The sequence below is a fragment of the Taudactylus pleione genome, unplaced genomic scaffold (genome assembly GCF_031769625.1).
Source record: "Taudactylus pleione unplaced genomic scaffold, aTauple2 ptg000333l, whole genome shotgun sequence".
Taxonomy (NCBI): Eukaryota; Metazoa; Chordata; class Amphibia; order Anura; family Myobatrachidae; genus Taudactylus; species Taudactylus pleione.
Window position 1 is genome coordinate 3,249,262 of NW_028284734.1, and position 72,089 is coordinate 3,321,350.

Consider the following 72,089-nt stretch of genomic DNA (forward strand, 5'->3'; position numbering starts at 1 on the left):
TATTAAAATAAATCAATACACATTGATTTTTATAGGAATATTCCATCTCAGTGTTTTATTTATTTCTATTAATTTCAGTATATCCATTTAATTGATCTACTTAGTACATCTCATCTATCGCATTACAAATACCAATGCAGATTAATTGAAGGTAGTATTGGTGTGATTACATTTTTAATTGATTGAGCATCCGTTGAATCATTATCCATTTACCAGTTCACCTATAGTAGCTCGTGTACTGTGGTAATACAACATTTATATGATTATCCCATCAATATCTGGATCAATGTAGGTATTGTATGCGCTGAGTGTTCCCCTCCTTTATGTACCACCTCTATTGATACTTAATGAGGATCTGTAGTGCCCTCATTTACACCCAGCCGCAATAACCTCTATAAGAATACTACAGATTAGCGCATCCCTTTCCCCCCACGTTTATCATACATCCACGGCTTAGCATCTGGGTCTGAATCAGGCCCTCTGTGTACACAGTTGTTCTTTATTTCCCACCTTTACACATCTTACATGTGAGAGGCTGTAGGCTTCTTACGCCACCGAGTCACATAGCTGTATGAGTTGATGTGTGTGCAGCCATGTTTTCCTGATACCATTAGGAAGCTTTAGGCGGCTGCTTAAGGGCGCCAATCACTGGAGGGCACCACTGAGTCCACAAAAAAAGAAGAAGGATCTCTCTTTCAGTCATCGGTCGGGACTACTGATGACCAAGGCTGACGTAGAAACTCCCCCAGCCCCCGGCACTGTACTCTCATCTGTGCAGTAGAGTCAGCAACAATTTTGGCCACCCCTTTCCTCTCTTCTAGTCCTTTCCTCTGGGTGTCAGCCTGTCATTTACATAAGAAGCTCCCCCCTCCCTCCCCCCCTTAGACAACACTAGGAGAGGAGCTGCTACTGCTGAATGTAGCCTGGTCAAGTATGTTATGACTTTTGCTGCTCTCATTATCTAGCGGCTGCTGTGTGCAGTTGCTGTGGTGTTGGGATTTTCTCTGCTGGTGGTTCCCGGTGCAGGCACGGATCGGCTCTTTCTTCCTCATCCCGAGATCTCCCTGTGCATTGTTCCTCCAGCTTCCTCTCTGAGGGACCATCACTGCTGAACTGGACCTCCTCAGCCTGACTTCCTTAGGCTGCCTCAGGTACTGACGCTTATTTCTCTGCTGTCCTTAACAGCATTTGGCCAGCTGCTACTGTAGCTAAGTTTATTTCCTGCACCTACTCCCTGACTGATCCTGTGCTGGAGGACTGTGCCTCCCTCTATGACCCTTTGCTGTGGGACTGATTAAGGTGCCCTCCTGCTTGCTGATTTTTCATCTTTGACTGCCTACAGGTTCTGTACCTAGCGACACAGTCTCTATTACTACTGGGTCATTCCATGGTAACTCACGTTACAAAGTTACATAGCAAACAATCAGGAACTCCTGTATACAGTCTTCCAAAGCATGACCCGTCTCATCACTTTCTCAGCAAACAAAACCAACCTCACACAAACTGTTGCTGTTGACAACCATGCACACACTCGCCATGTCACCCTGCAACATAAGTTACCATAGAATGACCCTACAGGCCCCGTTTCTCAAAACACACGTCCCCTGTTTGAGTGGCCATGCCCCCTTTTTTGAAGCGCACACCGGAGACACACGCAAAAGTTTCCTTTTCACTAACAGGCACCCTGCCCCCTGCCACTCTACATATATATATATAATATGCGATAAAAAAAATCTATTTCCAAGGAACAGTAACACAATATCTAGCATTCCCGCTAGGCTGTTTTAGTGGGGTGCCGCGCCCTGCCCTATTTCTGAAGGGCAGAAAGCACCATGCCCTCCAGCGTGGCACCCCGCTGAGATAGCCTGCGGGTTTTGTCTTCACCCGTGGGTCACAGCGTCCCACGGGTGGTCAAAACGGCGGCACAGCGGTTACCGCCAGTGAATGGATGCACCCGGCATCCTCTCACTGTGACCGTAGTGCTTGGGGACTGCCTGGCATGTCGGTAAATGCCGGGCACGCCCCCAGGAGTAATGAAAAGGGGATGCGTCATAAAGACATGCCCCCTTTTCTTTGGCCACGCCACGTATTCGGCCACGCGCGCGCCTACGCCGCGCGCAGAAATGCCCTAGTTCTAGGTCCGGCACCCTGCCTGCTGCTAGACCTAGAGTGAACACTAAATATCTGACATGGGGCTAAAACTGTGACCAAGCATTACCAGCAGGGCAGGATTAAGGAGCCTACCCCTTCCCCCACCACACGTTAAACACGGACACACACATATAATACATATGTAGCAAACATGTTTTCTATAACATACATACTAACACACACATGTACAGTATACACACACTAGCACATACTGTATATACATATTAACACATACATACACACTAACACATACACAGTATACACACACACACACTAACACATACTGTATATACAATAACACATACACACTAACATATACAGTACTGTATACTGTATACAATAACACATATATACACTTAAACACATACATATACAAATATAGACTATAGTAAACTTACATTCTATGCAGGCTGCTGCTCACTTCATTAGGCCCCGCCCCCTCGCGCTGTACTGCCGCGAATCTCGGGTCATATGGGGGCGGGGCTTGCCATGTTGGCTCCGCCCCCATTTTGGGAAAAGCAGAAGGGGGGATTGGTCTTCAGGGGGGTGGTTTCTAGCTGACCTGCAGCAGCAGCAGAGTGCAGAGAGCTGGCTGTGCACTCTCCCTCCTCAGCGTGATACTGACACACCCCCCGGATCATGCACTGAGATGAGCAGGCTGTGGTTCAGCCTGTGCTATGATCGGAGCCTGTGTAATGCGCTGCCCGCGCATTACACAGGCTCCGATCACAGCACAGGCTCAGCGCATGATCCGGACTGTGCTAGGGGGGGGCGATCGCTCCAATCGCCCCCCCCCCTGGATCCGCCACTGGTGTGGTGGCCCTCTGTGTGTGGGGGCCCAGGGACGACCTCCCCTGTCGCCCCCCCCTTAATCCGGCCCTGATTACCAGATCTCTAGTTTTGCCTATGTTAATAGGTACTCATATATTTTGGGGTAGAGATGTGAATTCAGTCGGAAATATCACACCACAATCTGCATTCTAAATGATGATTGTAGTAAATAGAGCCCTTAAAGTTTTCAGTGACTAACAATATGCAAAACCAGGGACAGTAGTCTCAGTGACAATTGGGGATTCAACTCTAAATTAGTTGCTGTTAGAAGAAGCAGAGGGAGGGAGTATAACTCCAATTGTGACCAAGTTGGGTCAGCCTTTACTGGATTCTAATCTAACCTAGGAAAGGAGAAACTTTAGATGTTAAAAGGACACATAAGACTCTTGTATTAGCTCTGCCTTGCCAGCCTTATATATATAGTATATTAAATTCCAACAGTGATAGACCGCTTGCTAAGCTGGGACTAGTACCAGTCATCAATAATTCCATTGCAAAGTGGAAATTAAGGAGAGTGTGTAAAGAAACATTAATTCATGGACTACATTCATGCTATATAATAACAAAGAGGGGGACTGTTTTAATGGGGAAACAGTGAGGAAGCCGATGGACGGAATCCCAACAGCTGGCTTCCCGACTGTATAATCCCGGCAAGGGTTAAATGACAGGCGTCGAAATCCTGACGCCTGTAATTTTCCCTACGCCGGGAGCCTGACACCCAGTTTACCGATCGAAGGTAAGCCGGGCAACGGGAACGGACAGCCGCCGTGGGGGGGGAGGGTTAGGTTTAGGGTTCCCGGGGAGACTTAGGGTTAGGCACCCCCCCGGGAGGTTAGGTTTAGGCTAGGGGAAGGGGGGGTTAGGGTTAGGCACCCCCGGGGGGAGGTTAGGGTTAGGCACCCCCCTGGGGGACTTAGGTTTAGGAAGCGGGGAAGGGGGGTTAGGTTTAGGCACTTAGGGGGAGGTTAGGGTTAGGCACCCCTAAGGCAGGGTTAGGGTTAGGGGGTAGAATAGGTTAGAGAATACTTACCTGGGGACGATTTTCAGTGCTGCCGGGATGCCGCATGCAGCCGGCGGTAAATCATCCTGAATCCACCATGTTACCATTATGTATGTATTTGCTCATAATATCATATGTCAGCCTTGTGTATGTATATGCTTATGTTTTAACTGTTGAAAAAATATACATTGACAAGTATATACTGTATATACCTTAAAAGAAAAAAAAGAACATTTGTCATCATGTTTAAAGTGTTTACTTACCTGTAATTGCATTGTGTACAATCCAATCTGTCTGTACCTGCAAGGAGAAGAGAGGAAATGGGAGAATTACTGTAAGAACATATTGGGATACGTTGTGCTATACTTATTGTTATATTGTAACACCATATAAAGTACAAACACATAGCTACTAATTTAAACTATTTAAAGTGGGTTTTCCCAGGCTGGCCCGGATCATATTAAACAGTTTGGGTAACAGTTAGGTGAAAGGAGTATCAGTCGTTAAAGGCCCCCGTACAGCAAAAAAAGGGCTACGTGTGTGTGTGTTAGTGCAATTTTCCCAGGTTAGTGCTTTGAACGCGTGGAGGTGCAATATACAGTCATTAAAATTTGTTAATAATAATAATAGTACTAATAATAAGACAATGTAAAGCATCTATCAAAATAACTAATAGCAGGAAAATCTAAAACATACCAAGGCATTAAAAATAATTATCTTATATCCTTTAACAATATCACTACTGCTGCACTGCAAGTGGAAATGGTAGTTATTGTCAGAGCCGTAAGTAGACTTTTTGGTGCTCTGTGCCAGAGAGAGCATTGGCGTCTCCCCCTCACCCATCATTTTTCAAATAGGGACATAAGACGTGCAACCGAAAAAAGGGCCATGGCCTCATGGGGAAGGGCTAGGGAAGAGATAGGGGAGGCCAGGAGCTGCTGGGGATAAAAGAAGAGCAAGCTACAAGTGATAATGATATAAACAGAAAATTGACAGGCCCAAACAGCGCCCCCTGCCCTCGCCCAGTGCCCCCTGCCCATGCCCAGTGCCATGGCACAGATCGCACTACCCTAGTTACGGCCCTGGTAATTGTATATAGAAGAGGGAACCTTTAACCTGCATAAAAATCCCTGATTTAACTACTTGTCTTATCGTTACAGAGAATCTTGTTGTGTTCTGGGCAATAAAAGTGAGTTTCCTGTGTGGCTGTAACCTGACCTCATGGTTAAAATCAATTGTAAAACAGTAAATAGCACAAGCTTCCAAGCTATTTTTATATAGTAGCAAAGATATAGAAATGGTCAAAAAGGGCAATAATATGAGAATAAGTGCTTGGAATGACCTCAGTAGTACTGAGTAGGAAATCTAATGGGATTGGGTAATAGCAACTTCCCCGCTGCAAATGCTGGAATATTTATGGTCTGCTGGGTTTCAGGATATCAAAACAATCTTAACTTTCTTTTGATGATTGATCATTACGATGCGTCAGTAATCAATTGGGGCAATTCTGCATTTTGAAGATGATTGTATAAAAAAATCGGCAATGTATGGGGTTCACCGATCGCCGATTTCGACCGAAAAGTGATCGGAATTGGTTAATCAGGGTTGTGCAATATGTTGGATTTTGCTGACCAATAGGAGCTCGCTCGTGTATGGCAGTGCTGTAACAGGGCTTTTCTGCACCCTGTACAGAAGGGGAAAGGCTGGCAGCTCCGATAATTACAGCTTTGACCGGAGCATCCTTAGGATGTTCCGGGGAGACTGCAAGAGCTGCAGGGTGCGTCAGCACTGAGGCGGCAATTCTGGCTGCACTGGTAGCCATGTGCAGGGGTGGTTGGTGAGCGGCAGTGCCGTCCACGTTGCACTGCGCTCTGTGCGACAGCACCGTTTGCACAGCCCTAGTTATGGCACTAGCATATGGTACCGATCAGACGTTTTGCAGATTACTAGTATAATGATGAGCCTTTCATAATTCACAGAACTGTTCTTTGGTGAAAATAATCTGTGAATTGCTGATACATATCTGCAATGGGGATACGTTTAATATCCCGACTGCCAGAATCCCAAAGGTAAGTAGCGGGGTGGGTTAGGGGTTAGGCACTAGTGGGAGGGTTAGGCTTAGACACCGGGGAGGGAGGGTTAGGGTTAGGCACTAAGGGGGGAGGTTAGGTTTAGGCACTAAGGGGGGGAGGGTAAGGTTTAGACACCGGGGAGGGAGGGTTAGGCACTAAGGGGGGAGGGTAAGGTTTAGACACCGGGGAGGGAGGGTTAGGGTTAGGCACTAGGGAGGGGAGCTTAGGTTTTGGCACTGGGGAGGGAAGGTTAGGAGTTAGGTTATGATACTTATCTTTCAGCCATTGGGATAGGAACCTAGTCGGGATACCGGCATCGGGATTCTGACCACCAGGATCCCGAACGCCGGCATCCTGTACTTAACCCGCTGCAATGTATGTGTGGAATAAAGAACCATTAAATCAGGGTAAACTGCAGAATCTATGAATTGTTTTTTTGTGATTGCTGATTTATGGGCCCCTTTACCATACACAAGAAATATATAAACAGAAACCCACTGGTCCATTAAATTGTAATGAATAATACTTTTGGCTCTAGTGAAGAGTGGTCAAGTCAGATTTTTGTATACTTTCACAGTGCAGTTTTCAGATTGTCCCATAGCTGCTACTGCTTGGTGAGTAATTCCTTGAAAAGCTGTGTGCATGTAGACTCACCATAATTAAAATCATAACAATTATCATATTAATAGTCAGGATAAGGGCCAGATTAAGGATTGTGGTGGCCCCGGGACAACTAAGTTGTGGAGGCCCTCAACAATAACATTTATGCCTGCCACGGCCACTACTATACTCCTTAACTCGTGCCATACTCAGATGGTAGTTCTGCCTAATTTTCCTGGTGACTGACCACTACCCTAAGTCCAGCCACCAATGATCAGTGAACCTTTCAAGACAGCCTCTCTTGCTTCTGGCCTCCTCTTTTGTCCAGCCCACTCCTCCATCCTCCGCTACACAAAGTTACAAAACATGGTATGTGCTATATGCTATTTCTATTGTGGTCATCATGGTGTGGGCTAAGGAGCGGGATTTTCTGGAAACTGGAACCCCCCCCTGCATATGCCTATGCGATATATTCTGTATTGTGCTTTACCCCATATGTCCTGAATTGTGCCCCCTGCTCTATCTTACTCATTATCACACACCGCCTGTAAGGTATATAATGTGCTCCAAAAACCACCCCCTGATCTATGTGTTTTTTAATGGGCTAAGGAAAAGATAGGGGAGGCCAGGAGCTGCTGGGGTTAAATGAAGAGCAAGCTACAAGTGATAATGATAATAAACAGAAAATTGACAGGCCAAAACAGTGCCCCCTGCCCATGCCCAGTGCCATGGCACAGCTCACACTACCCTAGTTACGCCCTGGTTATTGTATATAGAAGAGGGAACCTTTAACCTGCATAAAAAGCCCTGATTTAACTACTTGTCTTATCATTACAGAGAATCTTGTGTTCTGGGAAATAAAACTGAGTTTCCTGTGTGGCTGTAACCTGACCTCATGGTCAAAATCAATTGTAAAACAGTAAATAGCAAAAGCTTCCAAGCTATTTTTTAATAGTAGCAAAGATATAGAAATGGTCAAAAAGGGCAATAATATGAGAATAAGTGCTTGGAATGACCTCAGTAGCACAGTAGGAAATCTAATGGGATTGGGTAAAAGCAACTTCCTCGCAGCAAATGCTGGAATATTTATTGTCTGCTTGGTTTCAGGATATCAAAACTACGATACGTCAGTAATCAATTGGGGCAATTCTGCGTTTTGAAGATGTATAAAAAAATCGGCAATGTATGGGGTTCATCGATCGCCGATTATGACTGAAAAGTGATCGGAATTGGTTAATCAGGGTTATGCAACATGTTGGACTTTGCTGACCAATAGGAGCTGTAGATTGCTAGTGTATGGCAGTGCCGTAACAGGGCTTTTCTGCACCCTGTACAGAGGGGGAAAGGCCGGTAGCTCCGGTTATTACAGCTTTGACCGGAGTGTCCTTAGGATGTTCCGGGGAGCTGCAAGAGCTGCAGGGTGCGTCGGCACTGCGGCAGCGATTCTGGCTGCACTGGTAGTCATATGCAGGGGCTGTTGGTGATCGGCAGTGCCGTCCACATGGCACTGCGCTCTGTGCGACAGCACCGTTTGCACAGCCCTAGTTATGGCACTAGCATATGGTACCGATAAGACGTTTTGCAGATTACTTGTAAAATTATGAGTTTTTCATAATTCACAGAACTGTTCTTTGGTGAAAATGATCTGTGAATTGCTGATACATATCTGCAATGGGGATACGTTTAATATCCCGACCGCCGGAATCCCGAAGGTAAGTAGCGGGGTGGGTTAGGGGTTAGGCACTAGTGGGAGGGTTAGACTTAGACACCGGGGAGGGAGGGTTAGGCACTAAGGGGGGAGGTTAGGTTTAGGCACTAGGGGGGGAGGGTAAGGTTTAGACACCGGGGAGGGAGGGTTAGGGTTAGGCACTAAGGGGGGAGGGTAAGGTTTAGACACCGGGGAGGGAGGGTTAGGGTTAGGCACTAAGGGGGGAGGGTAAGGTTTAGACACCGGGGAGGGAGGGTTAGGGTTAGGCACTAAGGTGGGAGGGTTAGGTTTAGATAGCGGGGAGGGAGGGTTAGGTTTAGGCACTAGGGGGGGAGGTTAGGTTTAGGTACCGGGGAGGGAGGGTTTAGGTTAGGCACTAGGGGGGGAGGGTTAGGTTTAGGCACTGGGGAGGGAGGGTTAGGGGTTAGGTTATGATACTTACCTTTCAGTCATTGGGATAGTAACCTAGTCAGGGTGCCGGCGTCGGAATTCTGACCACCAGGATCCCGAACGCCGGCATCCTGTACTTAACCCGCTGCAATGTATGTGTGGAATAGAGAACCATTAAATCAGTGGAAACCGCAGATTCTATGAATTGTTTTTTTGTGATTGCTGATTTATGGGCCCCTTTACCATACACAAGAAATATATAAACAGAAACCCACTGGTCTATTACATTGTAATGAATAATACTTTTGGCTCTAGTGAAGAGTGGTCAAGTCAGATTTTGTATACTTTCACAGTGCAGTTTTCAGATTGTCCGATAGCTGCTACTGCTTGGTGAGTAATTCCTTGAAAAGCTGTGTGCAGGTAGACTCACCATAATTAAAATCATAACAATTATCATATTAATAGTCAGGATAAGGGTCAGATTAAGGATTGTGGTGGCCCCGGGACAACTAAGTTGTGGAGGCCCTCAACAATAACATTTACGCCTGCCACAGCCACTACTATACTCCTTAACTCGTGCCATACTCAGATGGTAGTTCTGCCTAATTTTCCCGGTGACTGACCACTACCCCAAGTCCAGCCACCAATGATCAGTGAACCTTTCAAGACAGCCTCTCTTGCTCCAGGCCTCCTCTTTTGTCCAGCCCACTCCTCCATCCTCTGCTACACAAAGTTACAAAACATGGTATGTGCAATATGCTATTTCTATTGTGGTCATCATGGTGTGGGCTAGGGAGGGGGATTTTCTGGAAACGGAACCCCCCCTGCATTTGCCTATGCAATATATTCTGTATTGTGCTTTTCCCCATATGTCCTGAATTGTGTCCCCCTCTCTCTCTTTTTTTTCTTTTATCTTACTCATTATCACACACCGTCTGTAAGGTATATAATGTGCTCCAAACACCACCCCCTGATCTATTGTTTTTAGATGCCACCATACCTCCCAATGTGTTCTGTATTCTGCTTTCCTCTATTTTGTTGACTTCTTAAATGTACTCAGCCTCCGCACCCCTATTCTGCAAATTCTTAAATGTGCTGCACACAAACTCCTAAACCACCCCTCTGTATGTATTTCAATGTATCACCCCCCAACCCCCCCAACTCACTGCCCTTTCTTAAATGTCCTCCCCACCCCCGGCTATGCTGTGCTCCAGCGCCAAATGTATGAACCCATTACAGTATAGTCTCTCCTCTCGCTGGCTCTTCTATTTGCTTTGACAGGCGGCTGCAGTGTTGCAACATCATCAAGCAACTGCGAGGAGCAAAATACAGCAGTCAACTATGGATCAGTGCGGGCACCTTACTACTGGCCAGGGAGGGAGCAGTGGGCCAGGTCAGGGCAATATTTCTGCAATGTGCGGGACCCCAATGTGTGAGGGCCTCTGGGTGACTGCCCCGTCCGCCCCACCTATAATCCTTCCCTGTTCAGGAAACATTCATGTTTTTATTTAGCGTAGTACTGGCCAGAAAGGGAAGACTTTGGTGCACTGTAAGTTGCTCAGTTTAACATGTATTGTAATTTGTTAAACTAACTTTTTGTGCCTTTAATACAGTGCACAACCTGTGCTAATTATTACAATAGTGCTAATTGGTGAGTACAGAGGAACCAAGTATTTTTAAACACAGTGTGGAGGAGGGATGGGCTTGCCGGCACAAGGTAAGTATATGTGGGGCCCGCTGATCACAGGTTCCCTCGTACTCCCCACCCCCTACTCTCCACTACCCTGTCTGTTTATACTGCTTACCTCTCCTCTCCCTACCAGAGACCCTACAACATCACCACGAGTCCTCACCCCTTCCTCTTCTTTAGCAATGCCCTATGACAGGAGGGGACAAAGAGACACCTGTACCGGGCCCTTAGGTCAGAGGGGCCCGAGGATCAGGGACACAAAAAACTGGGCAGCAGCACCAATTAACACTTTTTGCCGCTCCGCCCACCATTTAACTAATTAACAGGGCACAATAACCTCCCCCAATTTTCCCTCTGTTACCCTGTCACATGGTTCGGTCCCCGTGATGCCGATGTCATGACGCTGACGTTGCACAGCACTGAGCCGACCCTTCCCTGTCTTCTTCTGCCGACGTTGTCGAGAGGAAACCCACCTCCCAGAGGGCACACTGTCACAGATTCGACAGCAGCTGTCAACAGCCTAACCGCTGTCCCTACAGACACGAGACACCCTGTCTGTCCATCCTGGGACCTGGTACACTCACCACACAGTTTAACTGTGACAGTCTGTAATGATTTTTGTAAAAAAAAAAACTCAATGAATCACTTGAACATGAACATCACTTGAACTATGTGTGACATTCCCCTCTAAAATGTCACTCACCAATGGGTTCCAGTGGTTCTGGTAAGACAGCATTTTTCAGTGTCACCCCTTCCCCTGCCCTGGTAGAGAGGTGAAGGCGACCTGACCCCAGACTCAAGAGTCACACACGTTTTTTAAATAAGTTCAAATTTATTGTACTGGAGCACTTATATAAATTTACCACAACTCGTGTATAGGTACCTCCAATTAAAACGTTTAGGTAATAATAAATTATTCTGTGTAGTTAATGTCTCAACTCTAGGCAATGTACTCACACAAATAATATCCCCTGGCCAGTTTAAATGTTGGTGCACATAGTATTTAGTTTTAGTTATTCTTGCGAGCCGGCTTGTTTAATTTTAACTCTGAAAATGTAGCAGCTGGGATATATGGAGTTTTGTAGAGACTAATTTGTAGCACATCCAAGTGCCTGGTACTGTGGGATGCAATGTATAATAAAACAAAAGTAGCAATAATGTGATGGATTATTTACATAGGGCTGAACAAAGGTCTCCTATGCACTGAAGCTCCTTATTTCCCTTCTCACCGTCTCCAATGGTTATATATTTATCAGCCTCTGAAATGACTTAGGGCCTGATTCAGCATGGATCACAGTAGCTAATACGCACGCAATAGGGCGATTGTTGTATTCTGCGCATGCATATGCAACTCAGTGCATGTGCGTGAGCTGGCCACTGCGGTCAGGACTGTGATCGCAGTGACTACGCAGACTCATCGCAGAGTGATTGACAGGAAGTGCCATTTGTGGATGGTGGTGGAGGGTGGTCGACGAAGCGCAGGCGTGCCAGTGCTTTTGAACGCTGTTGCATCGGCGTTCATAAATTATCCACTGTGATGCCCTATGCAGTCTGAGATCTCATAGCGTGCAATGAATTTAGCAATTTCTGCATAAGGTCAGAGCTTGTGCAAGTGTGCGTGAGGCTGCGATGGTACTCAATGGGTTTCGTAGTCTTGATAAACATTTTGGATGTGTGTAAGGTAAAGTGGGCATCCTTGTGTAGTGCTGCGGCGGCATGGCGATCGCAATGAATTAGCATACTATCGCAGTTGAACTGTGTACATAATCACTATTGCATTCGCAGTGGCGATCTATAGTGATTCAGGCCCATAGTGTAATAGTTGTCACATCGCTTTAGTTGGGATCCGCCTTATGCCGGGTACACCCTGGAACAATGTTGTTCCAATTTGGCCAAATCGAAACGACAAATTGTGCATAACGTATGTACAGTAAGCATGGTAAGTGCACTCCTGCGGTCGGATGCGTCGTCAGGTTTGATGTGCGCAACATAAAACCTGGCGATATCGCATGCGGCGTCATGCATATTAATGAAGGATAGAACAAGTGTAACCCCCCTTTTCTACCTTAGAGTATTCAAGTTTAGTACCTCCACCCAAGATTATTACAATAACATAGAGAGTGGGTCCTCTTGGGTAGTACCCACCTAATAGATGTTACCCTAATAGAGTATATCCTGTGGATAGCTTTCTGCTGCAGCACTAATATTGGAATTTGGGGTACCCTGAGAGTGATAACTCCCTCCTCAACTACATTCCTCCTGGAGCTGCTGGTACTCTTATGTGCTGCCCCTCACTAATGTCTAAAGGTATGAAAGTCTTGCTTTAAGGCTCAACACCTCCAGTCTGTTGAGCTCTTAGATGATGCAGCTGCTCAGAGCTGATTCCATGACAGACGAGACAGCTTCTAGCAGCTGTGCCCACCTCCTGTCACTCGGCTGTGCTTCTCTGCTGCAAATTGGCTTACTCTGGCTTCCGCCTCCCCTCCACAGGGTCTCTGTTGGCGTCCAGCTCCAGCCACTGCTCCTGCGACCAGAGACCTGCATGGCCACATCCTCAGACTAACCTGAAAAGGCTGGGTTTTTGCCACCTAGCCCCACATGGGCTAAACTGAGCCTGCCACTATGCCATCCGCAGAACTTGTCAGCTCAGTCAGCTCTGGAAGGGGATCAGGAGTCTGGACGGTACTGCTGCGGCAGTGGTATTTATACCCTAACTGACCTGTCTGTGCGGCTCTGCTCATAGCTTCCCGCCTTAAGGGTCTATTTACTAAGCCTTGAATGGAGATAAAGTGAATGGAGATAAAGGGCATAATTCAGTTTCGATAGCAAGAATGCAATCGCATGCACCTGCACGTTGTGAAAATATGCAAATGAATGCGATCGCAGCACTATACCAAGATGCCCACCAGCTTATAAAGTCACCCACTTCCCATTACATACATCCGCAAATCAAAACATCGGTAACATAAAGTTACATTGGACCCATATGCAGAGTTTTGGTTGAGCTTGATATGACTCACAACCTGCGAAGCTTCATGTCGCTGGGGCTTAATTATGCACGTTTCTGTAACGGTGTTCCCCCCTCACCACCCCCAAATGGCACTTGCTGTCAATCATTTCTCTGTGCATACGCATGCGCAGAACAAAACATCGACCGGGTGCGTGCAAACGCAGACCTGCGATTCAAGCTGAATGAGGCCCAAAGTACCAACCAATCAGCTCCTAACTCATTTTTCAAACACAGCCTGTGACATGGCAGTTAGGAGCTGATTGGCTGGTACTTTATCTCCCTTCACTTTATCTCCATCCAAGACTTAGTAAATAGACCACTCTGATCTGCACAACCCTTCTAGAACTATCCCCTATGTGTGTGTGTGTGTGTGTGTGTGAGGTGCAATCGGTCACCTCCCGAGGACGTGCTTCACCTTTAAACAGTACATATAATATAACTATACAATTTACATCAGATAAATAAATTCATTAAGTATACATTAACCTCTTACCCTATTCTAATAAACTCAACCTAATTAAACTAAAAACATACATGTACCATCTTAACAGTTGACACACATATATTATATATCTTTGTTTCCTTCATATTTTACACCCACAGAAGATGTTACCCGAGTGATTGTTCCGTCATTCATTAATCGCTGCAGTATGTACCGGAAATCATGCCATGTCCAGGATGAAGGCAAATCACCATGAACATCGTCACGATTGCCGGTCATCTCAATGTGTACCCGGAATTAGGCAATGACAGTTGGATAACCCTGACAATCCAGGTTTGTGTTTATTCACTGCTCCTCTGGGGCATGTCTCTTATGGAGCTGCCTATATCACTGGAAATTTGATTAACATTTTGTCCTGAGCAGATCTGGGGAGATATATACACAGTATATATATATTTTTTTGGATGCAGCAGCGGCAGGGCGAGAGGAGGTGTGAGGAGGTTCCACCATGGAATGTACGGGGAGGAGGGGAACCAAAGTGATTGTTTCAGAATTCCGAGGGCACACTTGATAAAGTTATCTGTCGATTCTGGGATTCTTTTTGAGAACGAGTACACGCTGGCTCCACACTAAGACCCCTGATGTGCCTGTTTTTTAATTGATGAAGGTACTTGAAATACTTATCTTGAAAATTCAAATATTTCTAAAATACTACACCTCCTTTTTTAGATACTACTATTTGAGACGATACAACAACAGTCTCTCAGGAGAAAGTTGGCGGCCACCTGTCACACGGGGAGTGTATTTTTGGAAGAATTCATTTTAAAGGACTTAAACACAGATAATTCTTGGTGTAGCGCTATTAACAGTACCCTTTTTCTATCTATCTATCTATATATATATATATATATATATATATATCCAAAGCGCATAGCTTGGCACTCCTTAATGTGGGATTACTTAGCTGGTTGCCTGCACACGATAATGCTGAATAGCTCCTCAAACGTGCGGCACTCCCCGCTGACGAAAAAATCACACTGCAGTCAGGGCTGGTAATATTAACATTTCAATGCTTCACATCATGGTATTTTCATCAGGACATTTTCATGGATGTCCTGATGAAAATGCCGTGATGTGAGGCATTTAAACGTTGATATTACCAGCCTTGACTGCAGTGTGCTTTTTTCGTCAGCGGGGAGTGCCGCACATTTGGGGCGCTATATATTAGGGGTGTGCACCGGCCACTTTTCGTGTTTTGTGTTTTGGTTTTGGATCTGGATCTTTCTTCGTGTTTTGGATCTGGATTGGTTTTGCCAAAACCACCCTTCCGTGTTTTGGGTTCTGGGTTTTGTGTTTTGGATCTGTATTTTTTTGAAAAAAAGCATAAAAACAGCTAAAATCACAGAATTTGTAGGTTTTTCTGCTCCTATGCTATTATTAACCTCAATAACCTTAATTTCCACTCATTTCCAGTCTATTCTGAACACCTCACACCTCACAATAGTGTTTTTATGTCCAAAAGGTTGCACCGAGGTAGCTGGATGACTATGCTAAGCGACACGAGTGGGCGGCACAAACACGTGACCCATCTAGGAGTGACACTGCAGTGGCAGGCAGGATGGCAGTTAGAAAAACTAGGCCCCAAACTGTACATAATGCAAAGAAAAAAAGAGGTGCAAGATGGAATTGTCCTTGGGCCCTCCCACCCACCCTTATGTTGTATAAACAGGACATGCACACTTTAACAAATCAATCATTTCAGCGCCAGGGTCTGCCACACAACTGTGGCTGAAATGATTGGTTCGTTTGGGCCCCCACAAAACAAGCTGGCAATTAATGTGTCCCTGCACAAACTGGCTCTACGGAGGCAAGATGTCATCCTCATCCTCCTCATCCACCGATTCCTCACCCTCTTCAGTGTGTACATCCTCATCCTCACAAAGTATTAACTCGTCCCCACTTGAATCCACCACCACAGGTCCCTCTGTACCTTCTGGAGGCTGGTCTCCCTGGAAGAGCTGATAATTCATTTTGATGAACATCATCTTCTCCACATTCTGTGGAAGCAACCTCCTACGCCTTTCGCTGACAAGGTTCCCGGCTGCACTAAACACTCTTTCGGAGTACACACTGGAGGGGGGGCAACTCAGGTAAAATAGAGCCAGTTTGTACAGGGGCCTCCAAATTGCCTCTTTTTCCTGCCAGTACAGGTATGGACTGTCTGACATGCCTACTTGGATGCTGTCACCGATGTAATCCTCCACCATTCTGTCAATGGTGACAGTATCATATGCAGTGACAGTAGACATGTCAGAAATTGTTGCCAGGTCCTTCAGTCCGGACCAGATGTCCAAACTTGGTCCTGCCTGCCCTGCATCACCGCCAGCGGGTTGCTTAGGATACCTAAGTTTTTTCCTGGCAGCCCCAGTTGCGGGAGAAAATGAAGAAGGAGCCGTTGACGTGTCACGTTCCGCTTCAGCTGACAGTGTGTTCACCAGCAGGTCTTTGCACCTCTGCAGGCTTGTGTCGGCCGGAAAGAGAGACACCACATAGGCTTTAAACCTAGGATCGAGCACGGTGGCCAAAATGTAGTGGTCTGATTTCAACAGATTGACCACCCTGGAATCCTGGCAAAGCGAATGAAGGGCTTCATCCACAAGTCCCACATGCCGAGCGGAATCGCTCCGTCTTAGCTCCTCCTTCACTTTCTCCAGCTGCTTCTGCAAAAGCCTGATGAGGGGAATGACCTGACTCAAGCTGGCAGTGTCTGAACTGACTTCACGTGTGGCAAGTTCGAAGGGCTGAAGAACCTTGCACAACACGGAAATCATTCTCCACTGCGCTTGAGTCAGGTGCATACCCCCTCCTTTGCCTATGTCATAGGTGGATGTATAGGCTTGTATGGCCTTTTGCTGCTCCTCCATCCTCTGAAGCATATAGAGGGTTGAGTTCCACCGCGTCACAACCTCTTGCTTCAGGTGATGGCGGGGCAGGTTCAAGAGTGTTTGCTGGCGCTCCAGTCTTCGGCACGCAGTCGCTGAATGGCGAAAGTGGCCAGAAATTTTTCGGGCCACCCAAAGCGTCTCCTGCACGCCCCTGTCGCTTTTCAGAAAATTCTGCACCACCAAGTTTATTGTGTGAGCAAAACATGGGACGTGCTGGAATTTGCCCAGATGTAATGCCCGCACAATATTGGTGGCGTTGTCAGATATCACAAATCCCCAGGAGAGTCTAAGTGGGGTAAGCCACTGGGCGATGATTTCCCTCAGTTTCTCTAAGAGGTTGTCGGCGGTGTGCCTCTTACTGAAACCGGTGATACACAGCGTAGCCTGCCTTGTAACGAGCTGGCGTTTCTGAGATGCTGCTACTGGTGACGCTGCTGCTGTTGCTGCGTAAGGTGATACATCTACCCAGTGGGCTGTCACAGTCATATAGTCCTTAGTCTGCCCTGTTCCACTTGTCCACATGTCCGTGGTTAAGTGGACATTGTGTACAACGGCATTTTTCAGGACACTGAGGACACTTTTTCTGACGTTTCTGTACAGTCTCGGTATCGCCTGCCTAGTGAAGTGGAATCTAGACGGGATTTGGAACCGGGGACACACTACCTCCATCAATTGTCTAAATCCCACTGCACTAATGGCGGATACCGGACGCACGTCTAACACCAACATAGCAGTCAAGGCCTCAGTTATACGTTTTGCTTCAGGATGACTGCTGTCGTACTTCATCCTCCTCGCTAAGGACTGTTGGAGGGTCAATTGTTTAGTAAAAGTAGTGGTGTTCCTACTTCCTCTCTGGGATGATGAACGACTCCCAGCAGCAGCAGCAACAGCAGCAGCGGCAGCAGTAGGCGTAGCAATGCAGGATCCTCCGGAGGAATCCCGGATAGGAGAGTCAGTCATGCCAGTGATATGGCCTGCAGGACTACTTCCGATCCTGACTAAGGAGGAAATTGACGAGGAGGGAGTTGACGGTGTGGTTTGCAGGCGCTTGGATACAACAGGACAACGGGATTTAGGTGTCCCTGGACTGCTTACGGTCTGAGCCAAAGTTTCTGAACTTGACAGTAACTTTTTATGAACGCGCTGCAGGTGCCGTATAAGGGAGGATGTTCCTAGGTGGTTGACGTCCCTACCCCTACTTATTTCACCTTTACATATGGTACATATGGCAAGACAGTTGTTGTCCGGATTTGGATAGAAATATTGCCAGACCAAAGAGGTGGAATGTTTGGTCTTCTGCCCAGGCATGACCGTGATGGGCTTTTTCATCCCACGGACAACAACTGTCTCCCCCGGAGCCTGATTTAAACAAACCACATCACCATCAGAATCCTCCTCGCCAACTTCCTCCTCAGCGCCAGCTACACCAGTATCCTCATCCTGTTGTACTTCAACAGTGACATCTTCAATTTGCATATCAGCAAGTGGACTGTGGGTGCTCCTTTCAGCACTTGCAGGGGGCGTGCAAATGGTGGAAAGAGCCACCTCTTCCCGTCCAGTGCTGGGAAGGTCAGGCATCGCAACCACCACCACACTTGGACTCTCTTTGGGGATTTGTGATATCTTCTTAGAAAGCACAGTTCTTCGCTGTGCTTTTGCCAGCTTAACTCTTTTGATTTTTTTAGTGGGAGGAGGGCTTCCATCGTCATGTGAAGCTGAACCACTAGTCATGAACATACTAGGGATCGACCTTAGCCGTTCCTTGCCACTCCGTGTCGTAAATGGCATATTGGCAAGTTTACGTTTCTCTTCAGCTGATTTAAATGTCTTTTTCAAGGTCATTTTCCTGAACTTTGCCATTTGGGATTGTATGTGCCCTCTACTATGACATTGGGCATCGGCCTTGGCAGACGACGTTGATGGCATGTTATCGTCTATGTCATGACTAGTGGCAGCAGCTTCAGCACTAGGAGGAAGTGGTTCTTGATCTTTCTCTATTTTATTTTTATCGGAGAAAGTTTGGTCCTCCATTTATGTTATATCGATTTGATATATACGTGCGGCTAAACACAGAAAATAAATTTTTTTTTGGTTCGGACTGGAGTGTACTTTGTGGGTTACAGCACCCTTTAACGGTCAAGCCAGCCGGCCCTTTACTTATGACACAGGCGCACTCTTGGCACTACTTTGTTGATGCACGTGCGGCTACTGCGCACACAATTCACAAACACAGAAAATAATTTTTTTTTGGTTTGGCTTTGGACTGGAGTGTACTTTCGGGGGTTACAGCACCCTTTAACGGTCAAGCCAGCCGGCCCTTTACTTATGACACAGGCGCACGCTTGGCACTACTTTGTTGATGCACGTGCGGCTACTGCGCACACAATTCACAAACACAGAAAATAATTTTTTTTTTGGTTTGGACTGGAGTGTACTTTCGGGGGTTACAGCACCCTTAACGGTCAAGCCAGCCGGCCCTTTACTTATGACACAGGCGAACGCTTGACACTACTTTGTTGATGCACGTGCGTCTACTGCGCACACAATTCACAAACACAGAAAATAATTTTTTTTTGGTTTGGACTGGAGTGTACTTTCAGGGGTTACAGCACCCTTTAACGGTCAAGCCAGCCGGCCCTTTACTTATGACACAGGCGCACGCTTGGCACTACTTTGTTGATGCACGTGCGGCTACTGCGCACACAATTCACAAACACAGAAAATAATTTTTTTTTGGTTTGGACTGGAGTGTACTTTGGGGGTTACAGCACCCTTTAACGGTCAAGCCAGCCGGCCCTTTACTTATGACACAGGCGCACGCTTGGCACTACTTTGTTGATGCACGTGCGGCTACTGCGCACACAATTCACAAACACAGAAAATAATTTTTTTTTTGGTTTGGACTGGAGTGTACTTTCGGGGGTTACAGCACCCTTAACGGTCAAGCCAGCCGGCCCTTTACTTATGACACAGGCGCACGCTTGGCACTACTTTGTTGATGCACGTGCGGCTACTGCGCACACAATTCACAAACACAGAAAATAATTTTTTTTTTGGTTTGGACTGGAGTGTACTTTCGGGGGTTACAGCACCCTTAACGGTCAAGCCAGCCGGCCCTTTACTTATGACACAGGCGCACGCTTGGCACTACTTTGTTGATGCACGTGCGGCTACTGCGCACACAATTCACAAACACAGAAAATAATTTTTTTTTTGGTTTGGACTGGAGTGTACTTTCGGGGGTTACAGCACCCTTAACGGTCAAGCCAGCCGGCCCTTTACTTATGACACAGGCGCACGCTTGGCACTACTTTGTTGATGCACGTGCGGCTACTGCGCACACAATTCACAAACACAGAAAATAATTTTTTTTTGGTTTGGACTGGAGTGTACTTTCGGGGGTTACAGCACCCTTAACGGTCAAGCCAGCCGGCCCTTTACTTATGACACAGGCGCACGCTTGGCACTACTTTGTTGATGCACGTGCGGCTACTGCGCACACAATTCACAAACACAGAAAATATATTATTTTTTTAGCACTTGGGGGGAGCACCCCTGATGGACAGAGCACCCCCTGGACAACACTACAGCACTCCTTTAGGACTGGGACACTGCACAGGACTTTGGAGTGGACACAGCCCCTATGGAGAACTGACTGCACAACACAGTCCAGCCAGCCCCTATGGACTTTGAAGTAGTGGACACAGCCCCTATTAACAACAGCAGCACAGCACAACACAGCCAGCCCCTATGGACTTTGAAGTAGTGGACAACAGCAGCACTACACTACACTACACTACACAGCCCTAACTCCCACCCTCCCTCTTCACTGTCCACAGCCGAGTGAGAAAATGGCGCCGACGTGTGTACCTTATATAGGATCCAAAACCCGCGAGACTCGGAAGGCGGGAAGATGACGTTTTGCCTCGATTTCAGATCCGAGTCAGGCGGGAAAAGTCGAGCCTGACTCGGATCGGACTCGGATCGGGGGGGCTCGGGGGGGTTCGGATTTCAGAAATCCGAACCCGCTCACCCCTACTATATATATATATTTATTCAGTATATATAAATGTCTGAACAAACGGGGGCTGACAGCACTATGCCCTATATTGGTCAGTGTGGTGAGTTTACCTCAGAGTCACTTGTCAACAAATCTCTGTTTTAATTCATTCTTCACCAGTCGCTCTCCCTTTATGACTGTCATATAGACTGTCTCTGTACCGCTGACTGATAGTAATTCTCCTAATTCTGTCATATAAACTGTCACTGTACCGCTGACTGACAATAATACTCCTGACTGTAATGTAGACTGTCTCTGTACCGCTGACTGATGGTAATACTCCTGGCTCCGTCATATAGACTGTCTCTGTACCGCTGACTGACAATAATACTCCTGACTGTAATGTAGACTGTCTCTGTACCGCTGACTGACAGTAATAATCCTGACTCTGTCATATAGACTGTCTCTGTACCGCTGACTGACAATAATACTCCTGACTGTAATGTAGACTGTCTCTGTACTGCTGACTGATGGTAATACTCCTGGCTCCGTCATATAGACTGTCTCTGTACCGCTGACTGACAGTAATAATCCTGACTCTGTCATATAGACTGTCTCTGTACCGCTGACTGACAGTAATAATCCTGACTCTGTCATATAGACTGTCTCTGTACTGCTGACTGATGGTAGTACTCCTGGCTCCGTCATATAGACTGTCTCTGTACCGCTGACTGACAGTAATACTCCTGACTCTGGGCCTGATTCAGAGCCGGACGCTATTTGCGCTCGCTCGTTCAGAAAAAGGGGCTGGCTATTTAAATTGAGAGCTCGCTCTTTGCGGTCTGTTGACGCCCCTATGTCTGAGCGAGCATCCGAAACATGCGCTCGCTATTTTGTAAAGACGCCCCTTGGCCGCTCGCATCATACGTCATCTCCGCTATTTATTAGATTAATCGAGTACATCGAAAGGCGTATGAACTGCTCGCTATTCTTGTGGTAGCATTTTCCTACCGCAATCATGCGAGCAGTTCAGGCTAAAAGACAACCAAGTGACGTGGTCGATGACGCTGCTTTGTTAATTATGCACACCCTTAAAACGCCCGTTTTGACCGTTTGGCACGCCTGCGTTCGGATCTCCACTCCCCGTTTTCAAGCACCTTCCCCTGTTACCACCCACAAACGCCTCATCCTGTCACTCAAATTAGCAGGCACTCGCTATTTTGCGAGCACACGATTTCCGACCGCGCTGACTGGTTGGCGCATGCGCATTACAACCCATACGCATGCGCAGATGTGCGAACATCGCTCGGAGCGAACGAGCGGCCGCTTACGAGCGGCTCTGAATCAGGCCCTCTGTCATATAGACTGTCTCTGTACCGCTGACTGACAGTAATACTCCTGATTCTGTCATATACAGTCAGGTCCATAAATATTGGGACATTGACAGAATTTTCAGATTTTGGCCTCTATTCACCACCACAATGGTTTTGAAATGAAACAAACAAGATGTGCTTTAACTGCAGACTTTCAGATTTAATTTGAGGGTAATTACATCCAAATCGGGTGAACGGTGTAGGAATTACAACAGTTTCAATATGTGCCTCCCACTTTTTAAGGGGCCAAAAGTAATGGGACTATCAACTCAAAAGCTATTTCATGGACAGGTGGGGGCTATTCCCTCGTTATTTCATTATCAATTAAGCAGGTAAAAGGTCTGGAGTTGATTCTAGGTGTGACATTTGCATTTCGAATCAGTTGCTGTCAACTCTCAATATGAGATCCAAAGAGATGTCACTATCAGTGAAGCAAGCCATCATTAGGCTGAAAAATCAAAACAAACCCATCAGAGAGATAGCAAAAACATTAGGTGTGGCCAAATCAACTGTTTGGAACATTCTTAAAAAGAAAGAACACATCGGAGAGCTGAGCAACACCAAAAGACCCGGAAGACCACGGAAAACAACTGTGGTGGATGACAAAAGAATTAGTTCCCTGGTGAAGAAAAACCCCTTCACAACAGTTGGCTAAATCAAGAACACTCTCCAGGAGGTAGGTGTATATGTGTCAAAGTCAACAATCAAGAGAAGTCTTCACAAGAGTGAATATAGAGGGTCCACCATAAGATGTAAACCATTGGTGAGCCACAAAAACAGGAAGACCAGATTAGAGTTTGCCAAACAACATCTAAAAAAGCCATTACAGTTCTGGAACAACATCCTATTGACAGATGTGACAAAGATCAACTTGTACCAGAGTGATGGGAAGAGAAGAGAAGGAAAGGAACTGCTCGTGATCCAAAACATACCACCTCATCAGTGAAGCATGGTGGTGGTAGTGTCATGGCGTGGGCATGTATGGCTGCAAATGGAACTGGTTCCCTTGTATTTATTGATGATGTGACTGCTGACAAAAGTAGCAGAATGAATTCTGAAGTGTTTCGGGCAATATTATATGCTCATATTCAGTCAAATGCTTCAGAACTCATTGGACAGCGCTTCACAGTGCAGATGGACAATGACCCGAAGCATACTGCAAAAGCAACCAAAGAGTTTTTTAAGGCTAAAAAGTGGAATGTTATGCAATGGCCAAGTCAATCCCCTGACCTGAATCCAATTGAGCATGCATTTCACTTGATGAAGACACAACTGAAGGGAAAATGCCGCAAGAACAAGCAGGAACTGAAGACATTTGCAGTAGAGGCCTGGCAGAGCATCACCAGGGATGAAACCCAGCGTCTGGTGATGTCTATGCGTTCCAGACTTCAGGCTGTAATTGCCTGCAAAGGATTTGCAACAAAGTATTAAAAAGTGAAAGTTAGATTTAGGATTGTTTAGTTTGTCCCATTACTTTTGGCCCCTTAAAAAGTGGGAGGCACATATAGAAACCGTTGTAATTCCTACACCGTTCACCTGATTTGGATGTAATTACCCTCAAATTAAATCTGAAAGTCTGCAGTTAAATCACATCTTGTTTGTTTCATTTCAAAGCCATTGTGGTGGTGAATAGAGGACAAAATCTGAAAATTCTGTCAATGTCCCAATATTTATGCACCTGACTCTATACTGTCTCTGTACCGCTGATTGACAATAATACTCCTGACTGTAATGTAGACTGTCTCTGTACTGCTGACTGACGGTAATACTCCTGGCTCCGTCATATAGACTGTCTCAGTACTGCTGACTGACAGTAATAATCCTGACTCTGTCATATAGACTGTTTCTGTACCGCTGACTGACAGTAACACTTCTGACTCTGGGCCTGATTCAGAGCCGGACGCAAGTGACCGTTCGCTCGTCCGCCGTACGAGCGGAAATATTTAAATTCAAGCGCTCGCTCGTAAGTTCGCTCGTTGCTAATTTACCACCCCATAGTCTCCCAACCCCTCCTCTAGCTAGCGAACGTTCAAAATAGCGACCGTCCGTCTCCTCTTTGGTTGCAGGGAACGCTCGCACAATTCAATTCTGGAAGTGGCCCTGTCAGTTTTCGATTGTCTGCTATTTCATTCTTCAAACATACTTTCATCGTTTCCTGGCAATCAATATATTAATTACCTTAATTGTTATTCACATGTTTTCAATCCTTTTTTTTTTTTCATTGCCAATAAACTTTATTCTTGTCAGTGTGTGTCATTTGTCCCGCAGAATATGTACGGTTTCACCAATGGTCTTTTTTTTCAAAATTAAATGTTTTTAGGAATGATACTATTGTTTTCCGTTGTTTTTTATAGGCATATTTTAGTACTTTAATTTGTTTATTTAAATTAGCTTACGCATGTCACTGCATCAAGCCTATCATAACTCACATTATATTTGTGAGGCTGTAGGTCACATGACTCATACAATAACCAATACAATGCGTTCTGTTAATTTTCCAAGTACATTAGCCAATCAAATTTTTTCTTGGGCCTTTATTAAAACTGTTTTGTGTAAAAAAAATCATTGCGATCATGAGAGCCTCCGCGTTTTGTAGGCGTGAGCTCCTGGTCCTCACAGAGGTCATGGACCACAGGATCACGCATCATCCTCCCCTCATCACAAACCTCCGCAAGCGTATGGCGTACGCGGAGGTGCGTATGGCGTAAGCGGAGGTGCGCCGCCGCCTGCGCTCCTTCGGCTATCGCCGAAATATCGGCCAGCTGGAGCGTAGGTGGTCGGATTTTGCTGCCGAACCCCACGCCTGCTTGCATGTTTGCGGCTCCAGATTAAGGAAAGTAAGTGTTTCTGTGTTTGTTTGTTTTTTATTTTTTGCGGCCCTACCTGTTTGGGTATTTCGGACATACCTGCGTGTGCATGTTTCCAGTATAGCCCTGTTTGTGTTTTTTGGCCCTACCTGCGTGTGCATGTTTTCCGTATTACCCTGTTTGTTTATTTAGGACATACCTGCGTGTGCATGTTTTCCGTATTGCCCTGTTTGTTTATTTCGGACATACCTGCGTGTGCATGTTTTCCGTATTGCCCTGTTTGTTTATTTAGGACATCCCTGCGTATGCATGTTTTCCGTTTTTTTTTGGTTTTTAAAATTTTTGGTGGTTTAATTTTTTATCAAATTCAAAAATAAAAAATTAAGCTTAAAATTTTTAATCCATCATTTAGGGGCTGAACGCAGACTACTACGTCTAAGACGAGCATGACGTCGGCCTCGTCCCCTATCCCCCACTCCCACCCCAACCTCCTCTCCCCAACCTTCCCAAAATTCCCCCTCCACCCCAGATCGGCAAGTCCGTGAGGACCCTCCCTCTCCTAATATTACCATCCCTCAAAATTCACCCACCCCTCCAACCCCCCTCTCTTTTCATCACCCTCCCCTCCACCCACCCCTCTCTTTTCCTCCCCCTCCACACAAAGTGAAATAACCCCTCCTCCATCGGACCAGCACTGGCCCACCTCAGGGGAGGACGATGTCGGGGCTCCAGGACCAGGCATCAATATGACCGGTATGTTTCCCTTTTAAACTATGGTTGCTTTTGTATTTTTTAGGTTTTGGGTGATGTTGTCCTTTTGCCATTTCCAATTAAGTATTTCTAATGTTTTGGATGTATATCTTGGCAAAACAATGTCTAGGATGTTTTCCCCTTACACATATCACACATGTCCAATCACTCATACTTGTGTCTTTCTAGTTTACGGCACCAACAAATGTAGTGTTTTTGCGTATGTGAGGATACGGGGTTCTCTCAATCACCCAGACACCGAGCAGATGAAACCAATGTGATGGTTTATTTTTCCACAGCACACAGCAACAGATAATATGTAATGGCAAGGGGTAAATACAGAGAACAGGCAATAAACAGGTAGCAGTCCAGACAGAGGCAGTCCCAGTAGAGTATAATGTCCCAGAACAATTCCACAAAATAGCTAGAGACCCTCAGTCCTCACAGTAGAAACTATCACTGATCACACTTGCAGTGAATAGCGCATAAGTCCACTCAATCGTTTCCAGGACCCCACACGTAGAAGCTAATCACAGAACACACAGCAATGAATAGCATATAGGTCCTTGCAGAATTTCCAAAGTATAAATCCACAGAACTGGTGATGCGTTCCACTAGCACCTTAGCAGAGCGAGGCCTCTTAGCCAAAGTCAGCGACTAACATCAAGGCTTATCCAGTATTAAACATTACAATTACTTACATTATTATATTACAGTACATAATAGACATGCTAATGGAAATGTGTGTCCTGAGAATGATCACACATACACTAGGAGACGGATGGGGGACACAAAAGGACTAAAAAGTAAATTGATCTCTGCAATGACTGAGATGCTGCCAGTAAATTTGTAACACACATCCCATGTCCTCACAGCGTACTTCGCCCTTTTTTGGGTTGTCTTTTTATGTGTTATTTGTTTCGTTTGTATTTATACAATCTTTGCGTTTGCCATTATTATTTTTTTTTTTTACATTTTATCTCTTTTTTTAAAGTATAGTCTGATTTTTAAATTGTTTGGTAACATATAATTTAAGGTGTCATTTTAGTAATCCACACATTTTTTTTACCCACAGAGGACCAGAGGTGGCTGCAAGCAATGTAGGCGGGCTTGCACACATTGAGGGGCCATGTCATAGGGATGCTTGTGGTCCTTGATCACATGTTGACGGTCCTGCGCCACTAATTTTTATTTGATTTACTCCTAAAAATTGTGTTACAAATAAAATATATTTTGATTTATTAAAGTCTCATTCCTTGTCTGTAAATATTAGATTGTTTAACCTTCCATAAGTCAACTATTGGAGCATGTTTTTTAAAGTAAGGAAAATTAGATTGTAGAATGCTCAAGTAAGTATGTAAGCTGGCACATTAAACACCTAACAATACCAATAGGTTTGTAGAATTACCAGCATTTTTTTTATTTTGTTTGGGTGGGTAATGTAAATATTAATTCAAACCTGCTTAGGCCTAGATTAGAAAACATACTGATTCACCATAATACCTTTGGTGTTTGTTTTTAGCCACAAAGCATGTTAAAATACTTTACAATTTAACACATTACAGGATTAGCCATTAAGAAAGTTTGCCTTTTTTGGACCAGGTTACACTTGCTTGTAATTTACCAAGGAAAAGTCTTTTTAACGTAAAGCAAAAATTTAATACACACAAATAATAAACAGAAAGTGAATTGTGACAATCAATTCACACAGTGAAAACACACTCCAAAAAACAACCAACACCCAAAAAAAAAATAAAAAAAAAATCAAGAACTGTTTGAAGAAGTAGCAGGCCAACATGAATCCACCAATGAGGTGAAGAAATAATTGTTCCCGAAGTTATATCCAATGTGGCCACATGAAGACAATTTTTTGGATCAGGTAGTAGGCATCGTTTTTTAGGGAATAAAAGACAAAAAAATATTAAAATTGGCCATTAAAATCTTACATGTCTACATTGTGTCAATTAACTAAATGTTTTACAATAATTACCTAAAAAATCTGGCCACCACATCATCGCGTATGGCCCCCCCACATACTGACCTCCGACCAACCTCGGGGCGATCCTCAGGCAAGGCATCCTCTGGCTGCATTGGGACACCACTCCTTATGGCGATGTTGTGAAATATCCCACACAGGACCACAATTTTCGAAACCTTATCCGGCAAATACATGAGGTCGCCACCAGAGCGGTGGAGGCATCTGAATCGGCCTTTTAAAAGGCCGATACAGCGCTCCACCACCTGCCTGGTGGCTGTAAGTGCAGAATTATACTCACTTTGTGGCCCTGGTGTGGGAACCAAATAAGGAGAGAGCAGCCAGGGCGTGCAAGGGTAACCACTGTCTCCTGTGAAAAAACAAAAACAAACATCAGGACCATTGTGTTACAAGCTTTGCAGTGGTTGCAATGGAAGGTGTCAACTTACCCAGAAGCCACGCATCACCAGCTTGTAGGTTGTCTAATTTCTGCCAAATCCCTGATTGCCGGATGACGAAGGAATCATGTGCACTCCCGGGGAATTTGGCATTCAGGGACAGGATCTGGAGGGAGGCATCACATACCACCATTACATTCAGTGAATGAAAGTGTTTGCAGTTCCTAAAAATAGCCTCCAGCCTTGCTGGAGGCTGAAGTGGTATGTGAGTGCCATCCACAACCCCTATGATGTGTGGGAAGCCAGCTATTTGGTAAAAATTGGCCTTCGCCACACTAAGGGAACCCATATCCACTGGCATTTTAATAAAATGATGGAGGTGTTTATAAATGGCCTCCATCACTGCCCTCAGGATCCTTGAAAAGGAGGATTGGGAGATTCCGGCAACTATTCCCACCGTGGTTTGAAAGGATCCTGAGGCACAGAAATGTAACACCGACATTAATTGCGTAAGAGGTGGTATTGCTGTAGGACTGTCAATTTGCAGTTCAAGATCACTCTCTATTAATGAGAGAGTGTCAAGGATGATTTGTGGAGGAAGACGGTATCGTCTTAATACCTCATCATCTGGCATTCCAAAAAGGGTGACACATGTTCTATATATCTGGGGCCTTGCACGCCTACGAGGCCTATGCCTGGGACGAAGTTGAGGTTGGTCGGGTTCTGGAACCATGGCCAACATAATACGACCAACATCAACCTGAAATGGTAAGCCAGGTAGTTATTGTTTTAGACAAATGTGTAAAGAAAAATATACTTATCTTTTTTAAGAAATCCAAAGATGCTTACAGGCCGGGGTCTTGTCATGAGTAGAACAACCTACATTTCAAAAGTAGAAAATATATATATTATTGGCAAAACTTGGATTGTAAACACATTTTTTAGGGTTAAAAAAAAGAGAAGGGAGCACACATTAGTTCGGAAAATCGCACGCTACATTTAGTGGTAAAACATGATTTTACACTGAAATAATAAAAACACATTAGTGCGCTAAATATTACGCATTTTTTACAGTTAAAACAAGACACATGAGTTCGCTAAATATTACGCTACTTTTACAGTTCAATAAGGAGACATTAGTGCGCTAAATAGTAAGCATTTTTTACAGTTCAAACAAGACACATGAATTCGCTAAATATTATGCTACTTTTACAGTTCAATAAGGAGACATTAGTGCGCTAAGTAGTACGTTCATTTTAAATTAAAAACAACTCAAACATTATTTCGCAAAAGAGTACGCTATATTTAGTGGTAAGACATGATTGGTCCTAGAAAAAAAAAAGATTACTTAGACAAACACATCGAAACTGTAACTTCATGAAACTAAAAACACTTACCAAAAACAGACAAATAACCCAAAGTCCAAAAACGTCAATGGGGCAAGGCCAAAATAACTGTAAAAATAAAAAAATAACACATAAGTACTAACATTTTTTAACTATTTACTATTATTGTTTACAGTGGTTTTTAAAAAGACTTACTCAAAAACTCCCCCCAAAAAAGCTAAACAATAAAAAAAAAAAGCGAACGGAAAAAAAATAAGTAAGAAAACAAAAAAAACGATCACACTAGAAAACTCCAAACTCCAAAAACCGCCAACAAACAACTCCTACGTCAAACCTCCAACATTCATCACCCGCCACCTCGACTCGAGTCACACCAAGCCATAAATAGTCTTTATTTTCCCGCTCAAATTACGGACGGACAATAGGAGCGCACAATCAATGATGCGGCCGAATAATGCTGACGCATGTATAAAAACGTCACTGAAAACCCCAATCGGTCTGCTGTAGTGAGACCTGAAAGTCAAAAATGGCTACAGAGCAACAAATCACTGGCCAAGAGGTGCCAGGTAAGTATTTGTCTTTTTGGGCCTAAAGGATTATGTGGACCAACATTTTAGGTAAATTTTACATTATAAATTTTATTTCCAATTTACAAAAAGGTGTTGAGGATGTAATGAAAGAGGCTGCTGGTCCTAATAGGACCACTAAACAAACTAAAAAAAAAAGGCAGCCACAATTCACAAGAAAGGAGATGGAGGTTTTGGTCCAAAAGTGTGTTGACAACCTGCCCCAGGCAGCAAGGAATATGGGTGCAAGCCAGAAATGGAAAATGCGGGATGACATAGCCAGTGCTGTCAATAGGGTGGGTGAGTTTGAACGTTCAACCCGGGAGGTCAAACGCCGGTACGTACAAACTACATTTTATTAAAAAGTGTTTACAGGACCAAATACTGCAGGAATAATGCCAACTTTTTAACCCACAGATGGAGCGACTTCAGATATCGGCTGAAGCAAAAACTGGCTGATAGGGCTAGGCATGCAGGGGGGACAGGTGGGGGTCCCACCCCTGTGTCACTGGAGCTTAACGATTTGGAGGAGCAGGCCCAGGGGTGTGTGCAGGATGAGGAGGTGTTTGGCGTGTCGAACATGGATACCGACATGCCAGACTTTGTGGCTCCTCATGTTGCCTCAGGTAAATGTAGTAATGTTAATAACTCAGAAATGCGTTTGGGACAATATCTAGATTATAATGTTACTCTTTTCTCTTTTTTTTCACAGAGACACAGGCGGATGAGTCTGCTCCAGAAGGGAGCTTTGGCCGCAGAACTTCTGCTGGCTCTGCAGGGGAGGAACCAGTAGATCTGGCTGGGGACCCTGTGGCAGACAGTCCAGGGCAATCCCCCTCGCAGGCAGTGGCCCTCTTCACTGAGCTCAATCTTAAAACGGATCAGCACACTGAGATTCTGGTGAGGCTGGACGCCACTCTGATACGGGTGGCGGAGGCCCTGGAGCAAAGTGCTGCGGCCAACGTGACCATTGCTCAGGCCCTAGCGCAGTGTTGGCTAACCTTGACACGCCAGCTGTTGTGGAACTATATATCCCAGCATGCCCTGCCACAGTTTTAGCATGCCCTAATAGAAAAACTGTAGCAGTGCATGCTGGGTTATGTAGTTCCATAACAGCTGGAGTGTCAAGGTTAGCCAACACTGCCCTAGCGGAAAATACTGGGGCCAACGTCCGTATTGCAAATGCCCTGGAGCAGCTCGTTCGCCAGCAGATGTTGGAGCCGGCCTCCCTTCCTGCCGGAACATCAGGATCCTCCACCTCTGGCACAACAACAGCCATCCCTCCAAATGTGCCTAGCCCTATGCCTAGTCTAGAGGCCCCAACATCTGCCTCTGGCCAGGCCAGCCGAAGGACCTCCCGGACCCGTTCAGGCTCCCTCCCTACCCCGGCCAAACGGGCCAAAAGGCGATGACAGCACTGGCTAATTTTCCCACATTCCTTATCTGTGTTTGCCCCATATTCCTTAATGCCTAAAATCTCCCTCTCCTTTCTTGTGAATTGTTTTTAAATTTTGTTTGTTTGATAGTGGTTTAAAAAAGCCACTTTTTTTTTTCCGCATTTCTAAAAACATTTATTTTTTTATTTTAAGTTATCCATATTTTAATTTGGAAAAAACACCCCCAAAAAAAATTGTGTTAAAAAATTACAAAATGTTGAAAATCTGAACAATTGTATTGTTAATTTATTCAAAAACTGGCTAAAAGGTAATCCCACACACAAAATTACAAACAATACAACGGAAATGTAAACATAATTTTTTTTGAAAAAAACCAAGGGTTAAAAACCATTTAAGAGTTTAAATTAACACTTAGCAAAAAACAAAAGGACGATTGTTTTCTTGGCCCCTAAAAAAAGCAGAAAAATAACAAACATGACTACAATATTGTTGGCCGAAAAAAAGTAATAAACTAATTTTGGAAAAACACGCAAATTTAAAATACATTTTTAAGCTAATTGATTGTCTAACCCAGAAATTAGCAGCTGAGTAGTTCACCTGCATACGGTTTTTTGCTACTAAAAAAAGGCTATTTGCTTAACACCTTACAAGCATTTTTGCAATTCAAAACTGATTGTTTTTGAGCCCTCAATTGATAAATCAGGAAACCATTGATGAGCCACGGGAGGAACGAAGAGACCATCGTCATTGTGGTAGAGAATACCAGACCACAAGCTGAGTGAGCAGTTTGAATGGAAAGTTGATCAGACAGTGACGTAACACTTTTTCCGTTCACATTGGCCGTTCGCATCAGATAATTTATGGACGCCCAAAAAATGCCTCGCCACGCCTGCGTTTTCCCATCTCCACCCCCGTCACCGCCCCAAAACGGACAGTTCTGTCAGTCACATTTGACATGTCACTTCCTGTTCGCTATTCAACGAACGACTGAAAAAATGATCGCAATCAGCCGTACGCACATGCGCACTGTTACACCGATTCATGCGTGGTTGGACAACATCGGACCGCTACGAGCGTACGGCCGCTTACGAGCGGCTCTGAATGAGGGCCTCTGTCATATAGACTGCCTCTGTACTGCTGACTGACAGTAATACTCTTGACTTTGTCATATAGACTGTCTCTGTACTGCTGACTGACAGTAATACTCCTGATTCTGTCATATAGACTGTCTCTGTACTGCTGACTGACAATAATACTCCTGACTGTAATGTAGACTGTCTCTGTACCGCTGATTGACGGTAATACTCCTGACTCTGTCATATAGACTGTCTCTGTACTGCTGACTGACAATAATACTCCTGACTGTAATGTAGACTGTCTCTGTACCGCTGACTGACGGTAATAATCTGGCTCCGTCATATAGACTGTCTCTGTACCGCTGACTGACGGTAATACTCCTGACTCCATCATAATGACTGTCTCTGTACCGCTGACTGACAGTAGTAATCCTTCTCTGTCATATAAACTGTCTCTGTACCGCTGACTACAGTAATACTTCTGACTCTTTCATATAGACTGTCTCTGTACCACTGACTGACGGTAATGCTCATGACTCCGTCATATAGACTGTCTCTGTACCACTGACTGACGGTAATGCTCATGACTCCGTCATATAGACTGTCTCTGTACCGCTGACTGACGGTAATACTCATGACTTTGTCATATAGACTGTCTCTGTACCGCTGACTGACAGTAATACTCTTAAATCTCGGCCTAATTTAGAAGTGCAAGCAAGTCCGCAGATTGTCCGCACTTGGACAACGCAGCTCGGATACGTAATGAAGCAGGAGGCGTGATGTTTCCTGCTGCATTACCATAACTGCAAGGATCACAATTGCAAAGCTGCCTGCATGCATACATCATATATCTATAGCCTGCGTGCAGCTTTGCAATTGCGATCCTTGCTGAATCAGGCCACTGTCATATAGACTGTCTCTGTACCGCTGACTGACGGTAATACTCCTGACTGGGCCTGATTCAGAGCCGCTCGCTCTGAATCAGGGCCGGGCTTTTTTATTTTTTTTGGATCGGCCTCTTGGACGCTCGAATAGCTGTGGGTGACCACCCACAGCTATTGCGAGCGGCCATGATGATGGGCGCGATGGTCAAGACCATCGCGACCATTTGGCTTGCGACGCGACCCTTGTGGTAAGGTCTCGTGGCCGCAAGCCCCAGAGAGATTTCGGCTCTAATAGAGCCGGAATCTCTCCACTGACATCACTCGTGATGTCAGTGGGGCCGCCCCCAAACGGCAGGCGTTCTCATGGGAATGGCTCCGTTTGCGCAACCACCCCCCCGGCCCACCCACCAAAGGGGGCGAGCTGTGCCTCAACATGGACAGCTCGCCCCCTTTGGAGTGAGACCCGGAGCGACGGATTGCCCGTCACTAGCCGAGTCTCACGCATGTGCCCGACAGAGCCGGCTCCGTCGTGCGCATGCGCTGTGGGCCACCATCGACCCAGTTGCGAGCGCTCAGCGCTTGCGACCGGGTCTGAATCAGGCCCTCTGTCATATAGACTGTCTCTGTACCGCTGACTAACAGTAATACTCCTGACTCTGGGCCTGATTCAGACCCGCTCGCGAGCGCTATGCGCTCGCAAGCGGGTCGATGGTGGACCAGTGCGCATGCGCACGACAGAGCCGGCTCCGTCGTGCGCATGCGCGAGACCCGGATAGCGACGGGCAATCCGTCGCTCCGAGTCTCATACCAAAGGGGGCGTGCTGTCGATGTTGAGTGACAGCATGCCCCCTTTGGTGGGCGGGCCGGGGGCGTGGCTGGGTCGGGGGCGTGGTCGGGGGCGTGGCGGGGGGTGTAGGGGCGTGGCTGCCCAGACGGAGGTGTTCCCATGGGAACGCCTGCCGTCTGGTGCCGGCCCCACTGACATCACAAGTGATGTCAGTGGGAGTGGTTTCGGCTCTGTTAGAGCCGAAAGCACTCTGGGGCTTGCGGCAACGAGACCCTACCACAAGGGTCTCATTGCAAGCCCGATGGTCGCGATGGTCTTGATCACCATGGCCGCTCGCTAAAGCTGTGGGTGGTCACCCACAGCTATGCGAGCGGCCAGGAGGCCGTTCGGAAAAAAAAATGCCCGGCCCTGATTCAGAGCGAGCGCTCTGTCAGAGCGTCCGGCTCTGAATCAGGGCCTCTGTCATATAGACTGTCTTGTACCGCTGACTGACGGTAATACTCCTGACTCTGTCATATACAGTAGACAGCTCCACAGAAAAGATACTGGGTCTCATTCATACCCGGTCACAAGCGCTGAGCGCTCGCAGAATCAAAAAAAATGATTGATACAGTGCGCTACCACGTAGCAGCCGGTAAGGGATTGTCAGTCCCTAAATATAGGTACAAATAATAACAAAGAACCAGTGCTAGTCAATTAATAATTATCAAAAATGAAATATAGCTAAGAAACGGATGTGTCAATAAAAACAGTAAATTTATTAACTATTAAATAAAATAAAACAACAAGGGCTTTTGTGGTCATGAACCACTATATTTGGCAAACATCCTGTAGGTAATGAATGTCTCTCCTGTATAGTAGATGGTGTTAGGACTTGCTCCCAAATGACTGAATATCTGAACACAATAGCAATAGTTACCAGCCAGTGGATTGGACTATTGGCAGTTCTCTTAGCTTTCCTGCGCAATTCCTGGGGCTGTAAAGTGGTCCACTTTTAGCTGCTGGTCCAAAGTCTAAAATGGGAGTTTGTTTAAATGTCCAAAAAAATCCATGGAGAGTCCAAACGTCCTGGGCTAGTGGTCAACCCATCAGGTGTTGATGGTGTAGCTTAACGCGTTTCGCTGGATCAGTGGCATCCAGCTTCATCAGAAGCATCTGAGCGCTCGCAACCGGGTCGATGTTGATGCCCTGCGCACGCGCAGCGGCCGCACTGCACGTGCGCAAGCCCCGGAGCAAGAGTGAAATTATCTTGCTCACTACAAAAGGGGCGGCTGTCGATGGTGATCGACAGCTCGCCCCGTTTTGTAGGTGGGGCGGGGGGGTGGCTACACAAATGGAGGCGTTCCTTAAGAAACGCCTGCCGTTTTGTGGGCGGCCGCACTGACATCAGCAGTGATGTCAGTGGGGAGCTTCCTGCTAGATCAGAGCAGGAAGCTCCCTGGGCTTGCGGTTGCCAAGACCCAACCTTAGGGTCTCGTCGCAAGCCCCGATGGTTGCGATGGTCTTGACCATCGCCACCATCAACCTGGTTGGTCGCTAAAGCTGTGGGTGGTAACCCACAGCTTAGCTATTGACCAGGAGGCCGCACTTAAAAAAAGAAGCGGCCGCCCTCATTCAGAATGAGCGCTCGCTTCTTGCGAGCGCCTCTGAATGAGGGCCACTGTGGGTTATTGTAGTCAGCACTGACCTGGTGTTGAAACTGACCTCATGCAGACTAGTGTATAGGATCATTTGCTGTCAGTGGTGCTATGCTTTGGTACAGACCTGACCCATTGTCTGCCACTGGGAACTGACCTCCATTTCAGGCTGGGACCCTCTGTGTGGTTCTTTGATGCAACCCCTCACAAAGTCACTCTTCAAGGAATCCTGTCATCAGCCGAGACAGACCTAGGCTCCATCAGTATCACTGAAAAGAAGTACCACCTTCTTCATGTGACTCACCCAGCCTCTCTTTCTCTGGCTGGGCAAATCGCCTAGAGCTGTGTCACTCCGCCCCTCTTTCTCTGACATTGAAAATCACAGGAGTCATCCAATACAGTTTCACAATATATTTTCCATAGGGATGGTCATCAGTGGGGTTCCCATCGATGAGCCAATCGGTGATGATAATCGATGGCACAAAAACTATCTATGGTGAACCGTTGAACTATCGGATCATCTGCGATCACAGCAGTCGGCTAGGTGATCCATGGGGTCACGAAAGCCGGCTGCCACAGATGCTGAAAAGAGGCCAGGAAATCTCCATCAGCTGATGGAGATCCTGGCCTCGCCACTGCCCCACAACGGCAGCGACACACCTCTGTTTTGGGAAACAGAGGCTGTCACTGCCCCTTTTCCACCCCGAAATGGCAGCAGACTGTCAATCACTGACAGTCTGCTGCTGAACTGCGAGCGATGTCGCAGACCTGTACTGCACATGCGCAGTATGCGTCCGGCGCATGCACAGATTACCGACCATCGGGAATCTGTGTAAAAGACTGAGCTGTGTCTGGAGCTCAATCAGCCCCACAGTCATTAAAACCACAGGGATTAAATGAAAATATAGAGCTGGAATGATATGATACGGTTATATTCATTGCGCAATATAAACATCTATAACAGTAATGTTGTGTGCATAATGTATTTGTGTACCTTCTACTACCAGGCTGTCCATAATGTATTTTTAATGGACTATTGGCATGATTCAGCATGGATTGCAGCTGCTAAAGCGTATGCAGACAGGCGATTGTTGCGTACTGCGCATGCATATGCATCGCAGTGTGCATGCACGAAGGCATCACTGCAATCTCACTGCGGTAACGCAGACCACTGAGAGCCATCGCAGAGTGACTGACAGGCAGTGAGCATTAGGGGATGGTCGGCGAAACGCAGGCGTGCTTGGCTGTTTGAAAGCCGCTTGCATGGGCATGCATAAATTATTCACTGCGATGGCATATGCAGCTTGTGTCCTCACTGCATACAATGAGTTTAGCAATTTCTGAGTAAGGTCAGACCCGATGTAATTCTGTGTGAGAGGCCGATGTTACCGATGAATATGCAGGGCTGCAAGGTATTACGGATGTGAGATAGCGGTAGTGGGTGGCAGTGGGCTACTCTATGCTGGCTGCGTGCATAATCGTAGATGCAAAATCAATAGCGATCCGTAATGAATCAGTCCCTATATTCTATTAATGATTTTTCAATATGGAGTATGCTCTGCAATGTTTCTTATTCTATTTAGTATCCTTTAATAATATAGTAACTAAGGACCTCATTCAGACCTGGTCGCAAGTGCTGAGCACTCGCAACCGGGTCGATGTTTAGGCCCTGCGCATGCACAGCGGCCGCACTGCGCGTGCTCAAGCCCTGGAGCGAGAGAGAAATTCTCTCGCTCCGAAGCTCACTACAAAAGGGGCGGCTATCCATGGTGATCGACAGCTCGACCCGTTTTGTAGGCGTGGCAGGGGGGTGGTTTCACAAACGGAGGCGTTCCTTAACGCCTGCCGTTTTGTGGCCGGCCGCACTGACATCAGCAGTGATGTCAGTGGGGAGCTTCCTGCTCCCTGGGGCTTGCGGTTGCCGAGACCCAACCTTAGGGTCTCGTCGCAAGCCCCAAAGGTTGCGATGGTCTTGACCATCGCGACCATCAACCTGGTCGGTCGCTTAGCTATCGACCAGGAGGCCGCACTTGAAACAACAATCGCCCGCCCTCATTCAGAGCAAGCACTCGCTTCTTGTGACTGCCTCTGAATGAGGGCCTAAGGGCTCGCTCTGAATCAGTGCCCTCTTACCTGAAAATGGAGCGGCCTCCTGGCCGCTCGCATAGCTGTGGGTGACCACCCACAGCTTATGCGAGCGGCCAAAAAGATGGTCACGATGGTCAAAGACCATCGCGACCAACGTGCTAGCGACGAGACCCTGCGGTAGGGTCTCGCTTCCGCAAGCCCTGACATCACTCCCACTGACATCATTACTGATGTCAGTGGGGCCTGACTCAGACGGTAGGCATTCCCATGGGAACGCCTCCGTCTGGCAGTCACGCCCCCGGCACGCCCACCAAAGGGGGCATGCTGTCACTCACCATCGACAGCACGCCCCCTTTGGTGCGAGACCCCGAGCGACGTATTTCTCATCGCTCGCCGGGTCTCGCGCATGTACACGACGGAGCTCCCTCCGTCGTGCGCATGCGCATTCACCAAATATCGACCCGCTTGCGAGTGAACTTCCCTCGCTAGCGGGTCTGAATGACCCCCTAAGTCTTCTTGTTACAAATGTTACTAGTTTTGTAACATGATAGTCTCCCCAGACATCATGCTTTATTATGTGTTTCCTATTAATAGACACTAGTGGCCTGATCGCAGTGCACTGCTGATCGCAGATTCCCGATTATCTGGAATGTGCACGTGCGCAGGACCCATTCTGTGAGTGTGTAGAATGGGTCCTGCATAGTTGCACGCAGACCCTTCTGTGCCTCTGCCTGATTGACAGGCAGAGGCATTTAAGGGATGGTGAGGGGGTGGAGTCGGCCGCATTCCCAGAAACGGGGGCGTGTCCACCCCATTTTCCAGGAGTGGCAAGCTCAAGGACTGCGCAGACCGACGCATTGTCCTGGACTCGCAAGCCAGCCAGTCTGAGTAAGCTGAGGTTTATCCAGCTGGCTTGCGGCCCGGCAACGTCCATCATCACGACCATCAACTACCGATGGTCGCGATGGTGATCCCATCCTGCCTCTGTCACAGTGCTGGGATTGCAAATGCAGCAGGGGGTGTCATAAACCTCCTGCTGCATTTGCATAATAGCAAGGACGTAATTGCAAAGGTTCCTGCGTGCATATATCATATACTGTATCTATACTCTGCGTGCAGCGTTGCAATTGCGATCCTTGCTGAATCATCCCCTAGGGACTAAATTTACTAAGAATCATGCCTGGTCGAGATGCCATTCATGTGTGTGTTTGGCCAGTTTTTCAAACACAGAGATTTACTAAAGGTAAACACGGGTGTACAGTCATTATTCTTTCTGCAAAACACGGGTGTACAATCATTATTCTCTCTGCAAAACACGGGTGAAAACATAAATAGAAATGAATATACACCATCTGCCAAACTTGCAAGCACTTTCCATAGACAGGAATACAACACAGGCATTTACCAAGAATTGTGATTGCAAACATGGGTGGAATTTAAGCAAACTAGGTATAAAATAGAAGTTAAAAATAGACTACCTCCTGAGTAGCGTGTTTAGCAGAAACAAACATATGATCTGTGCATGTTTCTGACTGTAATAAAGGAAATAAATGGTTAATATATATGAAAAAAACAATGTGGGAATGAACTCGAATAACTCAGCTGTTCCCACCAATGAAGCCTATGGGCAAAGCGTTTATTGGCTGAGAGAGCCAGGGTCTCGCCTCTCTCAGCCAATAAATGGTCAGCCAATACATTTCTATGAGCAATGCCATGGCTGAACCGTCATTCGGAAAGTACTGTCCTTAAAGGACAGTAGCGAGTCCAGTGAACTCAGCAATTTCATTTTTTTTATTTTATCAAGACCCAGGATGTCTATATGGACTGAAGTGGACCTGAACCAAGGAGCGGATGAGTGTTTTGTTTTTTTTACAGCCATGATCGGTGATGCTACTGGACAATGGGACCGATTGGCGCAAGGGACAAGGTAAGTATGTAGTGTGAGTGTGGATGAGTGTGAGTGAGTGAATGCATGCATGTGTAATAAAATACTCAAACATTCAGTGTGTGAATCATGTCTTTATTTTCATATTTCTTTTAAAGGAAAATTAGAGGCACCAGTGGGTCATAATGCCTCACATGTTGGTACTTGCAGTTCCACAAGTACCGGCATGCTGGGGAGGCTGGCTGGGACCTGTAATCCTCCTGTAATAGACAGTATCAGTTTGAATCTATTCTTTAACCCTATCAACCCCACATCCACCGGACAGGGACGTGGGGGATAGCCCCGGGCTTCAGCCCTGGCCTGGTGTACCTTGGAGAGAGGGGACCCCTTTATTGGGGGGTTCCCACCTCCCCAGGGACCCCCGGTCTGGGCTGACTAGTCTCCCAGCTTTGGTATTACACGCCGCTGGTAAGAACCTGGTGCTAGTTGATGGAAATATGGGGGATCCCTTCGCATATATTCCCCATATTTTCTCAACCAGGAGCGGCTCATGAGCCCGATGCTGATTCATTGAAATACGGGGAACCCCCATGTCATTTTTCCCCCCATGTTCCTGAATCAGGACCACCTCAAAAAGTCTAGTACTTGTTATGCTTGGGAGGGGGGACCCCATGTCGTTTTTTTTTCCTGTTTTTTACACTTATGTTTTTACACTATACACACATACTGTACCAGCCTGCATGGATCTCACTTATCTGTGCAGGCTGCATGTTTGGGTGTTTTTGGCTGCAGTCGCATTGAACAGAGGGCTTGGGGCCTGATTCAGAGCTGAACGCTCTGACCAGAGCGCTCGCTCTGAATTAGGGCCCTCTTACCTTTTTTTGGAGCGTCCTCCTGGAGCGTCCATGATGATGGTCGCGATGGTCAAAGACCATCGCGACCATCGGGCTTGCGACGAGACCCTGCGGTAGGGTCTCGCTGCCGCAAGCCCAGGAGTGATTTTGGCTCTATCAGAGCCAAAGTCACTCCCACTGACATCATTACTGATGTCAGTGGGGCCGGACTCAGACGGTAGGCGTTCCCATGGGAACGCCTCCGTCTGGCCGGCACGCCCACCAAAGGGGGCGTGCTGTCAGTCACCATCGACAGCACGCCCCCTTTGGTGCGAGACCCCGAGCGACGTATTTCTCTTCACTCGCCGGTTCTCGCACATGCGCACGACGGAGCTCCCTCCGTCGTGCGCATACATAGTCTCACAACATCGACCCGCTAGCGAGCGAGCTTTGCTCGCGAGCGGGTCTGAATGACCCCCTTGATTCAGACCCGTTCGCTAGGCTGACAATGTTTTCAATCTGCGCATGCATACAAGACACAGTGCACTTTTGCGAAGTAGTCCATGCGATTGGGAAGCGTTCACAGCCTGTACATAGACGCACGGCAAGCATGAGTGACAGGAAGTGCCATTTGTGGATAGTGACGGGGTGATCAATGGCGGGGGTGTGGTGGTGCGAATAAAGGTATGTCTGTGCATTGGAACGCCATTTCAGAGGCGTGCATAATTAAGACGCATTGTCAGCGTACATGTCACATGGCTGAATTACACACAGCAGCACTCGCAGTGCTTGCGGTAGGTTATGGTCAGCCACAAGTGCTGCATATGGGTCCCATGTTACGTGATGTTACCGATTGTTTAATACACTTCCTGGAGATGATGTATGTTACTAAGGGAAAGTGGGTGTCTTGTGTCAGGCTGGTGGGCGTCTAAATACATACCGCGATTGCACGGCAAGACATATTGGGCATGCTAATGTCTTGCTAGCGATCGCGGGATTTGCATACTTTGGCGGCTGATGGCTGCATGCGAACGCATCCTAGCGAATGGGTCTGAATCAGACCTAGAGTTTATTCTGTTAAATGTGAGTTGCTATTTGGGTTGCAAAATTAATTTGCAATGCGAATGTGCAGAGAAAACAGCATCTCACACCTAATTAGATTGACCCCATAGAAAGAAAAATAGGAATATGCTATAATTTTTTAGTGTTTTATAATATATCTTATATATATATATATATATATATACATACAGTATATGTACAGTATATGTATATATTTCTAAAAAAAAAATTAATTTAATATTTTTTCCTATTCCTCCTGTCTCCTTAAAAAGAAGCAATGTTAGATGTACAGTATAAATAATTTGTACTTTTTTCTGTATTATGGTTTTGCCTGCTTAGTCACTTTGGGGTTTAAACAAAAAATATTCGAATGCTTGAATAAGCTTGAGAAGAAGATATAAGCACCCTGTTTTTTATTTGGTACAGTACTAGTTAGAGCTGGTTTTTGTTGATGGTTATAATTGGTACAGGTCAGTTGCCAATCATTATGTGTTAGCTGCCCCGTTGAGGCGGGGTTTAGCAGTGATATATTAAGGCTGGAGGAGGAGTCAACTGCCTCTTTCCAGTTTGTGATCCCAGACTGATAAGTTCCCTCCATTTATTGCCTGTTTTTTGCTATACAGCTTTAAATAAAGCCTTTCATTTCTTTACTTTCCTCAGCTCTTCCTCACAGCTTTTTCTTCTGTTCTTCTAGTTCTTTATTCCCTCTGTTCCTGCCTTTTTCTTTCCCTGCAATTTCCTGTCAGGTCCTCTCTGCCTCCTTCTCATCACCTTCCCCTATGACAATGTACTGTCCCCGCCGCAATGCCACCCCCTCCTCCATCTGGTATAGGCGGCTAGACTGTTATTGGTCGCCGCCGCTTCACCTGTGGCCAGGGGTGCGTGCCTGTCTGCAGTGCGCGCCGGCCCCCGCCCCTCTTCCCCCGTCCGGCTGCTGACTGTGTGGAAACACCCCCCCACCAGCTTAGTTTTCCGGCCACCGGCGGGACAGTGCACGGGGATTCCCCGGCAGCTGCATGCTGGTCCCCGCCCCTCATCCTCCGCTGCGGCTGCCTGTGTGCGCCCCCCGCTGGCTCCTTCACCCTCTGGCCTTCAGGCCTGGCTGGTGAGGGGCTCGGCGGGCATTGTAAGCGCCCCCCGCCCGCTCAGTTCTCCGGCCATCAGCGGGCTGGTGCGCGGGGATCCCCCAGCGGCTAGCCCCGCCCCCTCTATAGCGGCCGCCATTTTAGATGCTGGGGAGGTCCAGACCTCCTCAGATACCCATCTCGCTGTCCAAGGGACAGGAGTTTTGGGATTTCTCCCACCCCTAGCATCCTGGCTTCATCCTTGAGCCAGGATGCTGGGATGTTAAACATTTCACACACCCCCCGCGCTTAATATACATAGGCAGCAGTGGCTGCAAGATAAAGCAACCCCTTATGGGGGCTCTCAGCCCAGTTTGCTAGCACCAGCGTTAACCGCTCCACCTGCTGCGGCTAGTATACATGCAGGGCCGCAGGCTTGGGCTTATGGGTCCGGCCCTGCCTCAAATCTGGCGTTTTGTTTCGCCCCTTACTTTAGCCAGAGCTCATGCCAGCAGCCATTCGCCAATCTATTTTCAGGTTTTAGCCATCAATTCTACGCCCCTTCATTCCCGCAGGCACCTGCGCATTTCACACAGCAATACCCTGCTGCCCCGGCCATTCTCCCCCCCTGTGCCTCATCAGGCCCAAATGATTCCCGGCCAGCACCTAGGCCATCAGCCATTGAGTCAAACCCCCCTCCCCCAAGCCCCGCCCCCACCCCTACCACCAACTCCAGTGCAGGCTTCACCAGCTCATCCTCCCGCCATGAAACGCCCCACCTGAATGTCCTACCATCTGTGTGCCAGCAGTTTCTGTGCCTAACGCAAGGATCCTATAAACCCCCCCCAAAAGGCCAATCATTGCAGGCACTGATTCCATAACCTCAAATTTAGCACATTTTATTGATTTTAAGTTACAACCGGAAGTTTTAAAAATGAAATCATACGTAAAGGACACTATAGATACTATTAGAATTCTTAAACAAACTCCCATACCCCAACAGTGTTTTTTAATTACAGCAGATGTCACAGCACTGTATACTATTATCAATCACGAATTAGGCATAAAAGCTGTAGAACATGCCATGAGAAAAAACCCCAATGATTTTAATGAAGATAAAATTGATTTTTATTAAGGATTCACTTAATTTTATTCTGAATAACAATTTTTTCTGGTTCGATGGACAATATTACATACAGAAGAGGGGAACCGCGATGGGAAGTCACGTAGCACCATCGTACGCGAATCTATTCATGGCATTATGGGAAGATTTTAATATTTGGGAAAACAATTCATCTATAGATAATATTATTGTGTGGATTAGATATATAGATGACATATTTTTTATTTGGAAAGGGGATGAAGGTGATCTTAAGAAATTCTGTGAAACCCTAAATAATAATGTATATAACATCCATCTCACTTTTAACATTAACAAGAAAGAGATGAATTTTTTGGATTTAGTTATTTATTGTACAGATAAGGGAATAGAGACAAAAAATTATAATAGACCCACAGACAGCAATTCTTATATAAACATAAAAAGCCACCATCATCCCAAATGGCTAAGAAACATCCCGAAAAGCCAGGTCCAACGAATCCAGAGAAACTGCACAGACAATAATAATTACCTAGAGGAAACAAATACCTTACGAAAAAAAATTGTTAATAAGGGATATGATAACGAAAATATAGAGAAAGTCATAAAAGAGATGGGAGAAATACCACAAAATGAACTTTTGACTTATAAAGAAAAAAATTAAGACAAAAGACCTATAACTTTTATAACCACGTTTCACGACCAATATAAAACCATGGAAAATATAATTAAGAAGAACTGGTTTCTTCTCCTACAAGACCCTATATTAAAAGATATTATACCCAAGAAACCTATTTTCACATACAGGCGGGCCCCTAATATTAGGAATAAGCTGGTAAAAAGCGCTATACCAGAAAAAAGAACTGGAAGGATTAAAATGAAAGGCTTCCATAGATGTGGCTCTTGCACAGCCTGTATTACACACACCAAACAAGATACTAAGCTGGAAATGTTTAACTCTAAGTCTAATCTTAAAAAATTCAGCATACAAGAATTTATGACCTGTAATAGTAAAAATTGTATCTACATGATCGAATGTAGTTGTGGCTTAAAATACATAGGCAAAACTTCAAGGAAACTCAAGGAAAGATGGGGTGAACACTTACGGAATATTAGGAGAGGGGTGACTAACCATGCCCTCTCGAACCACTTCCATGAAAAACATAACAATTCAGTCAGTGATATTAGATTAATTACAGGCATTAAAAAAGTAGAAGGTAACTGGCGCACTAAGGGTATTGAAACATTTTTAGCGAAAGCAGAAATTAAATATATTTATGATGTAAAAACATTAGAACCACATGGGTTAAACATAGATTTTGAGCTCAAGTGGTTCCTATGAAAAAAATATATACATACAGTTTCCTTTTATTTCTTTAACATTTTATCCATTCATTTATAAGGTTTCTAGATGATTTTAAGGTATCATGTCTTTTACGATAGATTTTATTGATCTTAGCATTATTTATAAATATTTTATAGTCCGGTGATTTTTTATATATTACTCTATATGTATGTGTATGAAGCCAATTTTCTAAGCCATATTTTTAAGTGAAACACTTCTCTATGAAAAACAAATGTAGTATTAGGCAGTTGTAGGTTCAAATGACAGTGTTCCCATTGCATATTGACCATAACATACCTTATATACTATCATATGATGCCTATGGGCATATTGATGTAACCTAGGCTAGTCTTCTTCTTGTTAACTCTATTTACCAGCAATTGTAAACTACCATGTAATGCGGAGATATAATGCTGATAAGCTCCCTTAATATGATTGGGCATCATGTTCCAATGGGTAGAACGCACAGCCGCACCACGTGATGCGGAAGAGTGCACGTGTGAAACGCAACACGTGACTTAACAGCGTTCCAATGTGTGGAACGCACAGCCGCACCACGTGATGCGGAAGAGATAATGTATGGAACGCATCACGTGATGCGGAGATACAATGCTGATTAGCTCCCCCAATATGATTGGGCATCATGTTCCAATGAGTGGAACGCACAGCCGCACCATGTAATGCGGAAGAGTTCATGTGTGTACCGCAACACGTGACTTACCAGCGTTCCAATGTGTGGAACGCAAAGCCGCACCATGTGGTGCGGAAGAAATGGTGTACGGAACACATCACGTGACGCAATAGCGCCGGAAAAAGTACGCTTCCAGATTTTAGGGAATGTCACGTGGAACGCTCTATACAGCGGGGATTACCGTCGGTCAGCACCTACAGAGTGATAGACATCTCCGTATGCTACTATGGTGAAGTAAGTCATATTAATTTACATAGAAGGCGGGTTTCCTTATGCTATATAAACCTAGTCACTCCAGTTTTATTTACACCTTGATAAAGACCTATATTATGGTTGAAACGCGTTGGTGATTGTATTTTGGGAGCGCACTCTGACCAGGAAGGTAACGCTCTATAGGGGGAGCACAATAATATCCCTATATGTGTTAAACGTGTACCTTTCTGAAAAGGTCACTTAAGGTACGCTTCCATTTGTCTATTTTATATATTCCAATCAAATTTAAATTATTTTATGCTATGGTGGCAATTCTCCTTCTTATCTTACATGTAACTCCATTAAAGAGAAGCCACTTTAAGGAATATACAGGAAAATAACTGGAGTAAAGGACCTACGGTGACTTATAATTCATAACTATTTTTGGATACATATATTTTTATTGGTGGACATCTTAGCCACCTATGTTTATCAGTGGATTTCTTTGAACAGTGACATTACAGTGTTTTTCATATCAGGGGCGCCGAGAGGGGGGGGGAGTGGGTACAGATTACCCGGGCCCGGGCTTCCTGAGGGGCCCGGCGGGGGCCCGGGTCCGGCGCCGCTCCCCCTCCCTCACAGCAGCCCAGCACACAGCGTGTGCTGAGCTGCAGTGGAGACTGCTCGTGGCTGCTGAGCAGCAGCCACAGCAGTCTCCTAAGCCTGTGGGGGGAGCGACCACACTGATCGCGCCCCCCCTGGCTTTGCGCCGGGCTGAGGGGGCTCAGAGCGCCCCCTCTCCCCAGCGCGCAGCGCAGCTTCGCGGCGCTGCATATGTTTTTTTTTCCACTAAGGGGGCGTGGTCACGCTCCCGTGATTAGGCCACACCCCTTATTACCCGGGCCCGCCGCAGCTTCCAGCGGGCCTGTTTCATATATAAAAAACACTTCTAAGGACTTAATTGTTTATGGACAATCTACAATAGAAAATCCCATTTGGAGCGCATAGGAACATTCTTCTTTTTTGCTTGTTGATTTTGGGGTGATCTGTGATAATCACCATAGTTCTGGTGCTGCACCATTTAATTTGGATCGCATTTGTTTTAAAATCCTTTTTGTTTGTAGCTAGAAGTATGCACTGTGTATCATACGGGATTTCGTGAAAGTGTCTTTGTTAGAAAAAATTTATATCGAATCGACTTTCAGGTTGCTCCCGTTACATCCTGGGTCTATTAGGTGCATGGGTTTTTAGGTAGGTGGTGTATATCTATGGGCTGTTATATTCTTGTCCTCTTTTGGAGTGTCGTAGCTCTTTATTACAATGGTGCCTGGTACTGGCCAGTCAGGCGTCACTCATTATCTTGACTTTCTCTTGATAGGGTTGGCCTGTAGTGCTATTTGTAGTTAGCTGCTGTTTTCGGTTCAAACGTTTTTTGGGGTGAATGGGAGTTCCCATTGGGCACAAAAAGACAGAAGGGCCGGTTGCTAAGTTGTCTCACCTAGGTATTGAAATTGACACCTAGTTGGGTTTGTGTAGACTCCCCTATGAAAAGGTGAGGAAGATTAGCGAGTTGTTAGTGAGTTTTGTTTCATCCAAGAAGATATCTCTGAAGTAACTGCGGTCACTGCTAGGTTTGCTTAATTTTGCTTGTCACATCATCCCCATGGTGAGGTTTTTCGTCGCAGGCCGGAGCAATCCTATGCGGGCGTCAATAAGGCTCACCATATGATCAGCCTTTCGGTGGACATGTAGGAGCGTTTTAAGGTTTGGTTTAGATTCCTGCAAGAATTTAACAGGGTTCCCATTTGGCTCGCTTTGTCTGTGGCCAATCGCGAACTTCAGTTTTTACAGACGCATCGGGGGCATTGGGTTTTGGAGCACTTTTAGAGGGTGAATGGGGAGCGGAGGCTTGGCCCGAGTTGTGGCATTCGGAGGATTTGACTCATAACTTACTCCTGTTGGAACTGTTTCCAATTGCGGTAGCAGTTGAGCTTTGGGCTTCGAGGCCTAGCAATCGGAAAATCATATTTTGGTGCGATAACTTAGTGGGTGGTTCAAGCTATTAACAATCAGAGGTCGGTCTGCCCCCAAGTGCTTAGACATTTCGTTTTTGTCTGTCAGTTTAGGAATATTGATTTTACGGCAAACATGTTCCGGGTGTTGAGAACGAGATTGTGGACGCGTTATCTCGTTTCCAAGGGGTTAGGTTTTGGTCATTGGCCCCGTCAGTCAGGATTCAGGGATTGCTTTGTCCTGATTCTGTCTGCCAGATCATAAATCCAGCATTGCAGGTCTCGCTTTGGGAGCTCCAGGTACATTGAGGTCCTATTCAGCAGCTTAGAATGAATGGCAGGTTTTTCTGGCGAAGAAGTAAGCCGGTAGGGATCTGCATGTCAATTTGCCTGAGTTTGCATGGCACGGGCACGAGAGTGGGCGTTCAAAAGCTTCTATGTCTTGCGCTTTAGCTGGCATTTCCTATTTCTCACATCGGTATGGTTCGAATGATCCTACAAAATCATTTATTATTGCTAAAGCGCTGAGAGGCTGGCGAGGGAGCAGACGATTTAAGGTGATTCGCGTAGGCCAATAGATGTGGGTATGTTGAGGGATTTAGTTTTGGCAGTCTCAGGAGTAGCTAAGGGTGATTTTTGAAGCGGTTTTGTTCAGTTTGTCCTTTGCGCTGGCATTTTTTGGCGCTTTATGGGTTGGGGAATTAGTAGCAGCAAACAAAAAATCAGCTAACACAAGGTTGCAAATGGGTAATGTTGTAGTTAAGGCTAATTTAATTTTGGTAAAATGCAGAATTCAAAAATGGATTAGATGGGTAAGGGGCGTTGGAATTCTGTCCCCTCGCATCCGGAGCCGGGCATCTGCCCGGTAACGCTAGCTAACAGGTATAATCAGCATCGTCTAAATGGGGGGGCTCAATGGTTTATTCATGAAGATCTTTTCCCCCTATCTAAGTTCCAGTTTACAAGTGTATTCAATAGATGCCTGTTAGCTTTGGAACGTGCCGATTAAAGAGTACGGCACCCATTTGTTTAGGTTTGGGGCAGCAACTTGCGCAGCAGCGTCAGGTTCTTCCATGGAGGTAATGAAGCACTTAGGTAGATGGTAGTCTTTGACTTGCAAGAGTTATATATAAGTGGCGATAAATTGCAGAAGTACAGTAGTGGTGCTCCTGGCGAGTTTGTGCTTTGGGAATCCCAGTGCCTTATGCTACCCGCCACTAGGAGGGATTGGAGTTCTTTTCACCTTTGTCCTCAAATAAAGAGGTTTGGTGTTGTTCACCTCCATCTGGGCCGCCCAAACAACTCAGTCCCCCCCCCCCCGTTTTTTTCTGTTTGAGTTTGTATTGTTATATTATATTAATGCTTATGTTATACGAATTTTTCACATCACAGAATTGTTGAAGTTAGATTGCTGGGTGTGGATTGTTGGGCATTCTTTGATGTACTGGACTCGCAGGCATAACTGTGCCGCCTTACCCCCTTTTATGGTCCGTTGGATTGGCTTAAGAGGTTTTAAGTGGAGTGACCTTTTGGACCTTCTTTGGCAGTCTGAGAGCAAGTGGGGGACCCCTGACTGTATGGTCATGCACTTAGGTGGTAATGACCTTGGCACGTGTAAAGGGGTTGAACTGATAACTGCCATCACCCCTAGACAGAGTTAGGAGGAAGCAGAATGCTGCAGTGTCTAGGTTTGTGATTTGTTTAGATGGGCGTGTTATCAAGCACCCTCGTCTCCGCTATGAGGTGGCGCATTTTTATAGGCCAGATGGAATGCACCTCACCGAACAAGGTTTTTTGAGTTTTTTGTCACGGATATCCTCACTTCGTTGGAATAGTTTGGAGGGGCTATGTTTTTTCCTTTGGTGGCATTACATGGCCATTTTGTCCATGTCGTTGGCGGAAAGCAGTGCTCCTCGGCGGTTCGATTTAGCGCAGCGGAGCTTGGCTAGAATTTTCCCTTTGAAAGAGGCGAGTCGGTTGCTACTTTACAGCAGAACCAGGTCTTCATCTTAAGGAGGGACCAGCACTGTGCCAGTTAAGGGGAGGTGGTACTATCCGGGATGGCTTGGGCACGGGGTGGAAAACTCCACCCCATTTTGGTAAAGCGAACAATTATTATGAGCTGTAGACCAAGGTAGCACTGCTTTTATGCCACCATGACTAATTCAATTTCTAATCCTATCTAAATAAAATTGTCTGTGACCTCTTTTTTTCCAATTCTATACAGTTGTCTGTGTCTTATTTATTAGTTAAGTTAAGCTTAAGAGTGGTGTTTACAATAATAAAACTATGGGTGACTTATGAATATAACTAATAAGCATACATTAGAAGCTTATACACCTGATATTAATCTTTAATTGACTATTTTATTAACCCCCTTGGTGTAGTCACTCTGACTTATTTTCCTCTTGAAAAAGCTTTCAAATGCAGTGAAACACATTGAGGAAATAGACTCTTACACATGAGTCTCTGCATTATGCTGAGCACTCTATAAACTAGAGTTTTATTTCCTATGCCCATTTTATAATTAGTTTATTGAAAAATACAACACCCGAGGCTGGGACACACAACCCCTACGCCTATGGCATTTGGAGACCGACAGGAGACATTAGAAGCAGGGGCGTTGGAAAAATTTTATGTTCCAGGGTGCAACATTAAATCGTTCTGACGCCTCTGTGCCTTCCTCCCTGCCAGTGGCGTAAGTTCATCCCAGACGCCCGGAGGCAATATATAATTTGGTGCCCCCCTGTCACCGCCGCTGACACTGTAATTTAGCATTTCGCAAGCAGATACACCCACAGTTGCACACTGAATATAGACATGCCATGGAGGAGTGAGACAGAGAGTTGTGAGTGAGGGGGGTGTCGGACATGTGAAGCTGCTGAGGAACAGGGACACCAATGAGTAGGGACAGGCTATAGATAGGCAGAGGCGGCAGCTGATGGTCTGATACAGAGCTCTCTACTAGTGTATAGTGGCTTCTCAGGTGCCAGGAAGAGGTGCCATGTTTTGGGCGGCCTTAACGGTACACTCCACGTACATAGTTACAGCCCTAAGTGGGATGAATAGATTGTGGGCAATGGAGGAGGTGCCCCTTCAGTGCTGGAGCCTGGCGGCAGGCACCTCATTGTCTCCCATAGTTCTACCCTTGCTCCCTCCCTCTCTCTTACCTGTGATGCGCACAGGGACTGGAGCAGCGGCCACGGACAGTCAGGGACTGTGCTTTATAGCAATCGTCTGCATTGCCCCTGCACTGCATGGAGGAGGTGGTCTTTTAACTTAAAGACTGCACTCCTCCATACAGTGCAGGGGCCATGCAGCCTATTGCTATAAAGGCCATGCAGCCTATTGCTACCATATAAAGCACAGCCCCTGACCATCCGCGGCCGCTGCTCCAGTCCCTGTGCGCATCACAGGTAAGAGAGAAGGAGGGAGCAGGGGCATACCTTCTATGTCATAAACACTGATATCTATTTTTGCAAACCACTGACATTTCAGCTCCACACCACAGTCTCTCCGGGGTTCTATCTTTCCCATTTGGAAGATTCTAATGTTTATATATATTGCTATATTTAAAGACTGAGGGGTATATTTACTAAAGTGCGGGTTTTAGCAACGAAATCATATTCTAACTATTATCTTCTAGAAGGTGCTAGATAAATGCTAAGTATAATCTGATTGGTTGCTATGGGCAACAACTCCACTTCTAAAAATCTGCACTTTAGTAAATATACCCCTAAGACTCTTGTTCTATTTAAAAGTGACATTATGGGCAAAATGTAATAGGGTGCAAGAACCACAAATACCAGCACCCGCGGGATCTCTAGTTCACCTGCAAAATAAATATTTAAAAATAGACTCAAACACCAAAGGTTGTAATATTTTATTACACATACACTCATTCATTCACTCACACTCACCTGTACTCACAGTACATACTTACCTTGTCCCAAGCGCTCATTTTGTCCCCTGTATTTCCACAATCAGGACTGGCTCACTGAGCCTGGTGCTGGTTGTAGAATATATACGGGGGACCCCTGCTTCCTATTCCCCCCAATATTTTCACAAACAGGACCGGCTCACTCTGCCCAGTACTGGTTGTGCTCTTTTTATTTTAACACTTTAATAGCTTTACACACAGAAGCCTACACAGATCTCACTGATCTCTGAAGGCTTCTGTCTGGGCTGGTTCTAGGGTAGTGCGGCCGGTGCCATGGCACAGGGCACTGCAGGTCAGGGGGTGCTGTTTGGACCTGTCAATTTTCTGTTTATTATCATTCTCAATTGTAGGTTTCTCTTATTTCATCCCCAGCATCTCCTAGCCCAGTGATTTTCAACCTTTTCAACTCAAGGCACACTACACAAGATTTTAAAATTGCTATGCGGTGTGCGTGACCAATGAAAAAGCATAAACATTGGCTCCCACATAAAATATAGACACATATTGGAGTCCACAGGAATAAAACACACTGCATTGGCTTCCACAGGAATAAAACACACTGCATTGGCTTCCACAGGAATAAAATACACTGCATTGGCTTCCACAGGAATAAAACACACTGCATTGGCTTCCACAGGAATAAAACACACGAGATTAGCCTCCACAGGAATAAAACACACGAGATTAGCCTCCACAGGAATAAAACACACGACATTGGCCTCCTCAGGAATAAAACACACTACAGTACAAGCGTGCTGAGCTGACTGCTGTGGCACACTTGACAACCACTCGCGGCACACTAGTGTACCACAGCGCATTGGTTGAAAAACGCTGTCCTAGCCTATCCCTATCTCTTCCCTGGCACTTCCCCATGAGGCCATTCCCCTTTTTTGAGTGCGTTATGTCCCTTTGAAAAATGGGGGGGCGCCAATGCTCTTTCTGGCACATGGCACACCGGTTTACCAATCGAAGGTAAGATGGGCGCGGACAGCCGCGTGGGGGGGAGGGTTAGGTTTAGGGCTCCCAGGGGGACTTAGGGTTAGGCACCCCCCGGGGGACTTAGGTTTAGACACTTAGAGGGGGGTTAGGGTTAGGCACTTGGGGGGGAGGTTAGTGTTAGGCACCCCTAAGGGAGGGTTAGGGTTAGGGGGTAGAATTAGGTTAGTTAGTACTTACCTTAGGACGATCAGGATTTCTTCCTCTGTCGCGCTGCCGCTGTCGGGATTTGAACTGCCGGCTGTACGGCCGGCGGTAAACCATACTGATTCCATCTGGAGGTGTGCTGTGGTATCCAGGCCCGCCAAGAGCAACGGCAGGCCCTGGTAAGAGGGGACATGGCCTAATCGTGGGAGGCGTGGCCATGCCCCCTTCGGGAAAAAAAAAAAGATTTTCAGTGCCGTGAGCCCCCTCTGTCCGGCGCAAAGCCAGGGGGGGGCACGCCGCACGATCAGTGTGATCGCTCCCCCCCACTGGCATAGGAGACTGCTGTGGCTGCTACTCAGCAGCCACGAGCAGTCTCCCACTGCAGCTCAGCACACGCTGTTTGCTGGGCTGCTGTGAGGTGGGGGGGCAGCGTTGGACCTGGTCCCCAGCCGGGCCCCTCAGGAAGACCGGGCCCGGGTAATTTGTACCTGCTCCCCCCCCTCTCGGCGCCCCTGGTGGTATCTGGCTCCAAGACGTAAGCAGTAGAGCAGTAGAGGTTTTGATAAATCCACCCCAAATGTTTTGGTTTTGTTGTTCTTTAAAATTTATATAAACAACTGAAATCATGTAATTTGGGCCTGATTTTTTCCTACAGTATTATTAACATCAATACCATTAATTTTCTGTAATTTCCAGTCAATTTTGCCCAGCTCACATTCATTCATATTGGCCAAAGGCAGCAGCAAGCTGGCTGGCTAAACTAAGCGACAGAGCAGTGGCACAAACTCTGGCAATTGTTTTCATGCACCATGTCCAGGAACATGTCTCCTTTGCAAGAATTGGTTTTGGGTGGAGATAATAGGGGAAAACCACCGCACACAGAACGATAATATCATGGTTATCGACATTCTGGCTGCCCCTTCCAGGAGGGAGCAGCCAGATCAGTATGGCAGGGGGCGTGGCCAGTGCAAGGGGGTGGGGCCAGACAGCTTAGTGTCATTTGTGGGAGGAGGGGGGGCGAGGCCACTTGATCGCTTCATTTTGGCCCCACCCTCACTACACAGTGCCGATATTACAGGCATTGTGAAGCAGGTGGCAGGGCCAAAATGTTGTGTTTCAGCATGAATCACATCACCGCCCCACCCATCCCGCTACGGGGGTTTCTCAGGTTATCGCGCGTGGGGGAGGGGGTGTTGGAGGGGTCGGCGGCAGCCGTGGGCTTGCCTGCCTTTCCGGGTGGCCAGGAGCAGCGCCTGGTTTTTGGGAGGCTCCCGGCCAAATCGGGAGGGAAGGCAAGTATGGATAATATACTTTGCGTCACTCGTCTCAACACACTTCTTGAAATTCGCAATATATTTTAATTGAACTAGTTAAGACTGCATTTTTTCTGCTAATTTTATTGCAATTTTATTTATAACAGGAAAAGACTCAAAACAAAGAGGTTGTCAATATACAGTACTGCAGTGATACATTTTTTTGAGGGAAAAAAAAGTGCAGGTTTACTTTAATAAAGAAGAAACAAATCACACACAGTAGCCTGTCTGTTTGCAGTGTGTGAGTATGTGTGCCAAACAAACACACATAGACCGAGTAACAATGATGCCAGCATTCATCCTTCCCACACACACTGCATCTACCTTCTCCAACAACTACAACGCTCTCTGCCCTGATGTCCTCCCAATGGCATTTTGACTTATACCCCTTTTACCTCAGAGCTAAAACCCGGGTTATTGCAGGGTTTACCCAGGTAGCTCATTGGTGTAAAAGGGGACAGGGTTGGATTCCTGGGTTGAGTGACCCGGCAATCCAACCCAGGTAACTTGCAGGTTTTAACACGGGCATAACCCGTGAAACCCTGCAGTGTAAACAGCGCGATCTGGGTCACGATGACCTGGAGCGTGCCGCATCCCGGCTTCAGTGGCGCTTGTAGATGACATGATCTCCAAGCATCCACTTCCACGCCGGAAGAGCCGGGTCACTGCAGACCTGGCTCCGGTGTGGACTCGTGAATTTCCTGGGTTGGTGCTGGCTAAATTCCAGGTCTGATCCTGTTCCAACCTCCGGGTCAGATCCGGAATGTAGGTATAAAAGCAGTATTAGTAGAAGTTAGTAGTGTACACACTACATTACAGAGCCACAGTCCCACACCCTCTTCATCCACTCTCCTGTGTGAAATGGGCGTCCTCCTAATGGCATTTTTAGTGCCCATCGTTCCACACCCTCTCCCTCCTCTCTCCTGTGTGAAATGATGCCCAATCACCAGGGAGGGACTTTTAAATGCAATCCAAAGACTCTGGGAGAATCACGGAAGATTAGTAGTCCTCCCACATCCCCCCACTTCCTAGTGAAGTGGGCAAGATGGGGAGAATAATGCAGAGAATTGAGCTACTGTACTGTACTGTGGGAAGCGAGTGGGGATCAATATGACGTAATTCTATGATATTCGTGTTATTTGTCCCCGCCTGCTCTTCTTAGGTGGTTATTCATGTAATTTTGTGCGATCATGGCCCCTCCCCCTGCTTTACAATGCCGAGATTTCAGCAGGGCTACAATGATGCGATTCAGCGCAAATTGCGTTATCGAACCCATCCGGATTGCCCAGTTTGACAGGTAAGTATGGGGGGTGCGAGGGGAAGCGGGGGGTGGCGGCCAAACCGGGAGACTTCACGCCACCTGATATTCAGGAGCCTCCCAGCCATTGCGTTAGAGTTGGCAAGTATGCCCTAATGCACAGGTTCTCAAACTCGGTCCTCAGGACCCCAAACAGTGCACACATGGGCTGGGGGGGAGGAGGCTGACACACCTGCTGGGGCTGGGGGGGAAGAGGCTGACACGCTGGGGCTGGGGGGGGTACGAGGCTGACACGCTGGGGCTGGGGGGGAAGAGGCTGACATGCTGGGGCTGGGACACACACTGGGGGAAGAACGAGGCAGAGACACGTTGGGGATGGAGGGAAAATTAGGCTGAGACGCTGGGGCTGGGACACACACTGGGGCTGGGGGGGGAACGAGGCTGACACACTGGGGCTGTGGGGAAGATGCTGACATGCTGGGGCTGGGACACACACTGGGGGGAAGAATGAGGCAGAGACATGCTGAGGATGGAGTGAGAATGAGGCTGACACGCTGGGGGAGAGATTGAGGCTGATACACTGGTGCTGGGGGAGAGAATGAGGTTGACACGCTGGTGCTGGGGGAGAGAATGAGGCTGACATGCTGGGGGAGAGAATGAGTCTGACACACTGGTGCTGGGGGAGAGAATGAGGCTGACATGCTGGGGGAGAGAATGAGGCTGACACGCTGGGGCTGGGGGGGAGAACTAGGCAGAGACATGCTGGGGATGGAATGAGAATGAGGCTGACATGCTGGGGCTGGGGGAGAGAATGAGGCTGACACGCTGGGGCTGGGGGAGAGAATGAGGCTGACATGCTGGGGCTGGGGGAGAGATTGAGGCTGATACACTGGGGCTGGGGGAGAGAATGAGGCTGACACGCTGGTGCTGGGGGAGAGAATGAGGCTGACACGGTGGGGGAGAGAATGAGGCTGACACGCTGGGGCAGGGGGAGAGAATGAGGCTGACACGCTGGGGCAGGGGGAGAGAATGAGGCTGACATGCTGGGGCTGGGGGAGAGAATGAGGCTGACATGCTGGGGCTGGGGGAGAGAATGAGGCTGACATGCTGGGGCTGGGGGAGAGAATGAGGCTGACACGCTGGGGCTGGGGGAGAGAATGAGGCTGACATGCTGGGGCTGGGGGAGAGAATGAGGCTGACACGCTGGGGCAGGACAGACTGGATTTACTGACTGGGGTGGCAGTGAGGGGTGGTGAAAAAACAAGGCTGGGCAGCAGGACAGACACTGGATTTAATTACTGGGGTGGAGTGAGGGATAGTGAAAAAATGTTGTGTGGCGGGGTGCCAGGAAAGGGAGGGGGGGGCCCAAAGCATATTCTTGCACCTGGGCCCACCACTCTCTAGTTCCGCCACTGTAGAAATACACAGTCTATCCATTGTTATGGCAAAACACATTGTTGCTGTACTAAACTCTCAAAGTGCTCCAAAAAATAAAAAACTATTTTTTTAATGTGTTTGTGACTTGTGTGCGATGTAGCCGCACTTGCATCCTCAAAGCAGCAGCGACAAGCATGCGTCTGTCTGTTAAAGGGTGGTGACACCCTCAAAGTGTGCTACACAAACAATAAAAATATTCTTCTTTTTTTTTCTGTCTTTGTGAAATGTGTGGGCTGTAGCCGCACCTGCATCCTTAAAGCAGCAGCGACAAGCGTGCGTCTGTCTGTTAAAGGGTGGTGACACCCTCAAAGTGTGCTACACAAACAATAAAAATATTTTTCTTTTTTCTGTCTTTGTGAATTGTGTGGGCTGTAGCCGCACTTGCATCCTCAAAGCAGCAGCGACAAGCGTGCGTCTGTCTGTTAAAGGGTGGTGACACCCTCAAAGTGTGCTACACAAACAATTAAAATATTGTTCTTTTTTTTTCTGTCTTTGTGAAATGTGTGGGCTGTAGCCGCACCTGCATCCTTAAAGCAGCAGCGACAAGCGTGCGTCTGTCTGTTAAAGGGTGGTGACACCCTCAAAGTGTGCTACACAAACAATAAAAATATTCTTCTTTTTTCTGTCTTTGTGAATTGTGTGGGCTGTAGCCGCACTTGCATCCTCAAAGCAGCAGCGACAAGCGTGCGTCTGTCTGTTAAAGGGTGGTGTAACCCTCAAAGTGCGCTCCACAAACAATAAATTTTTTTTTTTTTTTTCTGTCTTTGTGAATTGTGTGGGCTGTAGCCGCACTTGCATCCTCAAAGCAGCAGCGACAAGCGTGCGTCTGTCTGTTAAAGGATTACATCGGTGACAGCATCCAAGTAGGCATGTCAGACAGTCCGTACCTGTACTGGCAGGAAAAAGAAGCTATTTGGAGGTCCCTGTACAAACTGGCTCTATTTTACCTGAGTTGCCCCCCCCTCCAGTGTGTACTCCGAAAGAGTGTTTAGTGCAGCCGGGAACCTTGTCAGCGAAAGGCGTAGGAGGTTGCTTCCACAAAATGTGGAGAAGATGATGTTCATAAAATGAATGATCAACTCTTCCAGGGAGACCAGCCTCCAGAACGTACAGAGGGACCTGTGGTTCCAGCGGGGATGAATTAATACTCTGTGAGGATGAGGATGTACACACTGAAGAGGGTGAGGAATCGGTGGATGAGGAGGATGAGGATGACATCTTGCCTCCGTAGAGCCAGTTTGTGCAGGGACAGATTAATTGCCAGCTTGTTTTGTGGGGGCCCAAACGAACCAATCATTTCAGCCACAGTTGTGTGGCAGACCCTGGCGCTGAAATGATTGGTTTGTTAAAGTGTGCATGTCCTATTTATACAACATAAGGGTGGGTGGGAGGGCCCAAGGACAATTCCATCTTGCACCTCTTTTTTTTCTTTGCATTATGTACAGTTTGGGGCCTAGTTTTTCAAACTGCCATCCTGTCTGCCACTGCAGTTTCACGCCTAGATGGGTCACGTGTTTGTGCCGCCCACTCGTGTCGCTTAGCATAGTCATCCAGCTACCTCGGTGCAACCTTTTGGACATAAAAACACTATTGTGAGGTTAGAGGTGTTCAGAATAGACTGGAAATGAGTGGAAATTAAGGTTATTGAGGTTAATAATAGCATAGGAGCAGAAAAACCTACAAATTCTGTGATTTTAGCTGTTTTTTGCTTTTTTAAAAAAAAAATACAGATCCAAAACACAAAACCCAGAACCCAAAACACGGAAGGGTGGTTTTGGCAAAACCAATCCAGATCCAAAACACGAAGAAAGATCCAGATCCACAACCAAAACACAAAACACGAAAAGTGGCCGGTGCACACCCCTACTCTCTACACTGACTGTGGGCTCAACGGAGCTGCCGCGGATCCACAGACAGAGAGCTCTCTGCAAAGGATACAGGATACACGTGCAGCGGGCGCCGGGCAGGTAGCGCTGTTGTGTGTCACTGTCAGTCCCTGCTGTGCTGTGACTGGCCGGCTGTGAGGGGGCGTATTGGTGCGGCGGCAGTAGGGGGTGGAGCAGCCACTTATCTCCCGATGTTTCCACTCATGCTGTGTGGATGGTCAGGTGCCGTAAAGGCCATCTTCAATGCTGTGGTCGTCGTCCTGGTGCAACTGCTCTGGGCCTGGCTCAGCTCCAAGTCCCTGGTCTTCAGGAGGAGGTCACCGGGAAGGAGCTGTTACGCATGCCAAGCAGCAGGAACTCCGCTCACATGGGCTCTGGCGGTGACCCACCTCCTCCCCCTCTCTCCTCAGGTAAGTATACTGATGTTTGTGTGTATGTGTTTTTGCTGTGCATAAGTATGCATGTGTGTGTGTGTATATGCTGTGTGTATTTATGTATGAATGTATGCTGTGTGTAACTATGTATATATGTAGGTATCTTGTGTGCAAGTATGATGTGTGTAAGTATACTTATGAGTTAAGCTGCATACACAAACAACGATTTTTTGAACAATTATCGTTACAATATATCGTTTAATGATAATCGTTTGAAAAAATCGTTCACTTTCTGAGTCAAACGATGAACGATAATCATTCATGCGCGTTCACGTTTGTAGTTTGTAGTTCAGTCAGACTTGTCAACTGAACGATTTTCATGAAGGGAATATGCAAAAATCGTTTGTAGTTCAAAAAAATCGTTCATTACACTTTAAAAAAATCTGACAGATAATCTGACAGAAAATCGTTCAGAAAATCGTTGGTAACAAAATTGTTGTGTGTGTATGCAGCTTTATGTGCGTGTATGAATTGCTGTATGTGTGATATATATATATATATATATATATATATATATATATATGTGTGTGTGGGAACCCCCCCCTTAAAAATCCTGCATTTGCCACTGAAGCTACACCTAAAAAGTGCGGATTTGTACCCATATACTGAGCATGCGCATGATAATTCGGCACCAGTAGCATGTGTCCAGTTTACACCAGGTAAACATCACATACACTTATGCTTATGTGTAATTTGTTTTGCTTGTGAAATGTTGATATGTCCTATTGCAGGCTTGCCTACCCTCCCGATTTGGCCGGGAGCCTCCCGATTTTCGGGTGCCGTTCCCGGCCCCCCGGAAAGGCAGGCAAGCCTCCCGGAAGTCTCCGACCCTCCCCACCTCCCTCCTGAAAAAATCAGAAATATCCACAGCGGGGGGCCCGGTGACGCGATTCGCGCGTCATCGTGGCCCCGCCCCTTGCTTCACAATGCCAAAAATCACAGCATTGTGAAGGGGGCGGAGTCACGATGACGCGATCGTGCGGCCCCGCCCGGCTCCGGCCCCAGTATCACACAAAATGGCCCACGGCTTGGCCCCAATGGCCGGCCCTGCCCCCCGCTATTAGCTGACAATCAGCTCACTCCTGGAAGGCTGGAGCTGATTGTCGGCAAGTATGGTCCTACTAGTGTAGAACTATAGGTACCAGCGGAATGCGAAATGGAGTTTAGGCCAGACAGTTTGTCCTTACCTAAGTAATTTGGTTTATTGTGGAATCAGCAGGTTCAGGGTAACAGGGTATATGCAGGGGTTAACATACATCATGTAGGCAGAGGCGTAGCATGATGCCACAGCACCCGGAGAAAGAGCATGTCACAGCACCTCCCACCCCCATAGTGGATGTCTGGCGCCACCCTGTGGGCATGTCTAAAAAGCCTTTTCTGCATTATCACCCATTCCTTGATCATTTTTTTATTATTGTTCTTATTATTGTTTTAATAGAATTCTCTTTAACGGTTGACACCCCTCCCCCTGTAATGTTTTAATTTTATTATTGTTTTAAAAGAATTCTCTTTAACGGTTGACACCCCTCCCCCTGTAATGTTTTAATTTTATTATTGTTTTAATAGAATTCTCTTTAACGGTTGACACCCCTCCCCCTGTAATGTTTTAATTTTATTATTGTTTTAATAGAATTCTCTTTAACGGTTGACACCCCTCCCCCAGTAAAGTTGATACCCTCAGATATTATCTCCTTACCCCTGTGTCTTATTCCTGTTTTCCCCAGTAGTATAACTTCTACCCCACTCCACCCACCCCAGTGACCATAGTTCTCTAGGTAACACCACCACCCCTTCATTGATTACAGATCCTCTTATTAGCCTTCCTCCTGTGGTACCCCCAAAGAAACCTGTGGAACTACAGGTGCCAGCATGCTTCTGCAGTCAGCAAGGCTGAGGCATGCTGCACACAGCCCACCTCTACAGAAATGACAGGGACAACATGGGTTAATGCAGCTAGAGACAATACAATGTTGCAAGCTGCAAGCCTCCTTACCTTCCCCTGATTGGATGCTCTGAGAGCGGGACTCCCAGGCATGGAATGTTGCCCTGGACAGAGAAAGGTGTTAAATATGCCTTGCGGGCCTGGCTGGTCTAGGGAACAGACGTGTGTCACATCGGCTCCTGAGTTACAGAGTCAAATTGACCTGCTGATGACATCCCCCTGGACTCGAGGGGTATCCACCAGCTCCAGAAACCCACCTGAAACCAGAGGGACAAGGCTTAGCAGAGTCGGGAACCACTTTATGTGATTCTGCATACTGCGGCCTAATTGCTCCCTCTCGGCCTGGGACTAAATTTCCCACCCAACCCAGAGAGAAGCTCCGGCACCCTGGTAGCCACCCATCCCACATCGGGTACCCCCGGAGGCTCCTTGCAGTCCCCGCAGACCCCAGGCTGCCTACACTTACCTTGGGTGGAGAGGAGTGACCCCGGACTGGTTCGCCTGGCTGCGATCTCCGTCTGCCCTTAGACGCGGCCCCGGCTCCCTGCCGCTGCCGCTGCTTCCGGATCTCCTGCTCCTCGCCGCTCCTTCTCTGACGTGGATGCCAGGTCCCTGCTGCCGCCACCGCCCGGCTGCTTGACTGAGGCCACTGTTTCTGGGTCTCTCCCATCTCGCCGCCCCCCTCGGGAGCGGCTTCTGGCTCCGTGCTGTTGCTGCCTGGCTGTCTGGCTGAGATCACTGCTCCCGGCTCCCCCATGTCGCACCGCTCGCTCTCGAAGGCGGCTTCCGGGTCCCTGCTGTTGCCGCTCAGCTGGGGCTGCGGCTGTCGGCTCTCCTACATCAAGCCATCTTCCCTTGGACGCAGCTTCCGGCTCCCTGCTGCTACCGCCCGGCTGCTCGGCTGGGGCTGCTGCCGACATCTCTGGGCAGATTAGCTGCAGCACATCCGGTGTTGCCCCTGTGTCCTGCACCCAGTCGTGAAGCTGACTGTGCACGACTGAAGCCCTTGGGACAACTGATGGCTGCTGAGGGGATCCGGATGGGACGCCCCTGAGGTCCTGCTGGTTTCCTGACACCGCTGGTGAGTGTTAATGCTCCCTTGCCCTTACTAATATCCCAGCCAGCTGATCACTCCAGGGGAGTTAAATAACAGCTACTCTGCAAGTCTCCCAATTCTACTTCTCCCTGACTGAAGATTTGGCGCCACCTTGTGGTACACAGTTATAACCACAATTTATACATTTTACAAATCCTCTCTTACTAATACCAATCACTTCCGTTTAAAATATTGAAGGGTTTTTTTTTTTGGCTATATATACCTCATATACTACTATATTAATATACGGAATTACTTGAGACTCTGATACTAGCTTCATTGAAAATGTGATATTGGCTTCCACCATGAATACCTAGCCAGCAGCCTGTGCTCATTTGCAGTCCCTCTATGTGACGTCTTTTTAAGTATTACATTCCACATGCCCACTTCGCTTCATATTATTTTATCATCTCTGAACATGGGCAAAGATAAAAAATCTGCTCAAAAGAGGGAGGACCCTCGTCCCCGAAATGACTCCTCTCAATCGGACCTGAGACTCTTCCTTCTCCCAACCCCCTCCAAAGAAGTTCCTGCACTCAATCCATCAGATTCACTTTCAAATTCTTCTAACCCGCCAAGCCCTTCCTCAGTTGAGGATTCCGCCCTTCAATCCTCTTCCAAACTGGGCAACGAGATTAAAGAAATCTTGACATACATCAAGATACTGCCTACCAAACAGGACCTACAAACTACCATCAGGCAGGAAATGGTGTCTGTCAAGCGGGACTTGTCATTACTTTCAGATCGTCTCACGTCATTGGAAGAGACTCAAGAATCTACGGACACAACACTATCTAAGTTGACAGATATCATCTCATCACAGTCTGCTGAACTGCAATCTCTAAAATCCAGGGTGGATGATCTAGATAACAGAGGGAGACGAAATAATATCCGCATCAGAGGCCTTCCCGAAGATGTCCAAACTCCTAACCTCATCGACGCGCTGACTAAAATTTTCAACGAAATCCTCGGCAATGACCCGCATGATAAAATTGTTTTCGAAAGAGCTCATCGGGCTTTACGCCCTCGAGGTCTTTCATCTGATAAGCCAAGGGATGTAATCTGTCGCTTGCACTATTTTTCTCAAAAAGATGAGATTATGCGTAAAGTCAGGCAATTGGAGGGTGTCGACTTCAATGGAGAGACTATTCACATATATCAAGACTTATCTTGGCATACCCTTCAGCTTCGCAGAGCCTTAAAACCGCTAACTGACGAACTCCGCAAGAGGCAATTGAAATACTGATGGGGATTTCCGTTTCATCTTCAGGTTACTTTCTCCGGTAAAACACATCTTCTCCATACTCCCTCAGATCTTCCAGCGTTCTGCTCTATACTAGGTCTACCACTTGTTGAAACGCCTGAATGGAAAGATCCTCTGGCCCAACTGGTCTTACCTCCTCGCTCAGAGACCCATCCTTCTTGGCATTCGGTTCAGCATTCCAGAAGGCGATTGAAAAATCATCCTCATCTGCCTGAATTGGAGGACACCTGAGGTTTTTTCCTGATAGTATATTTTTGCTACAAGCTTAATGTTTTCTACTATATTCAGGTTTATTATTATATTCATATCCTAGGAAATAATTTTTGATGTAATATCTAAATTTGTGATTTATTATAATCACACTGGCTATGCCAATATGGTCTTGTAGGTCTCGATTATTTGTTTCTGGTTCTATATTTCGGGGACGATCGATTACCCTCACTGTAGTTACATGTTTTCATGTTCTAATCCCAATCTTACTAACATTTTCTAGTTTATAGATATTTAGTATCCGCATTTGTTTTTTTTATTGCTAAGATGTCACTGTTTAAATTTATCTTTGTTTTATATTAGGACTGCATTTGACTATGACCCCCTATGACCTCCAACCCGCTATCTATGTTACCATTTACTGAGATATTGGTTTATTATAAATTTTCCACTGTCTCAGACGCAGGAATTCTAATGTTCTTGGTGTTGTATAACATTGTATTTTTATGCTTTTTTGTTTTTTCTCTCTTTTTTGTCTTCTTTTGTTTTTCCTTTTCTCCTGTTTTTCTGCTTTTCTTTTTTCTTTCCCTCTCTTTATCCCAGGGACCACTACCATACTTCCCTACAAATCTCCTCAGATGACTATAGCTGCCAAGCTTATTGTTTCCTCCATTAACGCTCGAGGCCTAAACATCCCTGAAAAAAGATCTAAGCTTTTACGCGACGTGGCTATGATTCAGGAAACTCATTTTAAATCTGGGGTTCGCTCCCCTTCCCTTCTTGACCGTCATTATCCTACGGTGTTCTTTAGTAATAGTCCTGAAGGGAAATCTAAGGGAGTGGCGATTCTTTTTTCAAAACGATTACCCATTTCCGATGTTATAATTTATAAGGTGATTCCAGGTAGAGTACTTCTAATTACTTGTCAACTTTTCCACCAGGACTTTACATTTATTAATGTATATGCCCCTAATCAGGTGCAACATAACTTTCTGAAATCTGTTCTGGACCAGCTTGATTCTTGGTTAAAGGGTATTATAATTTTAGGGGGAGACCTTAACTGGACCATGGACCCTATACTTGATCTTTCTTCTAATTCCCCTTGATTCTCACAGGCTAAGTACAGACAGGTTAAACAGAGTTTCCATGATCACCAGCTGGCCGACTCCTGGAGAATTTTGCATCCCACAGGTCGTGACTATTCATTCTATTCCAACCCCCACAAGACATACTCTCGTTTGGATTATTTATTTTTGAGTCACAGACATCTCCACTTGCTCGCTGATGCCAATATTGGTCTCATTACGTGGTCGGATCATGCCCCTGTTTCTTTGACATTGACACTACCTGGGTTTTCTCTCGGACAGTGGTCTTGGCGGCTTAACGAATCCCTATTACAATATCCCTATTGTAAGACAGAAGTTGACACGGCTCTCTTGGACTATCTGGCCTTTAATGTTACTCCCGAAGTTTCACAGGTTACTATCTGGGAAGCTCATAAATATGTAATTAGAGGCAAATTTATTCAACTCGGCTCTTACATTAAGAAACGGAAATCTGCACGGATCTCGACTTTACTCCAACGTATCAATCTACTTGAGACTTCACATAAATCATCTCTATCTGGCGATATTTATTTGAAGTTGTCAGAGGCTCGTGCGGAACTTAATAGGATACTTTCTGACAACATAAAGGTATCTTTACGGAAATGTAAGAGCCGGTTTTATCAGTGGGGTAATAAGCCAGGGAAGCTTCTAGCACAGGCATTGAGGAGCATTTGGATTTATCTCAACTATTAAAGATAGTTCAGGCACATCTCATTCATTGTCATCTAAAATTGCTTCCTGTTTTCGACAATATTATTCGACTCTCTATAACCTGGCGGGTTCCTCTTCTACATCATCACCTCCTGTTTCTTCCCAAGACATATTAGACTACCTCTCCATAGCCACCTTTCCCACCTTGTCTCCTTCAGATAGAGATGCCCTAGAGCTTCCCTTCACAATGAAAGAACTCGATTCTGTCCTATCTTCTTCCCCTTCAGGTAAAAGCCCTGGCCTAGATGGTCTAACCATCGCATACTTTAAAACTTTTAAGGATTAACTGGCCCCTATGCTTTTAAATGCCTTTAACACAATTTCCGCAGACTCTCAGTTTTCTAGACAATCTCTAGAAGCATATATTTCGGTAATCCCTAAATCAGGCAAGGACCCCTCCCTGTGTCCGAGCTACAGACCCATTTCACTCCTTAATGTTGATCTTAAATTATACGCCAAACTCATAGCCAATAGATTACATCCACTTCTCCCACAGTTGGTTCACAACGATCAAGTAGGGTTTGTTAGGGGCAGAGAAGCTCATGATAATACAACTAAAATTCTCAACCTGATTCAGTTAGTGTCGCAGACAAATGTACCTACCATTCTTCTATCAACTGATGCTGAAAAAGCGTTAGACAGGTTTAGTTGGCTATTTATGAGGTCTGTTCTCGGTCACGTGGGATTGGGTCCTCTCGCTATACAGAGGATTTTAGCCCTATATGAGTCTCCATCAGCAAGAGTGAGGGTCAATGGCACCTTATCAGATCCCTTTTTAATAAGTAATGGTACTGGACAGGGATGCCCATTATCCCCGCTAATCTTTGTGCTTTGCATGGAAGCTCTGGCGAGGTCTATTAGAACCAACCCTCATATCTCAGGCGTTCAGGTCGGCGGGATAGAATATAAACTCGCATTATTTGCTGACGATCTCCTAGCTATTATTTCTCAACCGGTCACATCTTTACCGCACTTGATGTTGGAATTTGAAAAGTTTGGGAAATTATCCAATTTTAAAATTAATTTTTCGAAATCCAGTGCCCTTAATTTATCTGCCCCCTCCCCTACAATAGCGAGTTTACAAGGTTCCTTCCCATTTACCTGGCACCCGTCCCATATCACATATTTAGGGATTAAATTTACTAGAAATCTGTCACAATTATTCCAAACAAATTTTCTCCCCTTTCTTTCCTCAATCCGCTCGGATTATTCCCAATGGCACCTGAAGCAGCTTTCGTGGTTAGGAAAGATTAATGTGGTGAAGATGAATACACTACCCAAACTGCTCTATGTTCTCCAGATGTTGCCAATTGCTGTGCCGGAGTCTTGGTTTTGATCACTTACTTTACTGATCCATCAGACGTGACTTACTATCACGCCCAAAACAGTTAGGTGGTCTTCAGCTCTCAGACATTAAATCCTATTATCATGCTGTCCATCTAAATAGAATCCTTGAATGGACCAGAGACAGAGATATTAAACAATGGATTGCCATTGAAGGCTGCTTCTTGAAACAACACCCTGAGATAGTTCCATGGTTGCCGTCACTTCCTAAGATATCTCCTCCTCACTCAACTATCTCTCCCACCCTTTCTTTATGGAAGACTTTAAGGCTTATCCCTAACATCTCCTCACTTTTTGGCCCTCTCACTTCGTTTTTGGCTAATCCAAGGTTCCCGCCAGGTATTGACCCTTCCCATTTTCCCAACTGGACCAAGGCGGGTCTCTTCAGAGTTGGTCAGCTGGTAAATGCTTCTGGCATTAAACAGTTCTCAGAGATTCGGGAGAGATGAAACATTCCTCAGTCGGATTTCTGGAAGTTTTTGCAAGTACGCCATTTCGTTACCTCAGATAATAGGCTTACCTTAGCAAAAAGGGCCCTTTTACAATTTTGATAAATTGTGTGTCACCCCACTATCCCCCACACATACAATATCTGCCCTTTATCAACTACTATTATCCAGTCAAGTGTCTAGTATTCCACCTTGGGCTAAGGCTTGGGAGAGAGATTTAAGTCTAACTCTTTCTGATTCGGACTGGCAGACTATCTTTCTTAAAACCCACACTAGCTCTATTTGTATCACCATTAGGGAAACACAATATAAGATTTTAATGCGATGACATCGTCATCCTGTCATATTACATTCAATGTTCCCATCAGTTCCCAATACTTGTTGGAGATGTTCTTCCGCTGTGGGCTCTCTCCGACATATTTGGTGGGATTGTCCTTCCCTATCAAATTCTTGGTCCAATGTTATCTTTATCTCCCAACAAATTTTAGGCTTTCCCGTTCCCACAGGTCCCGAATTTTGGTTAACCATTCGTCAGTCCCATTGTCCCAGTTCAAGAAATCCCTGCTTCGCCATCTGAGTAACACAGCTCGTGCTGTGATACCTGTACTCTGGAGATCTACTACTCCTCCTACACGTAAAGACTGGTTTTGTAGGCTTGATTATTTTATGTCAATGGAAGATATTTTATATTCCTCTCTAGATAAGTCCTCTGAATTTGCCAATACCTGGTCTCCTTGGCTAGACTATGGGCCAAAAGTAATAGGTAGTCAGTTTTAGTAACAGTACAAACTCGCACTTTCTCGCACTTTTAGAAAGTGCGAGTTTGTACTGAAACTCGCAAATTCAATAGCCTGCGAACTTTTCAGCTCGAGGCTACTGCATTTGCGAGTGCAGGCGAGTTTAGGACTATGTAAACTGACACCTTTTAATGCGAGTAGCATTAAAAGGTGCGAGTTTTAGAGAAGCCATCACAGATCAGTGAGATCCGTGATGGCTTCTGTGTGTGTTAAAAAAAAAACGTGCACCCCCTCCCCAAAAGCATGACCAGCCCCGGGCTTTATAAAGCGTAGGGGGCCCCTGTATATTAAGAACCAGCACAGGGCTTTGTTGAGCTGGTCCTGGTTCTGGAAAATCAGGGGACAAAACGAGTAGGGGTCCCCTGAAAATTCCTGAACCAGCACCGAACTCTTTCTAGCAGGGGGATAATGCCACAGCCAGGGAAAACCTTTCACCGGTTTCCCCGGCCAAAGCATTATCCCTGACTGCTAGTCAGTCCAGGCCGGGGATCCCTGGGGAGTTGGGTACCCCCCCAATAAAGGGGTACCCCTCTCCAGGGCACCCCAGGCCTAGACTGATAGCCCGGGGCTATCCCCGGCACCCTAGGGCGGTGGGTGCCGGGTTGATAGTGTAAAGTGAAAGTGTAAAATTAAATTTACCATATTGTCTTTATTTGCCTACTTGGAGAAGAGGACGTGATCTACGCATAGGAGAGGTGAGTATGGATTTTTTTTTTCAGGTACACCCCTATGGATTACTTCGGATACTAGGTGAGTATGTGTGAGTGTGTGTGTGCATGTATGTTTTATTAAAATTATACTTTCACGGTGTAAGTTTGTTTATTTACGTATTTCTTTAGTTGTGGAACTACAAGTGCCAGCGGGCCCGTAATGCCCCGCATGCTGGTATTTGTGGTTCTCCAAATACCAGCATGCAGGGGAGGCTTGCTGGTACTTGTGGTTCTACAAATAAAGACAATATGGTAAATTTAATTTTACTCATGATGCGAGTTTGAGAATGGAGAGTTTTAGTAACTCTGAAAAATGCGAGTTTTAGTGAACAGACACCCTATTACATTGGAGAGTTGTGAAAAATTGCGAGTTTAGCACCAAACTCGCAATTTACCAAAACAGACTACCTATTACATTTGGCCCTATAAGTCTTCAGATATATATAGGAATTATATGTCTTCCACCTCATCCACAATATAAATTATCCTCAGAATAACAACTATTATTACTCTTATACACACGATAGTCCCTCCTCTTCTTCTTTCTTTTCCTCCCTTCCCTTCTCTTCTTTTCTATTTCTGTCCTTCTCTTTCTCTCTGTTTTTCTACTTTTTTTATTGTTTGTCTTTTTATTTGTTTTCCCTTTAAAAATCTATATTTGTTTGTTATGTGATTTTTCTCTTTTGATATATTATATATATCTGATATAGATTGTGTTTTGTGCTATTAAGCCTGATCTTTCTAAGAAAACAAATATTTAATTATTATCTGCTTCGGGTTTATCAGATGTGAAATGTTTATATCAACTAATTTATTCTAAATATTCTAATAAAAACAGAATATACAAAAAAAAATATGCCTTGCATCTGAAGGGAGCTGAGTAGTGCAGAGTAGAGCCAGTGTGGAGAGACAGTGTTGTGTGATGAGCATAGAAGGACTGATTAAGTAAAGAGGGAGTCCCAGTGACACTTGTATCCACACAGGGGAAACCCCTGCTATCAGCACCCAGACAAGAGCTAATGCAGAGAGGGAAGCCCTGCAGCCTGATCCAATAACGTCAGGGCCGGATTAAGGGGGGGGGGCGACGGCGATCGTCCCTGGGCCCCCACACCTGAAGGGCCCCCACACCCATCGGGGTTAATGTGAACTGGAGGAGACAGAACCAGTTCCGCCTTCTCCGGCCAACCTAACCCCCGACGCCGCAGGGAGGCATTATTTGCCAGACGCCCGCTGATTGTAACCAGCGGGCGCCCGGCTCCCTCCCCGCAGTGTCAGCCGTAGTCGTAGCCTGGAGCTCATTCGTGAGCTCCAGCTTCCGGCTCACGCAGTGCACTATGGGAGAGACGTCATAACGTGTTTCCCATTGTGCATAGGAGCAGCCGGGCGGAATGGACGTGGACGGCAGCGGGAGCGGTGCTTAAGGTAAGTATTAGCTTTTCTTTTTTTTTAAGTGCAATTGGCTTTTCTACTGGCGGCATTACTTGGGGGGGATTACTACTGGGGGCATTACTCGGGGGGGATTACTACTGGGGGCATTACTCGGGGGGGATTACTACTGGGGGCATTACTCAGGGGGGGGGACATTACTCTGGGGGGCATTACTATTGGGGGTACCACTTCTGGGGGCATTACTCAGGGGGCATTAATATTGGGGGCCTCTACTCTTGGGGGCTTTAATACTTGAAGGTGGGGCATTACTACTGGGGCACTACTACAGGGGGCACTACTACTGGGGCCACTACAACAGGGGGCATTACTACTGGGGGCACAACTACAGGGGTATTACTACTGAGGGAATTTATACAGGGGGCATTACTACTAGGGCATTACTATTGGACACACACAGGGGGCACGACTACAGGGGTATTACTACTGGGGTAGTTATACAGGAGGCATTACTATTGGGGACATAACCACAGGGGGAATAACTACAGGGGGCATAACTAAAGGGGGCAAGACTACTGGGGGCACTACTAATGGGAGTATTGCATAGGGGGTACCACTCCTGGGGGCACTGCATAAAGGGCACCACTACTGTGGGCTCTGCATATGGGGCACTACCACTGTGGGCACTGACACTACTGGGGTCCCCATTGCACATACCCCAGTTTGTCACATTTAATAGGGGCCCCCACAGTCCTTAATCCGGCCCTGAATAACGTGTGCGAGAGACCTGGTGAACCAGCACACCTACCAGAACTGAGTGAGTACCTACCCACACCGCCCAGTATTGTGTCCTGGCCCCTGGCCAAGCCAGTAGTAAAGGGAGACACTGGCTATGGGACAACTAATTTACCTTTAATTGAAAGGAAGCAGATTCCAGTCTGTGCTGCAGAACATTGCAAGCTTTTGATAAGACAGCACCTCTGTTATCCTAAGGAGAACAGTGTCCATGTCACTCAGGATCATTCCCACTACTGTGTCTTTTGGAGGAATGAAACTTGCATTTAGGGGCTTTATGTATATGCATATACATCCCTTCTTATATTGGGATCTCAAACCCTGAGCTCAGATATACCGGAACTATGGGTCTGATTCAGAGCCGGACGCAATTAGCGCTCGCTCGTCCAGAAAATAGGGGTGGCTATTCAAATGAACCGTTCGCTCTTTGCGGTCTGTTCACGCCTCTAGCTCTGAATGAGCGAACAAAACTTGCGGTAGTTTTTTTGAAAAATACGCCCCCTGGCCGCTCGCATCCTACGTCATGTCCGCTATTTATTAGATTAATCGAGTACATCGACCAGCGTATGAACTGCTCGCTATTCTTGTGGTTGGTTTTTGCTACCACAATCTTGCGAGCAGTTCTGGCTCTAAAATAACCCAGTGACGTGGTCAATGATGCTGCTGTTTTAATTATGCACATCCATAAAACGCCAGTTTTGACCTTTAAGCACGCTTGCATTCGGATCTCCACTCCCCGTTTTCAAGCACCTTCCCCTGTTA

At 46.4% G+C, this 72,089-nt stretch overlaps 1 long non-coding RNA gene across 1 annotated transcript; it reads left to right on the forward strand.

Annotated features, from left to right (window-relative positions):
* The first annotated feature begins 923 nt into the window (after positions 1 to 923).
* On the forward strand, positions 924 to 26,944 carry LOC148508968 (uncharacterized). Its single transcript, XR_015869493.1, has 4 exons — positions 924 to 1,151; positions 14,056 to 14,227; positions 25,432 to 25,772; positions 26,845 to 26,944. It is a non-coding gene; the product is annotated as an uncharacterized LOC148508968 (long non-coding RNA).
* The last annotated feature ends 45,145 nt before the right edge of the window (positions 26,945 to 72,089 follow it).